Source organism: Coenobita brevimanus, chromosome 24, assembly GCF_032717465.1.
Source record: "Coenobita brevimanus isolate Jiangsu-jjx chromosome 24, ASM3271746v2, whole genome shotgun sequence".
Taxonomy (NCBI): domain Eukaryota; kingdom Metazoa; phylum Arthropoda; class Malacostraca; order Decapoda; family Coenobitidae; genus Coenobita; species Coenobita brevimanus.
This window is the reverse complement of record NC_136977.1, coordinates 62,821,239-62,893,327: the sequence shown is the minus strand read 5'-3', so window position 1 is coordinate 62,893,327 and position 72,089 is coordinate 62,821,239. Positions and strand designations below refer to the sequence as shown.

General features: G+C 42.0%; 2 protein-coding genes across 2 annotated transcripts; both read left to right on the top strand.

Moving 5' to 3' along the window:
* Positions 1-14,033: 14,033 nt before the first annotated feature.
* Positions 14,034-40,678, top strand: LOC145393458 (solute carrier family 22 member 15-like). Its single transcript, XM_080267557.1, has 9 exons — positions 14,034-14,241; positions 20,819-20,964; positions 22,647-22,852; positions 23,768-23,989; positions 27,294-27,521; positions 32,434-32,568; positions 33,054-33,215; positions 36,340-36,586; positions 40,368-40,678. The coding sequence occupies exons 1-9, from the start codon at positions 14,061-14,063 to the stop codon at positions 40,572-40,574; spliced, it is 1,734 nt and encodes a 577-aa protein (XP_080123683.1). The 5' UTR covers positions 14,034-14,060; the 3' UTR covers positions 40,575-40,678.
* A 5,847-nt stretch (positions 40,679-46,525) lies between these two features.
* Positions 46,526-60,117, top strand: Ppt2 (palmitoyl-protein thioesterase 2). Its single transcript, XM_080267558.1, has 6 exons — positions 46,526-46,676; positions 48,610-48,751; positions 49,066-49,170; positions 52,253-52,385; positions 54,901-55,041; positions 59,440-60,117. The coding sequence occupies exons 1-6, from the start codon at positions 46,545-46,547 to the stop codon at positions 59,636-59,638; spliced, it is 852 nt and encodes a 283-aa protein (XP_080123684.1). The 5' UTR covers positions 46,526-46,544; the 3' UTR covers positions 59,639-60,117.
* Positions 60,118-72,089: the final 11,972 nt, after the last annotated feature.

Below are 72,089 nucleotides of genomic sequence, written 5' to 3'. Positions count from 1 at the left end.
CGTGACCTGAGGTGTGTGTGTGGAGTTACCTGAAAACAAGCTCAGAATTAATAGATGCGGGAGCTTCAGGTCCCTTAGGTTAATCTCCTTGGTGTGGTATGGTGTCGTGTGGTGGGGGGGGGGTTGTGTGATGTGGTGTGGGTAGGGTTGTGTGGTGAGGTGTGGTGTCGTGTGGTGGGGGGGGGTTGTGTGATGTGGTGTGGGTAGGGTTGTGTGGTGAGGTGTGGTGTGGTGTGGGAGAAGGATTTTTTGTGGTTTGGTGTGGTGTGGGAGGGTGGTTTTGTGTGGTGTGGGAGGGTGGTTTTGTGTGGTGTGGGAGGGTGGTTATGTGTGGTGTGGTGTGGGAGGAGGATTTTTGGTGGTTTGGTGCGGTGTGTGAGGGTTGTTATGTGTGGTGTGATGTGGGAGGGTGATTTTGTGTGGTGTGGTGTGGTGTGGTGTGGTGTGGTGTGGCGTAGAAGGAGGATTTTTTGTGGTTTGGTGTGGTGTGAGAGGGTGGTTTTGTGTAGTGTGGTGTGGTGTGGGAGGACGGTTATGTGTGGTGTGGTGTGGTGTGGGGGGAGGATTTTTTGTGGTGCGGTGTGGGAGGGTGATTTTTTGTGGTGCGGTGTGGGAGGGTGATTTTGTGTGGTGTGGGAGTGTGATTTCGTGTCATGTAGTGTGAGAGATTGGTATGGTGTGGTGTGATACGGTGTGGGAGGGTGGTATGGTATGGTATGGTGTGGTGTGAGAGGGTGATGGTGTGCGACTTAATGTGTGGGGCTGGTAGAACGTAACTTGGCTTCACTATAATCTCTAAAGCCTATATGAGTACAACACCTCTCATCCGAAAATGGTTAGTGAGAAGCAGACGGTCAGGGCCTGTCCTAGAGCTACTGTGATAAAATGTAGAAAATCATGTGTTGTATCCTTAAAATTAAAAAAGAATATGAGCTTAATTCTTCCATTTAAATAAAGACCAAAATATGTGTATTACTTCACTCATATTCATCCACTTCCTAACGATACATAAAGAGACAGTGATCAGTGACTTATGAAACCATGTGCTGTGGGCTATGGGATGTAATAAGCTTTTCAGAATATTGCGTGTCTCGTAATTGTATAGGTAAAAATCCTATATTCTTGGCCTAATATTTACCCTTGAAGTAAAACTATGAATATGTGGAAATAATTCTGCCATTTGAATAACTCTCGTGTCATCAACCAAGATATACATACACGAACATAAGCAAGCACGCGCGCACACGCACGCACACACACACACACACACACACACACACACACACACACACACACACACACACACACACACACATGCCCAGTCACCAAAACATTTGAGGTTAAACGAAAAGGAAAGGAGGATGTGACTCAGCCAGTGACTTGAAGATCATCGTCGTCGTCGTCATCATCGTCGTTGTCGTCTTCATCTTTGTTGTCGTAATCATCATCATCATCTTCCTCGTCGTCCTAATCATCATCATCATCGTCAGCAGCATGTTATTGTCATCCCAACACTGTAAAAGATGTAGAACAGATGTTATATCAGTCATCACCTTCATCATCATATTCATCACCGACTCCTAATCAAATTGTAGAATTTGTACGGGAGTCACATCATCATCATCATCATAATTGTCATCATCATCATCATCATCATCACCATTTGTCATCATCATCATCATCATCATAACTGTCATTATCCCAGCTGTTTCATAGAGTATATAGTTTCATCATAATCATCATAATAATAATAATCCCAGTTTAGTTAATTGGTATAGGAGTTTCAACATCACTGTTATCATCATCATCATCATCAGTATCATCATCATCACATTCATCCCATTTCTGTTAGTTCGTACAGAGGTTAAATCCTCACCGCTATCGCCAGTACTAGCTGTATTATAATCATCACATCATTATCATCACCATTACCATCTTCAGCCTGTGACACACCACTGCAGGATAAGGACCCCTCTCACCTGTCTCCACTCCGATCCTTTGGTTGTTAGCTTGCTCCGTCCCAGCTCGGTGGATCTGCGAGTATCATCTCTATCTTGTTCTCTGTGTGCCTTATCCTCTCACTCCATCTCTGGTCTGCCATTTAGTTACGCTGGCTGTCCATGTGTTACCTATTATGTGGAAGACGTGACCTAAGGACTGCGTGTGGACTGATCTGTAAACAAGAAGACAAATATACGTGTGTTGCAGCATCACTACTATACCCTGTTCACTCTAACTTGGTGTAAAATTGCAATCTCTTTCTTAAATTTTGTGTTGTGACAAGGGGTTAACATTAGAATGGGGCTAGTCATGAAGAAGTGGTATGGAAATGATGTAGAGCTGTAAGTTTGTCTAGTTCTTTCACTGAACCACGAGAAATAAGCTGCAAAAAAACGACTATCTCGGCCTTGGTAAAATGAAGAAACACCACCACATTATACGCGTACGTGTGTGTGTGTGTGTGTGTGTGTGTGTGTGTGTGTGTGTGTGTGTGTGTGTGTGTGTGTGTGTGTGTGTGTGTGTGTGTGTGTGTGTGTGTGTGTGTGTGTGTGTGTGTGTGTGTGTGTGTGTGTGTGTGTGTGTGTGTGTGTGTGTGTGTGTGTGTGTGTGTGTGTGTGCATGCGCTTCAGGACAAAATAACTTACATACAATATTTTTTTTTCCATCACACTGTCCCTCTGAAATCTGATTCGCACTTATTAGTTTACATTCAGGTGCCAAACTGTACTGCAGAACTGCCGTGAATTGCACACTGGTTGTGATATCATTATTGCACACGTTCTCGTTTAGTAACCAGGATGACAGAGGATGTATTGTTATTATAACTACCATAAAATTTGGTATACTGTGAATACTGGAAGAGAGGGTATAATTAATGATGTCAGACCTATTATGATTTAAGTTTAAGGACGTTAAATGATTAAGAGAGTTAATACGTCAGCAAATGTTGATTAATAACCAGCCAAGAGACATGTAAGTTTATCCACATCCAAGTTTTCTAATATATCAACTGTACACGATTTACAACATTGTTTCAGTATTTCTTTGATATTACAAAGTGTGGACTGCTAATGGTTGGCACGTGTCTTGTAAATAATTGTTAATGTTTTTTTTTTTAATGATATCGCCTGGTGGGTAAAGACAGACTGTTCCACGACGTATTCTTCCTTGTTTTAAATGACAGTATTATAGACAAACGCTACATATTCGTTGGTTTAACTGTGAAGGGTCTGAATAACAATACATGTTAATGCCTCGCAATCATGACAAAATCCCCCGTATTCCCACCAAATAACGTGAACAATTAGTGTGGAAGAATTTCCACACTAATGTGGAATGACGTCCGCCTGCCCACATCCATGCTCGTCGTTCATTTGGTTTTCCACATTAGCAGACGATTTTCCACAAAAAGGGAACACTGGACTACAAGGCCTCCTCATCTCCCTCACACTAACAGCCCCCTTGTCTCATCAGAATTACGTCTAGTAGCCTTACAGGTATAATTTCTTTGGGCCATGATACTTCCTGGCTGTCAGTGCGATATCCTTGTGTCCTAATGTAGTCACCTTAATGGCTAAACACAGCAAATATCCCACACTTACCTCAGCGGAATGATGCAACAGCAACACACACACACCCTCGTCCTTCCACTGTCATACGGCCACTAGCAAAAGTAGCCAAGTAGCGACGCCTACCAAGACGAGAAACTTGCCCAGCTACTTTTATAACCACTAGATGGTACCCGGTCCCTTTCATGGTAGGGGCAACTCTAGTATTCTATTCCAGGTACTGCTTGGCGACTGCATTCAGTTGAGAGTGAGTCATACTACTCTGAGAGTGTTAATGCTGTCTCAATTAACTCTCATTATCATACAGCTCTCTTTACCAGCCCTATTAAAAAATAAATTGCAAAGGAAGTGTGCCTGACTGGTGGGGGGGGTGGCCTGTGTGTTACCATGGCAACCTCCCACACCACCACAGTTATATACACATATTTCCCCACCAAAAAGTTCCATTAGAGAGTAGTGTGTGTGTGTGTGTGTGTGTGTGTGTGTGTGTGTGTGTGTGTGTGTGTGCCTGTAAGTTCATAGGTGTCTCACCACAATGCACCGCTAGACACCCATTCCACTCCACCAACACCTTTTTCGCTTCATTTCTTGCCACAGAAAGTTTTAATATTCCTAGAACTTTTTAAAAAATTAGGTCCGAGTATGTTCTACCGTGCTGTGATGAAAAAACGGCAATATTGACATTAAATGAGTACAAAGATGTTTTATATAGACTGCGAGACCCAGTGGGCAATACGCATGGTCTTAGCTTGGCTGGTGCAGCGAGTCTGTTACCTTGGCAACTTCCCCACCTCATAACGCAGTCGCAGTCCCACACACACACAAACACACCATTAGCATGGTCCGTCATAGAATACTTGTGTGTGTGTGTGTGTGTGTGTGTGTGTGTGTGTGTGTTTACCTAGTTGTGATATACAAGAAATGAGCTACGCTTGTGGGATCCCGTCTCTGTTTCTCAGTGTCAAATTTTGCTTTGAATTCGTTTCAGTGTTTAGACTGGATAGTCTCTTTGTCCAGGCTATTCCACAGGCCTATGCATCTATTAGGAGAACTATATTTCTTGATATCCTTCAAGCAGCTTGGCTTTTTCAGTTTCATTCCGTGTCCTCTTGTTACTCTCCCACCCCATACAGATTTTTTTTTCTATCAGTTTTATCTACTCCTATCATGGCCCTGAACACTGCAATCATGTCACCCCTCTCTCTCCTTTCTTCTAAATAAAAACATCTGCGTAGATTGGGGTAGGGTAGGGTGGGGTAGGGTAGATTGGGGTGGGGTAGGGTAGGGTAGGGTAAGGTAGGGAAGGGCAGGGCAGGGCAGGGTAGGATAGGGTAGATTGGGGTACGGTAGGGTAGATCAGGGCAGGGTAGGGTAGGGTAGGGTAGATTAGGGTAGGGTAGGGTAGGGTAGGGTAGGGTAGGGCAGGGCAAGGCAGGGTAGGGTAGGGTAGGGTAAGGTAGGGTAGGGTAAGGCAGGGCAGGGTAGGGTAGGGCAGATTGGAGTAGGGTAGGGTTGGGTAGAGTGGGGTAGGGCAGATTGGAGTAGGGTAGGGTTGGGTAGAGTGGGGTAGGGTAGGGTAAGGCAGGGTAGGGTAGGAAAAGATAGGGTTGTAGTGTTAATCTTTCAACTCGGCAATCAAGGTGGAGAGACGGCAAATTTACGCCAAGCCAAATGGAAAGAGTATTTAAACACTTCTATCTATCTATCTATCTATCCATCCATCTATCTGTCTATCCATCTATCTATCTATCTATCCACAGGGTGTCCCGCAAGTCACGCACCATAGGGAAAACTGAAATTTAGAGTATTTGTTGGAAGTGGTGACCGTCGTGCCTCATTCAAATATTTAAACGGGTGCCCCACTCATCAATGGCGCGTGATAAGATGTCAGGGGTTATAATTGATGTCAGATAAGCCAGTGACGTTGTGTGTGCAGACAAGATGACGTCACTGCCTTACCTGACATCAAGAATCACAGCTACGTGCAGAAAAATAACTCCTGACCTCTTACAACAGCGTCCTTGATGAGTGGGGCACCCATTTGAATATTTGAATGAGACACGACGGTCACCACTTCTAACAAAAAATCTAAATTTCAGTTTTCCCTATGGTGCGTGGCTTGGGGGATAGATAGACAGAGAGATAGATGGATATGTAGACCGATGGATGGATAGATAGATAGAGAGATAGGTAGATGGATAGATAAATAGACAGATAAATATAGACAGTTGGATAGAGAGATGGAAGGATGAATAGAGATAAATGGATAGATAGACAGATAGATAGATAGATAGATAGATAGATAGGTAGGTAGGTAAGTAGGACAGATCGATAGATAGTTGAATAGACAGATGGATAGATATAGATAAATGGATAGACAGAAAGATAGATAGATAGGTAGATGGATAGATAGATGGACAGGTGGATGTAGGGGTTGATAGATAAATGGATAGGTAGATAGACAGACAGACAGATAGATAGATGGGTGGATAGTATACACAGTAGATAGCTGGACGGATAGGTAGATATAGATAGATGGATGAATGGATATAGATAAGTAGATAGATAGATAGATAGATAGAAGGATAGATAGATAGATAGCTGGATATATAGATAAACAGATATGGTAGTTTAAGGTAAGCTCAAGAATAGATGATTTTTCAAACTAGAGGGGTTAGAATAAATTCCACTGAGCCCCTCCATAAGACAAGGCTACCCACAGCTGAATAAAATCGTCTGAAGGCATCAGTTATAAAATATAAAACGTCTACATGATATCAAAACCTCTGGCCACCTCAGTGACTCGATCTCTGCCATCTGAAACAGCGTAGTCCATCGGCTGACGTCATTTTTTTACTCCTACGGATTGCTAGGCTTCAGACTATTTCCTTTAGATTAAGAAAACCCTCTCAGAATGAAGAGTTAGGCACATTGACCATATCAGACCAATGGGGACAGGTGTTAAGGAGCCTAATTAACCTTGTTACACCTTTTTTTTTTTTTTTTTCACCGTAGCCTTTGTTTTTGTACCTTGTCTACCAATGATTAAAGCTACCTTATACAGTTGTCTTATGTTCTGATACAGCACGAGGGAGAGAGAGAAAGAAAAAGTTTGGGTCGAGTAGGAAGAGACAGGGAGGCAATGGAGCAGACGTTAATACCTTCACATTGTCAGGAGGTAACTGAACTGCCAGGGGAAATTAAGGGAATAAGAAATTACAAGTTTACAACTTTACAAGGAAGTGGTAGACAAGTCGGCGTCATCTTGGGGGCGGGGCTTGTGAGAGAGAAAACTGTAAGCATTCAGAGGAAACTATCGTAACTTGACGAATCTTTATAACATTCATATTTTTTTTTTCTAATCGTTTTTCTCTCCTTTTGTTCCTGCTTTGCCTCCAAGTTAAACGTTCCTTATATTCCTTATTGACGGTGGTGTTGTACAGGGTACTGGGGGTCAGGGGTGGATCCAGGAATTTTCGATAGGGGGGTCTGATTCGCTGAGTCAACCAAAGACTTGACGCGACATACTGATATTTCAATGTTGAAATTGCCTCTTTATTCAATGATGCATGGCCGGTGGGGGGGGATGCATTCCCCTCATCCCCCCCCCCTGGATCCATCCCTGCTGGGGGTGGCATAGCGAGAGTGGGAGACTAACTAGGAGAGTACATGTGAATGTGGTGGAGGAAGAGACCATGGATGGTATTGAGGGATGGTGTGGAGAGCGTGGAGAATGAGAGACTAACTAGGAAAGTATGTGATTGTCGTGGAGATCATGGTTGGGATTCATCAATCTATCATGTTTAGTTGCGACTTTACTTCATGTTTAGTTGCGACTTTACTTAGTTTTGTTAACAGTGTCGTAAAAGCCACATTTATCATTAAAGATATCATTGCTTTAATTTTTATCTATATAATATCCGGTATCTTACAAATAAATGAAGGTCTTGGTTGGAATACAAAGTCAATTTGGTGCACGTTCAAACACAACGAAAATTGACAGACCACAGCCCGAGAGCCTCGCGCAATGTTACCAAATCCACATTTCCTCAGCTGGCAAAGTCAGTGCGTTAGACTCCGTGAAACCGAGTATAATGACATCACCAACTGCCAGCTACTTAGCGCTTGAAAACTTGACAGCATTTATTTAATTTCACTGTAAGTAATCAAAATTTAAAGTTTTATAGTCTGATGAACTGAGAGGATTTCACTGCATATTAAATGGTGAGAAAACTTTTCAACGCAATCGAACACGAGTGGGTTGCCATAATCAGCTGGCTGACCCTTAACTTAGTCCTGGGAATAATGTGTTAAAAAAAGAAAAACGAAAACGTACTGTGCTTTCGGAATTATTTTGCAAATTGTTAAGTGACAAGTGAAATGACCAGATATAATATGAAAATCGATATAGTAATTAACTGATAGTAATTAACGTATCCACCTCAGCATATGCGCAGGTGTCAGCACATGCAACAGCTGTTCCTGAGCAATAAACTGCTGATAACGTTAGCACATGAAAAGTGGCAAAAATCTGCAAGCTTTTCAAATGAAACACCGTCATTAAACAGGTAACGTATAGCAGGCCTAAGTGAAAACCCAGCAAATCGTCATAATAAGATACCGCCTTATTACGTTGGCTATTAGAGCTGTGCGAAGTGTCGATGCGAGTTGTTTCTCGTTCTCATGAATCATCAGTGGAAAGGATATTTTGAAAGAATGATGAATGCGAATATATAGAGCAGAGAGGCTGTAAACATGAGTGATTTTCGGGGGTGTGCTGAGCCAGAGAAGGAATGCAGTGGCCAGAAACGTGGCACTGACACCCGCATAGGTGAAGAACGCTACGAAGCTCTGAAAAATGGGAAAGCAGCTAGGAGTGATGAGGTGTATGGAGAGAGCAGTGTATTGGAGAAAGCTGAATGAAATGCTTGTCGGAGATATGTAAGAAGGCATGGATATGTGAAACTGCCAGCAGAGTGGAAAAAGGCTGTGATTCTACCCGTGTACAAAAATAAAGGTGAGCGAAGTGATTGCAAGAATTATTGTGGCCTAAGCTTACTGAGTGCTGTAGGGATGGTATATGGAAGGATTATTAAAGAGAAAGTAGGAGAGCTATCAGAAGTCCTAGTGAGTGAGGAACAGGGTGACTTTAGGAGTGGCAGAGGATGTGGTGATCAAATATTTGCAGAGACATTGTGGAGAGGGCTTGTGAGAAGGACTATAAGGTGTTTATAGCATTCATGAGTCTGGAAAAAGCATACAACAAAGTAGATAGAGAAGGGTTGTGGAAGGTTTTGGGCATGTACAGCGTAGACAGTAAGCTGTTAGGTGCCGTCAAGGGTTTTTATGATGACAGTAAGGCATGTTTAAGGATAAATGGGCATCTAAATGAACGGTTCACGATCATTATGGGAGTGGGGCAAGGCTGTGTGATGTCCCCGTGGTTGCTAAATACACTGTACATATATATATATAAATATATAATATATATATATATATATATATATATATTATATATATATATATATAAAGGGCACTTTCTGTCTGTCTTTGTTCATGAACCACTCCCTCAATTTTCATATTACCTGGCCTTAACATACATACTGTTTTTGGAATCCTCATGACCCAGTGAAGGTTTTAAGACTAAAAAAACTGGTGTTTGAGGGAGGGGGGCAGAGTAATAAGAGTCATCACTCTTGTGGTTAAATATATGGTTTAAATGGCCCAAATTTGGCTATTTTTGGCCAGGATCTTTGCTATTTTGAGGGGGGTACCTTGGCTATTTTTTGTGTAGGGTATGGAAGGAGGGATGAATAAAGAATGGGGTGATATGTTCGGGTCAAAGAGAGTGAGAGAAGTGAGTTGGCGGGAAGTATTAGTATTTTTGCCTGGCAGTGCTGGGAAGAGGTTGTGTAGATCAAATATTCATTCTTAGATCTTTAGTGGAAAAGTTTGTAGAGAAGGAAAAGAAATTGTATGCGGCCTTCATGGATTTGGAGAAAGCATATGACAGGGTGGATAGACAAGGATTGTGGAAAGTATTAGAATATATGGAGTAGATGGGAAGTTGTTGAATGCTGTGAAGAGTATGTATGATAGTGCTAAGACTGCAGTGAGTGTGGATGGTGAACTGAGCGAATTTTTCTCTTTGAAGGTTGTGTTGAAGCAGGGATGTGTCATGTCTCCATGGTTGTTCAATCTGTACATGGATGGGGTAATAAAAGAGGTACAAGGTAGGGTACTGGCTGTTGGAGTGGCCCTTGTGAGAGAGGGTAGTGTTTGGAAACTCCCTGTACTGTTGTTTGGAGATGATACTGTGTTGTTGAGTGAAGACAAAGGGGAGCTGCAAGGCTTGGTGGATGAGTTTGGGATAGTGTGTAAGAAACAGAATCTAAAGGTGAATGTAGGGAAGAGTAAAGTGATGGTCTTTGAGAGAGGTGAAGTCAGTGAATGTACAGCAAGGTTGGATGGTGAGGAATTGGAAAATGTGAGTACGTTTAAGTACCTGGGTAGTGTGATGAGTAAGGATGGAGATTTGGAGGGTGAAGTGCTTGAAAGGGTACAGCAGGGAAGAAAGGTTGTGGGTTCCTTGAAAGCAGTGATAAGAAACAGGGAAGTGAGCATGAAAGTGAAAAAGTTACTACATGACAGTATTGTGATACCAACTCTAACGTATGGAAGTGAAGCTTGGACGTTGTTGGAAGGACACAAGTCAAGAGTGAGAGCTGTGGAAATGAGTTATTTAAGAGGAGCCTGTGGAGTCACATGGAGAGACAGGCTGATAAATGAGGATATAAAGGAGCGTTGTGGTGTGGATGTGGATGTGATAGGAAGCATTAGGAAGAATACACTGAGGTTGTTCGGCCATATGGAGAGGATGGAGGGTGAAAGACTGACGAAGAGAGTGTACTGTATGTGAGTGAGGTGGAGAGGGGGAGAGGGAGGGGGAGGCCAAGGATGAGATGGAGGGATGGGGTGGAGCAGTACCGTATATGAGAGAGGGGGGTGTGAGTTGGGAGCTGGGCAGTGAAATGGCGGTGGACAGGGCGACGCGGAGGCGATTTGTTTGTGGCCACCCCGAACGGGATTGAGGCGTCTGGCAATAGATAGATAGACAGCATTCCTTCAAGAAGAAAGATGATATTTCATTCATTTTCTGTACCAGCTAAACACAGTCACTCTCACTGGCTACAATAGTCTATTTCTTCTTGGAGACTGGAACAGTCACTCAATATGTGAGAGTTTTGTCATTGTCAGTTGCTTGGGAATCTGTGTGGGTTTATCTTCTTGTTCGTTGTCTAGAAGACAAGACTTGAGTTTCACAATACAAACTAAATTTTGTTGAAATTAATTCAGATCAATAAAAAAAATTGTTGAAATTAATTGGCATAAAATTATAGACTACAGTTACAGTATATTTTTATTATAAACAACTCGCCAAATGTGAGATATCTGTTGCCAAATTAGAGTGTTGTGTACAATCCCATCTCATCGCCAAAAGTGAATTCGCCAAATAAAAACTCACCAAATGTGAGAGGTCACTGTACTCTTAAGCCTAGAAAACATGGAAAAAGATACTGTTATTTGAAGATAAGGAGTCTCAGGGCTACAAGACTGGAGTTGCTGCTAAGACATTACCGGACGAGGAGTAAATTTTCGATAGTCCTACATGGGCTCCTCCGACTCCGTCGCTACATCCACACTCCCTGGGCCGAGAAATATGGCATCGAGAACTACAGTAGAGTGGGCTGACTGCTCTCAGCTACGTCTACACTTCATGACTGTTCAGCACCAAGTAACTAACTGCGGTGAGTGAAGAGGTATGACGTGCAGAATTACAAAGACCCACAGCTTGAGACACTAAGGGTGTAATCTCTGGGAATCCTCGCTGTCCTGGCAAACATCTGTCCGTAGCAGTTGTTTCTCTCCAACTGACTGATACACAGCAATGCATATTCACCGGTAGTAGGCAGAGCTTGCTCCTCTGTGACTGTTACAGGGGCAGCAAAAGATATATATAAATACGAGTACACCAAGCCCTCGTTTTTTAAACCGATGGTTATTCGACAGTTTGTTGTTTCAACATAAATCTATACCATTTTTCATTGTTCGACAAGGTTATCCCCCCCATCTGAACAATTCAAATTGCACGCTGCCAGACAGACTGGCTGAACTGCCTCAGTCTCCTGCGCTCTGCCCTGCAGATCGGTTGCCTCTTCGTCTGTCTGCATTTCTGTTTGACCACATGGAATACCACAGCACCACCATGGCTCCACCCAAGACCCCTACTACTACCCTGTCAGGTGTAGTCATGTGCTCAGAGCTTCTGCATTGCATGGTTGAGTGATGATTGCTCCAGTGATTAATGAATGCTCTTAACGCACGATACAGTTTTGGTGCCAGTTTTACATAATGCACATCTTAGTTTGCACTAGGTTAGGTAGGCTATAGTCATTGAGGGGTCTTGGGGGCAAAGCCCCCCCAGTTAGGTATCAGTGCTTCCAGTTAGGCGTCCACTGCTGTTTATGGTTTTAAGTTGTATACATTTGAGTCTGTTTTGGTGTGGTGACGTCATGTCCAGTCAGCGGGCTCAACAGTAAACACACTATTGGAGGCGTTCCCAGTTAGGTTTCAACGCCTCCAGTTAGGCTTCCACTGCTATTTATGGTTTGAAATAGTATCCATTTGAGTTTGTTTTGGTGTGGTGACATCTTGTCTAGTCAGCGGGATCGACAGTAAACATGCTGTTGGAGGCGTTCAGGCGGCTTTCTGTAATATCACTAAGTAGGTATATTTTGTTTGTTCTCCAATATTTTTTAAATCGAAAATAAAATGCCAGTCATCTGAGATATATGTAGTACTAAAATAATTTTCCTTAAGAACACAGGTCTGTATGAAAACAGCTCAAACCCCTGTGTCACTTTTAGGATTTTTTCCATCTTTACTGAATACAGTATATATTTCATAAATGATGAAGGTGGTCAGGAACCTAACCCCCTTATATCTTGACAATCTTATGGGAAAAATAGGTTCGTTATGTGACCAGTTCGTTATTCAACCACTTTTTAAGGAACACATTGCTGTCAAATAGTGGGGGAGAGGTGTACTGTACTAGTTCACTCAGTAATACACTACAGTCTACATAAAGACAGTCACTTGTGAAACAGTGGTGAATGTTTTGAAAAACTATCCCAGTCTGGGTGCTGTCAGGACGGTTAGACCGAGTGAAACACTGGGATTTCAATAACATTCGCTAGTTCCCATAATAATAATACAGTGTCGTGAATTCGCATAATAATACAGTGTTGTGAATTCATGACAGAGCACTTCACACAAAGTATCCCTGGGTCACTGTGTGCTACATCACATTAACTCAGTTGAGGGTAAGGAGTCCTGTAGTACAGTACTGTATATCCGGAATGACTCACTTCCTGTGGAACTGGTGTGACACCTATGAAAAAGGGAAGTATGTGAAAGATAGTTCCCTCTCAAACCAGGGTCACATCAGGAGGTGTGCAGAGATGCCAAAGATGCTCTTGTGTAATGTACCATACCCTGGCAGAAGGAAGGTGGTCTGTGAAAGGTCCCACAACTTGCCTGCAATGTAAGTAAACTCCAAAGTCTCAGGGTCCTACAAGATAGATGAAAAAAAAATGTTAACAGAAGAATCACAAATTTGAAATAAATAGGGAGAGCCAAAACAGTGATGGACAGATGACTTTTAAACCAAAATGAACAGCACAAGGTGCCACCAGTATGCAGCTGGGCTGTACTCTCACTCATCATCCCCATAGTATGTTCATGTTATATGCAGCGTCTAACCACAGCATAGTATTACTTTGAAGACATTTTTTCTCTGCTGAAAGAATAAAGTGCTGGAAGCCAATTCTAAGCCTGACATGAGATAAGTAGCTTTTCAGGCACTGTACCTGAGAGGTCAGTCAGTGGTGTGCTGCAGATGTGTGCCACACAGGAAAGTACATAATATCTTAATGTAGGGGGTAATCCTCTGCTTTAGATGACACCTCATTTTTGTGTTTGTCCATTAAAATTCGATTGCAGTGTGTGTGTGTGTGTGTGTGTGTGTGTGTGTGTGAGAGAGAGAGAGAGAGAGAGAGAATGGTAAATTAATTAAGTTCTTAGTAGTTTAATGGTCTGAGGTTTTAGCTGTGTAGGTTTGAATCCCTAACAGGCAGTTGGAAGTTCTTTGATTGTGTAATGACATATCTAGTGGCAGAGACCAGTTGTTGTGTAGGTTTGAATCCCTAATAAGCTGTTGAAAGCTCTTTGTGTAATTACATAATGGCATAGACCAGTAATCTAGCCTCAGACCCCTGTTCCTCACATGGGATGATGCACCATGACTCTACATTTGGATGGAAATCAAAGATTCCTATAGGTTATACACTGTATTTTTTAAATTCTTTCCTCATGGTACACTCTTACACTGTGCATCAGGATGACAGAAGAGAGTACCAGATATCAAACTAGATGATTCAAGAAGCTGACAAAATAGAGAGTGACAGAAGCCCAAAAGCTATGCAGAAACTTACAGTGGATGACGTACTGAGTGCAACAGGGCACTTCGGCTGGAGTCAGAGGCTGTACTATATGTGCATCAGTCTGCTTCACTTCTTCATAGCAAGTCATATGCTTCTTACAGTGTTTACTGGTAGGTAAGCATTCAGTTTTGGGCAACATTTGCATTTATGCCTTTTGCTTCGAGAGGGATTGCACAAGTTGGTGGAGGGATTAGGAAGGTGGAGGGTTGGCAATTGTTTCTGCTTTCTTAATTTCTGGGAATGCAGTTGGGCTTGACTACTAAAAATACTATAATTTTGACAATGAATAATATGGTATGTACACTTATATAATCACTGGTAAGAGTAACAGATCTTATGTACTTTTTTTTGTTTGTTTGTTTGTTAGTACTGTATTGTGATGAAAATTAGCTTCTTAACATTTTCATCATAAATACCTGTACCATACTCATTTTAGCTCATTTTCAACAATTCATCCAATTTAACTTAAATTTTTTCTCATCTGTAGTTGATCGATCGACACCTTAGGATTGTAGCATCAGCCACCTCAGTACTATCCACCATATACTCAACACAGTCAGGCTGAGGGGAGAGGTACCGGTACTTATTTCCACAAAATGTGATGATTACTGTATAACTGCTCCAAAAGTTTTTGAAAATCTAGAAGTGGCTATGCCTGAAGGACAAAGCCAGGATAGAGATCATCTTTGACCAGAACCAGCCTGATGCATCTGCAAGGAATATTCTATTTTATCCTTTTTGGTGTGATACCAGTACTGCATGGTTGCCTGCTTTAATCTCTTCATGCTTTTTTCACTGCTTTATTTATATACGTTCATATATATTGTTTATGTTTCTTGTGCTTCTCCAGACCTTTGCTTTACTTCACCTTTAAGGCAGGGGACCCAGTGCAAATGCTTTGAACAAAAAAAAAAAAAAAACTACTGTATCAAGATTGTATTCCATGTGAAGTGTATGGTAACCTGCAAATTTTAATCCACTGCTGTATGCAAGCCATCATAATTTACTGTCAGAGTCTGCAGAAAAGTCAAGCTGCACCAGCCTTGCTTTAAAGCCTTGTTCCATTGCATTTTGTGATTCATGGAGGAATGAAAGCAAAACATCAGTTGTGCCAAGATTCATATGATGAGCAAACAGAATTTTTGATCATGCTGTCAAATTTCTCTTGGTACTGGGACAAGCAAGCAGCAATAAGCCATTCAAACACTTTTGAGCAGGTGGAAGTGTGAGATATAGGCCTATGGTTGGAGATAGATGGCAACACCAGACTATTAGGAATTTGAATTACATGAGCGACTCCAGAAGAGTTAAAGGAGCTCAGTGCATTACATTCATGGTCTTAGTGCCAATCTGAATTCTGTTCACTTTTTTCTTCAGACTGTATCCCCTCTTGCCCTATTCCTCACAGAAACCCCAATCTCTTCCTTTACAGACATATCCCTATTTAGTTTTCCTGGTTACCACCTCCTCACAAAGTTCATAACAAGGGTAGCACCTGTTGTTATGTCAAATCTGAATAGGCAGCTGACACTATTTTGAATTTCACATCATTTTACTTTGATTACTCATAATACAAGCTAAGTTAATAAAGTGTAACCAAATATATCTGTACAGTTTAACCCTTCCCCAATGCGTCTTCTGAATCCAGCATATTTGACTCCATATCCAAACAGTTGACCAACTTTGATATCACCCTCACCACTGAAATTACCGTATTGGGTGATTTTAGCATCCATAATGTACAACGGTTGCTGCATTCTGCCAGGACTGACGATACTGGTCTAGAGTGTGAGCTGTTTGCAGAATCTTTTTAATCTCACACTATTGGTAAAATGGCCAACCAGAGCACCAGATACTCCTGACCATAGTGCCTGTTTCTTGAACCTATTCTTAGTAAATAACCCAGATCGATACAGGATAGAAGTACAGTAAAAGTCCAATTCTTCGGCATCCAATTCCCCGGCAAATCTGACATTTCAGCAGTTTTGAGAAATAGTCCCATTTAAGAAAATCTCTGATCGTTCGGCAGATTTTCCTAATTTTTTTGTCCTCTCTACTGCTGGGGACTTCTTCCAGCAGTAGCAGACTCCAATCAACCCCTTCTATTGTACATATGTAAATAAGGAACGTACTATAAGTTTAGGTAAGTGCATGTGAACTTGTAGGCCTTACTATACCATTACATTTATATACAGTCTGTTCACTAATTTCTTTATTTTTCATATTCATGTATAGTACTGTATTCATTACAGTATTGTACAGTATCAAACAGTATACAGTACTCTCTCCAAACACATTTGTAATGATATGAGCAGTGATGATAGTGTTCACCGAAACATATAAGGTACTGAGTGGGTAGGGTTTTTGATAATTCGGCAATTTTGATTTTGATTTTTCTGTACTCCACATACACTCCTCAGCAGTCCCATCTCCACCGCTCTTACTCTTGACTTTTCATTTTCATGCCATACCATAGTCTCACATCCATGTGTTAAAGTTGGCACTAACACTCCTTCATGTAAGCCTCGTTCAGCTGCAACACTCAAGCCTCTGTTTCTTATCAAGGCCTTCATTGCACCAGCTACTCTTCTTCCTTGTGTCACTCTACTTTCAACTGCTTTTGAACATTTTCCTCTCTTTTCTATCACTGTACCTAGGTATTTGAATTCTCTCACCAGTTCCAGACTCTCTCCATTCACTGTAACATTGCACTGGGAGTCACCTTCTCTCTCAATAACCATCACTAATTTTCTACATTTAACCTCAAGGCACGAAGCTCCCAGACCTCAGCAAAACTCTGCACTAGCCTACCAAGTTCTTGTCCGGTACTTGCAAGCAATACTGCATCATCAGCATACAACAAATATGAGATATTCCATCCATCACCATTCATTGCCAATGCATTCCCTCTCTCCATTACTCATGTTTTTACTTCTCTCATCTCCCCATCCATTATATATATATATATATATATATATATATATATATATATATATATATTTTGTTCTTAGTAATGCCCAATGATTTTGTCTGCATAGAAGAGAGACTGCTGACTTAAGGGATTTAAAAACCATGGGAAGAGTTTCTGCAGTACTGTATTTTTCTAGGGCAGCGGAGTTACAACATCTCTCTCCTCAGCTGATGGTTGTGATGGGAATGATCCTTCACTACCATGGTACGTGTTGGGTGGTTAGCATTGGCTGTACAGCACCACCTTCTTTCAAAGGTGCCAAATAACTAACTGTTACTGACTTAAATGATGTACAGTAGTGCATGAAAGTTACATGTCTGTTATCAGGTCTGGAATAGGTTTCTAGAACAGTACTTAAAATTGCTTGACAGCGAAAATGGTTAAGAAAAAAATCACTGACTACTCACCATGTAATAATTCAGCAGCCCCCTGTAGACAGTGCCTCACCAGGGTCAGACCAATATCCTTCTCGTGGTGAGGTGCAGAGAAATGTGAGGAAGTCTGGCTTCTACGTGGACATCGCAGCCGCTCCACTCAGGGTGCACAGCACTACCATGTGTAGGTTCCTCGTCAGTGCCAGTGCAGCCCCTTAAGTCTCCTGAATGGACAAATACCATAGACAACAATGTGCTGCTCCTCTGTTTACCTGTTTTATAATTCCATACCCCGAAGTAAAAGGTATGAAGAGCTTTGAAGGAAATATGAAGAAAGGAGGGGGAGACTGAAGGTCATGGAGGGCATTAATAGCCAACGAATAGACAGTCTGATTTTAAACCTGTCAGTTCACTGGCCTCTCCAGTGTGAGGTGCCTGAAAGCTATGAATTTGCCTGCTGGAGAGGTTCATGCAGCAGAACCATGATAGGAGAAAATAAGGGGATTTTTCTCTTCGAGCCCTTCACTCACTCCATCCCCCATTCCTTTAGGCTGAGGAAAATGAGAGGTAGGGAGTCGGACCTTAACTCAGAGGCTAGAAGGTGCCAACTAAAGTGAGAACAAGTAACCATTACCAAAGAAGTGGAAACCATCATCTCATGAATCAATTTCTCATACAGTGATCCCTTGGCTCTCATGCATACTGTAACTAGTACTGCACCTAGTGTGTAATAACAAAATTGCTTGATAACAAAAGCACAGAACCTATGGGAATTATCCTAACTGGTACTAGGCATCCCACTTCTAAATCCAAATTTTCCCCGTGAAACATTTTAGACTCACTAAATACATACTGTTATGGTAAGTATCAGAAACACACATAGGCATGGTCAGGTTAGTAGAAAATGATGAAAAGAGCACAGTAAGGAGAAACACCATACAGAGACCTGAGATGGGCTTGAGGTAAGGAGTGGAGAGTTATGGCTTCCACCATCTGGGATTAACTCCTTGAGTAGGTCCCCATCTTTGAATCCCTCAAAGCCATCAGAAACCACACATTTTACACCATCATTGTTGGTAGAAACCAGCTAAAGTAGGGCAATAATGATGTTGTTTAGCTGAAAAATGCACATCAACAGCAGGAGAGCAGATTTTCATATTGCAGTGATAACGAAAACCTGCTATAACCAAGTGTGCGATAACCAAGGGATTGCTGTACGGCAGTCTCTTCCCTTAAAGAGGCAGACCTTAACCACTTCACACAGATGACGTATTGCTTTCTTTATTCATGTTTATTTTAGACAATGTTGCTCTGTTTAGGATAGGAGGAATACTGAAGACTTAGCACTGTCATAATATAGCTGTATGGCACTGTAGGGGTAGAGGTAAGATAAAGGCCAGAAGAAACTTGTAAACATCAAAAAGAGAGGTAGAACAGAAGAGCAGATGAGGACAGGAAGGAGATAAAGACAACAAAGCCCCATTTAGTCACTCTTATGACAAGTACAGATATTGGGGAAGTAGTCTCCCCCCCCCCTTCCCCTGGGAGGGGGTTCTGTACAGGAGAGACTTTTCAAGCTGTGGGGTTTAGATGACTCCTTAACAACCCAGTGAGTATAAGAAAGTTTTCCCAAGCTGAATAAAATAATGTGGAAGTTGCATTAATAAATCAGTGCATTATGTTAAAGCTTGCAGGTAGTGTTAGGAAAACAAGCCTGAGTTACAAAGCAAACCAGATTAGTCTTATGATTAACCCAGAATGGAAAGCACTAGCATAGTTCCAGGAATGAATGGTCCCAACTGCCACAGAAATGGAATCCAAGACTCAGGTAATAAAATGATTTAGAGGATATATTGGAGAAAACTCACAGGCCTTGTCTCATTAAATCTTGTGTAGAAAAATGAAGTAGTGAACTAAGGCAGCAACTTTCAGACTTCATGGCCCTTAGGAATGGAAGTGAGGTCTGTTAGCTCTACCACTGAACATGGAAGTTAGAAATTTACAGTGAAGACCAAGATTGCTTATAACTGGTCAGACCCAAAATTAAAATGTGCGTGAACTGGTCACAGTGAATTGCAAGAGAGCTGAGGTTTTCCAAGGTTTAGATTGGAATGACTCAAAATCATCTTTACTGATAAACAATGAGGGAGAGGAAATGGGAGCCAGGTTAAGTCAGGGGAGGAACTTGTGTGTGGCCTTTCATTCAATCCTGAAACCCTTATCCCTGGTGCTATGGTCGCAAAAGTATTGTGGGAGTTCAGATTCAGATTTTGGAAAAGTGAAAGTCTGGGGTAGGGTTGTGAGAGGCAGACTGGAAAAGACCTGGAATGAGATCATAGAGTGTGCCTTTAGGGATAAGGGACTGAATAGGGAGGCTGCCAGAGATCGATCAGTGTGGAAAGCTGCCATTAGGTGACCAAGGCCAATGCATGCAAACATGTTGGAGCCTTTATAAACGATACGATGTGTTTACAGTTTACTCTTGCAATAACGGACTAATAGGAAGGATGCCTGATCCGATAAGGCAGATAGTCTGTTACAATCGATGGTCCCCCCCAAGGGGGAATTTCAAGCACACGTTTGAAATAATTTTGTACAATAGCATATTCTAATTTTAAAAAAATGAAAACAATACCCATTTTACACCATCTTGGCCCATAATTTCACCCTATTGCATCCTATTTCACATGCTTGTCACCGTACTTCATGACTTGTACAGTATTACTATACTGTACAGTAGTCTGTTATTACAACTCAGCAGTCATGATGGGGAGAGGGCAATTTCAGGCTAGGCCGGAGTGAATAAGGTAGGAAGTACACATAATGCGCCCCATTTAATGGATACTGTTTGCTATAGCTGACGGAAGTTCAGTGGCCTTTTTTGTGTCCGTTAATTCTGATACCTAGTCCACCAAGGTCGATTAAAGCAAACACCTACTTATATATACATATACAGTATTACAACCTTAGTACAGTACCGTTAAAACTAATGCACCTGCATTAATACCATATGCCAATTATATTTTCCTAATAGGTTAGAGAATATTAAAGTTTTGTATTTTATCAAGTACACTATATAGAACAGACTTGATATTTATTACTGTACTGTATTCTGAGGTATGCAACCCTGTGTATACATGATATATACATACAGCCTTCATTCATTCTCGAACTACAATATTAGGCTGTACAGTACTTTGAGTTGGTGTAATTTGCCACTATAACCCTGTAGCTTGTTTCTGATAATGCTTCTTTTTTATTATTCATTCGTTCATCATCTAATCCAGTGTTGCCCCTGTTTGTGATTTCTAATGCCTTAATCCTGTTTTGTTCTCTTATCAGGCCTGGAACCCTCCTTTGTGTGCTACCTCTCAGACAGCAATGGCAGAGATCACAATAATTCACTTGCTGGGGCCTGTGTTGACAATTCTCCAGCCAAGTGCCAAAGTATCATCTACACCACACATTACCAGTCTTTTGCTGCCGAGGTGAGAACTAAAGTGCCTGTACTAGAGGAGACGGAAGTTTGATTGTCACTGGAGTGGGGAGTTGGGAAAGGGAGACTCAGTGACTCTTCTCTCCAAGTGGGGTTGATAAAGAGGGTTCAGATGATGGTGACTGTACTGTCGAGATAAAACATTTAACAATAATTTGGTCTTTTACTCTCTTGAAGGTACTGTACATTCTGGATGTTGTATTATCAGTTTTAAGTGCTTGTAAATAGTATTATGTAGGTCTGGCTTCCCAAACAAAGTGGACTATTTCATCTGCATATTTCCCTGATGTACTTTACCCCATCCTATTTAAACTGTACCTTCCACATGAATAACCACACATGCTCACACTCTTTTTACAAGCATTCTGTAATGTGGATAACACAGGAAACAAATTAAATGAGCATAAGATATATGTTGTCACAAGAATTTTTCCACTATTTATTAATATGCATATACAGTAGTAAAGTGAGGGAGAAAAAAAAAAAACAATCTGAAGCAAGAAGCTATTTTTTTCCCTTGGACAGAATTGGAGACACACATTGATATCGCATGGTTAAGGAGCCTCTACCCCTCTGTTTCTCCACAGCAACCACAGTGATGGCAGTTTAATAATACAGTAATTGGAAGGATGGCAACATTTATTATAGTCTTCTGGGATTTGGCAAGTAAAATATGACTGAAGGGGATTCCCTTGGATTGGAGAACACTTCCAAAGCACTCACTTTCACTTGAACTTTGAGGATATTTTTATTTTATTGAAACATAGAGGAGTCTTTGCATCCTTCTCTACAGTCAGTGGCTGGATTGAGATGCATTTTCTGGCCCCACAGTGCTTAGTATTTGTAAGCAGCTAGGGGCCAGCTTCCTATGTGGATGTCTCCACTATCTCTGTATGGGGAACAGGTACAAAAGTACTTGATGCGGTAGCTGCATGGCCCTTTGGTTCAATGACCTTCCTCGTGATATGGTGTGGTGTGACTTCAGGAAAGTGTCTAAAGTCTACAGGAGTGAAGTGTCTTCCATCTGAAAATTGTTAGTGAATGACATGTGGGCAGGGCCACTCCTGGAGATGTTCCTTCATCTAAAAATGAGAGTTTTGGGTTCCATTATTTTTTCCACCATTATCTGCAACTCTGTCATAGGCAGTCATTCAGTTTAAGAGGATATGTTGATAGGTAAGAGGTAAGTAAATTGTTCCAGTATTCATGTTAATGGAATTTAATGTTTTTGTTGTTGCTTAATCCCAGTCTGTCTGGCCAAGCAGACCATCAGTTATAGGTAAGCAGCTACTTCTGTGGGGCCATCCTATAGGCAGAATACAATACATCTACTGTTCAGGGAACCATTGCCCCCTTGTGGAAGACAGCACTTTGCTAGGTTCAGACCATGGTCCTTTCCATGGAGAGGTACAGGGAAATGTGAGGAAGTATGACTCTCTGGTAGATGCCGCAGCTGCTTCACACAGGATCACAGCACCATCATGTGTAGGTTCCTCTTCAGCACTAGGACTGGCAATTCAAACCAAACTGGAAACACTGAATTTAATTTTAGGAAGTACAGTAGTTTTTATCCATATTACTGTATTGTAGTACTGTACTTTTGTCAGTATCTGTATTCCAAATAAAAATCTGTATTCTAAATAAAGCTGCCATATGATTTTGCTTCCTCTTCAGTGGGACCTAATCTGCAGTGAAAAGTACAAGGTCGCCATGGTGCAGTCTGTGTGGATGGGAGGAGTGATGAGTGGGGCTCTCCTGCTTGGAGGAGTAGCAGATACTGTGGGGCGCCTCCGCACACTGATGGTGGCACTTCTTGGCACCATAGCATTTGAAGGGTTCAGTGCCTTCTCCCCCACTTATCTTATTATGGTGGCCTTGAGGTTGGTGTTAATTTCTTCAGCCCTTGGGTGTGTTATGTAGGTTTATTCTTGTAACCTCCAGCTAACTGTATTATCTTCATGGGAGCTGTCTTACTGTGAGGGCTATATTCAACCCTTTTAGTTTTAAAAGTCTTTCCTGAGCTTAACAGACTAATCTGGAGACAGCTTGAATAGACAGAGAAATTCATCATCGGTCTGAAAGCATTAACTGCATAAACAAGACTAAATATTTTCTTTACTGTGCTGCTGCTTTCATTCTGACATCTCTCAATGTGATAATATAATACATGCAGTCAGAAATGTGTTCTAATTTTTTTTTTTTTTTCTGGCACTGTAAACCAAGGGAAACAGGAGTGGAACTTCAACAGGCAATTTTTTCTGTGATCTACTTTGTACTGGGGAAAAAAAAAAAAAAAGAAAGAAAAAAAAAAAGGCAGCATATAATGAGACCTTGCTGTACACTGGCTAGTTTTATCTTTACATAAAACACTGTGTATGTTTACTATACAGTAGGATTTCTTAAGCTCATAATTTACTATACAGTAGGATTTCTTTAGCGCATAGTTTACTATACAGTAGGATTTCTCTAGTTCAGGTTACAGTACTGTACTCCTTACTGTACACCTCAGATCAAGAGATTTCATGAGAGAGTTAACCAGAAGATATGATAACTTTGGCAAACAAACCTTACTCCTTCACTAATGGGGAACTAATCATAGGCACAAATTAATATGGGGATACGGTTGCCACTTATATCCACAAACTAAAACATATTTCTCAATAATAATGATATTAGAGCAAAGAAGTTGCCTTTTTCTTTTGTATTCAGAAAACAGGAAAAATTTTTCAGAGCATATTAGATTTTTCTTTAATTTTGTCTATACTGTAAATGTTTTAATTTCTTTCCCCTCCCAGGTTCCTTGGTGGGATGTGTTGTGCCGTAGTTATCCTTGTAAGCTTTGTCCTGTCCCAGGAACTTGTTGGATCAGAGTGGCGTAGTTTCTGTGGTATCTGCCTTGGAATGTTCTTTGCTGTGGGTATAGGCATTTTCTCTGCTCTGGCTGCAGTTGTCAGTACGTGGAGAATACTTACAGTGATATGTTCAGTCTCTGGAGTAGTATTCCTCCTCTTGCCATGGTAAGTTAGATTGTTGTTAGTAAGTAGTATGACATTTCTATGAGGGGTTGTGTGCAAAGGAAGTGGAGAATAGAGTGGATCATGGAAGAGAAGTGGCTAGTGCTATGAGGCTTTGATACAAAACCTAAGTCTGAATATGGAAGCTGCAAAAGGATTGCTTGAAGGTGTGTTAGTGCCCACATGAACATTTGGGTTTGAGTCTTTGGTATGGTATGCAGATAGGAAATCCATTGCAAGTAAGAAGCTGGTGAAGAGACTAGTAAAGAAAAAGAAGGCTGAGATTAAGGATTACATAGATGGAATATGTTGCCAAGAAATGTGACAATGACAGAAGTGAAGGTTCCTGTGATGTGGCTGAAAATGGGAAGGCCACAGGTGTTGATAAGCTGTATGCAGAGATGCATTGGAGACAATGGAATGAAATGTTTGTTACAGATATGTACAAAAGCCTCAATTAGCGAAATCAGACCTACAGAACCGAAAAAGACTGTGACTGTCCTTCAGCAAGAATAAAGGTGAGTCAGGTGTGTGCACAAACTATCATGGCATAAGTCTCGAGTGTTGCCGGAAAGATTTATGGAAGAATTATCAGCAGTGTGAAAGTAAGGGGTATATCAGAGGACGTGGTGAGTGGTGAACAGAATGACTGTTAGAGTGATCGAGGATGCATGGATAAGATATCTGCAATAAGACAGATAGTGAAGACATATGAGAAGAACATTATGGTATTTATGGCATTTATGGATCAGAAGAAGCATACAACAGGGTAAGCAAACAGGAATTATGAAAGGTTTTGCATATGTATGTTATGGATGGTATGCTGGTGAATGCTGTAAAGAGTTTTAATGGTAGTGAAGCATGCAAAAGGGTTGGTGGGCATCCAAGTGAATGGTCTAAGATCAATACTGGCGTGAGACAAGGTTCTGTGAAGTTTCCATGGCTGTTTACATATATTTAGGGTAATAAGAGAGGTGTAAGCATGAGTCAGGGAGAAAGGGATAGCATTGGTACAGGATGGTGAACAGTGGAGTGTCTCAAATCTGATATATGCAGATGCAGCATTGCGCCTTGCAAATAGTAGGAAATGAGTTCAGTAAAAATGGTGCAGAGTTTTTGATGTCTTTGAGCATCATGTTTGAAAGTAAATTTAGATAAAAGTCAAGTAACGGTTGTTGAGAGAGAAGGTGATTTCTAGTGCTAAATTATGGTGAATAGAGAAAGGTTTGAATTAGTGAGAATGTTAAGTACCTGGGTAGAGTGACTGAAGAGAGGTAAATGTGCAAAAAGTGGAAAGTGGTGTGCCACTGGGAAGTAAAGTGGCTTGTGATTTGAAGGCTTTGATAAGAAACGGGGCTGAGTATAGTGGATGTGAGAGGATTCCATGAAGAAGTTATAGTGCCTGCTCGAACATTCGGGTGCGTGGCTATGGTGGGGCATGAGAATGAAAAGTCAAAAGTAAGAGCAATGGAAATGTGGCTGTGATGGAATGTGCGTGTGGAGTTTGATGAGACTGGATAGGATAAGGAGAAAAGTTCTTTGTGAAAGATGCAAATTAAGGAATTGTGTGGACACCAGAGTCAAAGAAAGTTTGCCTATGGAGAGAATGGGTGTGAATAAAGTAGTGAAGAGGGTAAATCTGGGCAAGTTTGATAGTGGGAGGAAGCATGGTAGGTCCCAAAGAAAAGTGGGTAGATATAGTAAAGGAGTGTGTGTGAAAATGAGGTATGGAGAGGGATATGGCTCGGGAACTGACACTGGATTGAGCTGGTTGGAAGGAGTGTATGACAAGAGTTTTGCACCCTTGTTCTTTTCCAGTGAAGTGATGGTTGTCTGATTGACTCTGGCTGATAGGTGGTATGAAGCACTTAAGTGTGGACTTGTGTGCCCTGGAGGTAGAGTCAAAATTTTGAGGGCTTGAGTAGCAAGTAAATGAAAGTGTGGTCCATTTATATGGGTAGACTTGTTAGTCTCTCTCTCTCTCTCTCTGGACCCTACCTCACCCTCTCCAGGATTTGGAGAAGAGGCTTGGATGATGATGTAGTAAATCATGCCACAGTTTTATGATAAGGATGTTATGAAAAAACATCCACCGCATAATGATCTATTGTAATAAAGTCAGTCATAACATGGATTCAATAGGGATGTGTTTTTGGCTGAGAGTCACTCTCTGAACAGTCTAAAAACATGTTTGCAATAACTGGTTGCTATTTCACTTTACTGCACTTCTTTTGCTGTTTATACCATCAAAAATAAATCTAAAAACAAGTTTTATTTCACTTAAACTGATTGATATTTCATTTAAGTGCACATGCTGCCTGAACTCCCATATCCACACTATTGTTCCACCATGGACACTAACACAACTGACAGTTACAAGTGGAAAGGCCTTCTTTGAATAAAAGATGAATGTAAACTTGCACGTTGGCGATTTGTTTCCATTTTTGAAGGCTCTAACATGCTTGCATGCATCAGCCTTTTCCACCTAATGATGGCTTTCCATGCTGCTCAGTCTCTGGAAATTTCCCTATTTGGCTCGTATTCATGAGGTCACACTCATTACCTTGTCCGAGGTCTTTTTTGGTCTGCCTCTTGCAACCCCACCCCCAGCATTAACACTTCTCACTGTATGTACCCAATTATCATCCCCCATCATCTCCACATGCCCAAACCATCTCAATCTACCCCCCTTTATCACAACACCAGTACACTCCAGTCTCATCCTGCCTTTCAACTCTACCATCATAAACCTGGCTCCCCCCAAGCCTCGCACTCAGGGACGCACTGCACATCCACCTAATAATTGCCAGTTTTGTATGTTTAAGCTTGCAATTATCCTCTTCCTTTATTGCCCAGGTCTCATTACCATACAGCGTTACCCTCCTAACACATGCCACATACAAAGATCCCTTAGCATGAAGGGAGAGCCCTTTCAGTGTCAGGAGAGGCAACATCTCCCTGAACTTCTTCCAACCACTCCTTGCTCTAGCCACAGAGCTAACTCCAGCCCCATCTCTAGCACATAACATGTCTCCCAAATAACAAAACAACTACACACTCAGGAGACTTACTAGCAAGTTCATAGACATAAAATTCTATTGTATATTGAAAAAAGGTCCTAACTTTTTTAACTGTGTGAGCTATTTATTGCATACTTGTTTACTGTATAATGAAGATTGCTGATCTGTTCATTTTTTGCCATAATTACTTCATAAAAGTACACTTGTACTGCATGATGTAGAAATCAGTTTTAAGAAGAATGGTCAAACTGCTTATTATTAAGAGAAAGCAACTGCCCTTTTTGCAGCTACGTGCCTGAGAGTCCACGGTGGCTAGTTTCCCAGGGGCATCTTAAAGAAGCTAAGCAAGTACTTGAAGGTATGGCCACGCTCAATGGCACACTGAATAATTTACCTTCACAGTGGGAGTTATCTGCTACTGGCACAAAAAAGAGCAATAAGAAGGCACCAGGCATCAGATTACTCTTCAGCCATCCCTATGTCACTCTTCTTGTTATCATTCTCATATACTCATGGTAAGATACAGTTTCTTAGAAATTCATTCTGTAACTAATAAGAATCTTTGTCATTTTCCAGGTCAGACACAGAATACTTTCCATTAATAGTATTAAAAGTAGTAGTATAGTTATTCATCATCATCATGACCTCCTTTTCCACCCTAGGACAGGGTGAGGAGTAGCAGTGTAATAAATAATAATCATAATCACAACCTTGTTTCTCATGTACATTTTAGGTAGATACTGGTGAAATTTGAACCATGGCTGCCAGCTCTCTTTCAGCACTTTTATATGAGATGAATGTTCCAGTTGCAATCCCCCCTCCTTATTTCTCATGGGATGTGAAGCAGTATGCAGCTTTTGGTTTACTGTTCTTGTCAGTACTGTACAAAGAGAAGGCATTATTACTGCTCATACAAAGAAAGGGGATTTTTAGTTTCTCAGTTTCACTCATTTAGCCATGTTTTATGATCAGTATCAATACCTCCCATCTGGGAACCATTTGACTGGGGATAACCATGGTTAAACTGCCTCCAGGTAATTTTGTCCTTATATACCCTCTCTTACTCACTACCTTTTCTCTTTCTCTTCTCTCACCTATGTCTTGGTCCAATCTCCTGTACTACTTAACCTTTTCACTTTGGGGGTGTGTTTTTGGCTGGATGTCCCACACATGGGGATTTTGAGACATATGTGTATATAAAGATAATTGCTTTGATAAAATATTCCACACCAAAAAATAGACCATAATTTCCTGAGTAAAATGATGTCTAACATCATTATTTTACAGATATTTTTATGGCAAATGCTCAGACGAAGTTGCGTCCATGTGTATGTCACCTCTGTGATCCAGACTTTTACGTGGTCAAAAAGTACAGAAATCAAGTCACTATTGATGACCACTGTGTGCTGGAATGGTCGGGAACTCAGATTGATGGAGACTCTTTCCCACTAGCGGCCTCTTTGGTTGCATTTATTATATTTCAAGTGGTCAGGTTAAGAATGGCAGCATGCCAAAATGACAGGGCCAGTCTCCAACTAGGCCAACCCAAGCCCGACCTTCACAATTTCCCAAAATGCTTCTAGGGTTTCACATTAAAAACTACTAGGTAAGCTCTACACGACCAGTTCTCAAGGGTTAAACAAACAATAAAATTCGAGTGGGAGGAAATGTGTATTAACAAGACCAAAAGGTAGAAATCTTCCCCAGCTACTTGCTTTACAGATTAAACATGAATCATTTGGCACGTTGTTAAAAAAAAAATATATGGTCCTAATATCAAATCCACAAAACTTAGCTCCTTTGTCCCAGGCCAATATGTTTCTTCATAATCGTCCCTCTGAGCACATGGTTCACTGGTCCAGTCCTCTGCCATTCCCGACCTTGACTTCCACACTGGGACCTCAACCTCCACACTTCAACTTTGACTCACTCACTGGTACTTCGACCTCCACACTTGGACCCGCTAGAAGTTAATATGAATAATGAATAACTATTCTCCCCAATGCAAGTAATCCCTTCACATGATCAGGAAAGTCTCATAATAAAGAAACGAGTTACAACACTCGGCATCTCAAGTAATAACAGAAGAACACATGGCACTATAGACACATGTCTGCTCAAAATAATACTTATTGTAGAGATAACATGGAAGTAAAAGTACTGTAACAAATACAGTAAGAATGAATAACTTTAACTTTAACCATGAAAATCATCACTGCATCAATATCATTGTGCCTCACAAAGTAACTATGTGAACATTAATTCACAACATAGCCCTAATAAGTACTGAATTGCAAAGTCATCCCAACACATTAATAAATAATTCACAGTTCCCAGGCACCTGATATTTGGCCCACAAAAATCACACATTTATCTGAGACTCAGACAGAACTAGCATTCTCGTATTCCAGTTACTAAATAATAATACAAAGTACATTACACAAATACCTGTATATGGGAAATACCTCACTATTCAGCTCAAGAATATAGGGGAGGTGAGCTGGAAACTCGGGACTCGCTCTTCCAATGGCTAATGGCTTCACCGATACACACTTCCCGAGGAACGACAACACTTGATTCTACCCCGAGTCTATTTTTTTATTTCATCACTATTATCACTCGTGGAGTATCACTGTTCGCGCTTCAACATATCAGACATAATATCAAATTACTTACAGAATTCCTTGGAGGGGGGAGGGGGTAGGATGACGACAATACCAGCCACCCGTCACACATCACGGCCAGTGAGCAAGTGAAACACACCAAAACTGTGCGATGCAAAGGGGGAGGGGGGGATGACGGCGTACGCAATTTAAGATTTTATTATTACAGACTCGTGATAGACTCAGTGTGATGTCTTTCCCCTTACAGTTGATTACCCCCCAAAAATGACATTCTCTAGTTACAATAATTACAGAACAACACCTCTCTTTTTATACCCTTATATCGAAAAACAATAAAAATCATCGTGCCTTACATCACTTTGCACACGCGTACATTATGCTGGATTACGTGACCAAAGGCACATGTTCCCATCCACTCACGTTTTTATATTATAAAGAGACTTAATACCAGTAAATTACAGTTGGAAAAAAAAAAAATGACTTAGCAACTAGGTAACTTAATCTATGTTCTGGTCATGTCTGCATGGTAACAACTATGTCTCAGCCACACTCTCTCACAAAACTGAACTTTTGGTCATATAAAATGAACTAGATACAACTCGTTATCACTTCCAGGCACTATACATGGTGCCACCTCTCCATGCCATCCCTCGTGCTACACGGACATCTGGTAGTGCTCATGACTGGAATGTCACTCAGCCATATTGCAGAACTTCTGCTTATCAGAATTCTTTCATTCCCCGAACTGCATCCCTCTGGAACTTGCTTCCCCAGAGTTGTTTCCCTCCAAACTTCAACCTACAGCTGTTCAAGTCTGTTACAGATATTTTATGAACAGATGACACCAGTAATCTGGTGTATGGATTATTTTTTTTATTCATTTGTTTTTCCTTCCTCTGTTCTATTAAAAAAAAAAAAAAAAAAAAAAAAACTGTGTAGGTTTTTTTTATTATTTATCTGCTAGGGACTGGGTGATGTGCAAGTGGAGAGAAAAAACATGACAAAGGGAGAAATTATTAATTGCATGTCCAGTGAAGGGAGCCACACACTCACAATTCAAGTTCCTGGAATCCTAACGCCACCTCTCAAGCATAGCCATCCACACACATATGAGCTTCATATTACCATGACATAGTCCAATAATTCTCTCCAAATAAAAAGGGAGGGGGGGGGGGCACAAGACCCATCATGCACTCCTCTCTTCAAAATTCATCCAACCAGCTTTATCCCCTGTCAGTTCCTCAGCCTCTTCAACCTCCATACCTCACATTTTACACACTCATTTATCAACTCTTATCCACGTTTTGAACTGTCATGCCTCCTCCTACCATCAAACTCATCTACAAGTATCCTTTTCATTATCCTATTTACATAAATTCTCTTGACCAAAGTATCTAAGCATGTTCTCTTCATTTAGCCTGTCCACAGGTTTCCTGACTACACATCTTTCACAAATTACATTATTTCTTATCCTATCCACAATTTACACTTCTTGCATATTCCCCAATAACTCTGTGTTCACATGTCTGACCACTGAATTTTCTTTTTCATGACTCATCAAAGTCTCAAACCAGTATGTTAATGTTGGCATTAAAACTCCTTCATGCAATACTGTTGCAGTCACCTACCGCAAATCTCTGTTTCATATCAAGGTCTTCGTAGCACCGGCTATTTTCCTTCCCTATGCTACTGTGCTTTACACTTCCACTGCACATTTCTCTCTCCTCTCTGACACTGTACCTGGGTTCTTAAACTCCCTTCCCAGTTGAAGGCTTTTTCCATTCACCTTCATATTACACTGAGAATTGCCTTCACTCTCAGCAACCGCAGCTCTACTTAATCTGCATTCCTTTCCAAAGATGATACAGACACCAGCAAAACTCACCAGCCTACAGAGATCTTTTTCACTACTGTATTAGCAAGTAACAGCATCATCTGCAGAACATGATGTAGATTACAGTGCCGTAACTATTAACTCATTATTAGCATTTAAATGAATAACTATATAAGCAACAAATGAAGGAAATTGCCGAAAATGTGAGCAGTAGTAAGGAGGCGATGGAGGATCCTCCCCTCACCATCTCCCCTGACTCGCCCGCCGCCGTCCCCTCCACCTCCATTGCCCCACCTGACTCTCCAGCCGCCTCCCCCTCCACCTCCACAGCCCCACCTGCTTCACCTGGCATACCTGCAACCCCCACCATAATGACTGTTGCTGCATTCTGGAAGAAATGTAACATTCGACAGGCCGTAAATTTCTTCGTCAAAGCCTGGAATGATACAACACTGGCAACCCTTAAACAAGCGTGGGGCAGCGGTGGGGGCACTCTAAGTGTGTTGCCACACCCTGAAACCCGTTATTAAAGTCCATCAGGCATGTTGTCTACTGTTGTTAAGGTGACTGACCATGTTTTTGTTAGTGTAGCCATATCTGTAGTGTATGTCTGAAAAATTCTCCCTTTATTACATCTCTAAGGGTAAAAACAATGTCAAGGTATGAGGGGATACTGCCCCTATGTAATTTTTCCCATAAGATAATGTATTCACAGTGCACGAGGACCAGGACTGCCCATCCACTTGCATACAGTACGAGCTTACTTTACTGAGAATCAGTGTTGTTACCATCGCCATCATCATCATCATGACTTTTTCTCTCATCTAAGGACGGAGTGAGGTAGTGTCCTACACTCCTCATGGAGCACCACTGGATTAGAGGGTGAATAAATGAATGAATAATCAGTAATAGAGGATGTGATGTAATGATAGTATTGTACTACTGTACTGTATATTCCGTTTGAAACAGGTTTGTCAACAGTGCTACCTACTATGGATTGACCATGGCGGCCAGTGACCTTGGAGGTGATGTGTATGTTTCAACAGCTCTCAATGGCCTTATTGAAGTACCAGCTGGACTTATTGCCCTGGCCATCATTGACAGGTAGACTGAGCTCACAATGTAGTTGCTTTACTAATACAATCATCATCAATAGTCTGAGGCAGACCATTGCAGGATGAAGGCCACTTCATCTTTTTTCACCCTGACCTAGCAAATCTGAAAATTTAATTTCTGTGTTGTTCCCTCTATTAATATCCCTGATTTTTCATGTATTATATCTTGTACAGATGACACTACTTACCTATATTCATTTCTGCTTTTCAGCCATAGTGATTTTTTATTTCTGTTTTTGTATGCTCCTGTACACAAAAAGCTCTCTCTTTGTCATTACATTTTATTCATAATACTGTCCATTCCTTCCCAAGCAGTCTTAAGTACTTAACAAGATCATCTAGAATGGATGGATAATTCTTTTTGCAGACTGCTTTATCAAATACTGTACTGAGTAAGGAGAACTGTTGTCTATAAATAGGAAATGCACTTTTTTTTGTTTTTCTACATTAAGAGAATGCGTTCTAATTTGTCAGGCTTGGACGCCGGCTTACACTGAGCGGTTTTATGATCCTGGGAGGCGTCACCTGCCTGAGTATTCAGTTTGTGCCGCAGCATCTGGTTATGGTCTCTACTGGTTTGGCTCTTTGTGGGAAATTAAGCATCTCGGCTAGTTTTTCCTCTTGCTACATTCACAGGTAATGTAGTGTGTGTGTGTGCATGTGAGAAAGCAATACAAAACTTGCAAAATCACTGCACCAGGTGGGATGCAAACTTAGGTCTGTGTGATTGCTAGGCATACACATTACGTTTGAGCCAAAGAGCTTATACAGACCCCATTATATATAAATTAGAGAGAGAGAATGGAAAAAACATACTAAACATCTCCTCACTCACCCATACACATACACATGAACATGAAGAATGAAGATGTTTAGTGGGGTGGAGTCCCATTGAAATCACTACCATATATATGCAGTACAGTAAGGGTGGATGTATACTTGGTGTATGAAGATGAATAAGCACTGCTGAACAGACATTTGTGAATGTAAGCATACATGATCCCATGTGCTCCCGTGAGCATTTGTGAATATTATGGGACCTCCATAGTAGAAGAATGCTTCAGTATCCCCGCTGTAATCATTCACATACCAAATATGGAGGAAAGAGAAGGCAGTTACATGTGCTGGATTTACAGTAGACCCTCACTATAACAGATTAATTTAGGGAAAGCCAGGTTCTTTAAAGCAGCATTTCAGGCACATTTTTGAAAATAAATAAGTATAATAGCATATTCTTGTGCTAAAACTGCAAACTATACCCATTTTATGCATACTTAGTCCATAATTTTGCCCATTTGCAGCTTACTTCATATCCACATCCCTGTCATAGTACTTCCTCATGACAAGTACAGTGTTACTATAATCTGTTATTACAACTCAGTCACAATGGGGAAATGCCAGTATCAGGCCAGGTTGGAGTAAAAAGGGTAGGAAACATGTATTGCACCACAATGCACCCCATTTAACAACCAGTGTTTGTTTTAGCTGACGAAAAATTCTGTGGGCTTAGTGGCACTCATGAACCTGTGGATTGCAAGCCACAGCTCAGGCTGGGAAGCTTCGTGTTGCGAGCCACAGCACAGGCTGTGCATCACTGCTAACTACCTACATTCGCAAGTGTTTATTCAGACTCATATGCCATGTGTAACTCCACCCTAATGCAAACAAAGCTGTAACTTTGGCAGTGCGGTGGGGAAGCTGATCAGCTTACCACATGGCATGTGTCTGCCTCCTGTGCATCTTTGTGGGGAGTAAATTTTCAGTTTTCCCTACTCCCTTATGTAATGTTTTATACAGTAATTAGATTAACAATCCTGATGTCTTTAAATTATTGTACATCATACTGACATGGTTAAGGATGGTGAATATCGGTGGTAAGACACAATACAGGCATACCTCGATATACGATACTCCTAGATGCAATACCCTGACTTAACAATGGGGGTAGAAATACCACCATACCCCGCCTAGCCATGGCCAAACTCCAGTTTAACGATGGGTTTTCAGTTTTTTTTTTTACCGATTTTGATGACATATCAGACTAAAATTGTCTGTTTAGGTTGATTTATAAACAGTGTTTGGACTTAGATTAATGTGTTTTAGCCATAGGTGGGGTGAACATTGTCATTTTGGGGTACATTTTACTAAGTATGATTTTTTCCAGACTTATATATGACGATTTTCAGATTTTATTTGTTGGTTTTACCGAGTTATTTACAGGCGTTAGGCTTAGGTTAGCTTCTTTTACAGCTGTTAAGCCATTTAGATTGGCTTTAAACTTGTTTTTGGGCTCATTTGGGTGGGTTTTGGATTTGGTTGGGGGGGGGGAACCCAAAGCTGAAAAACACATCCTATTATTTTACGTTAAATCTACCTCAATATACGATACCCGCCTATCGATGGGTTTTTACCTAACCAACTGCATCATGAAGCCAGGGTATACCTGTATAAGCAAGTATAAAAGTTGCATCATTGGTTATAATGTAATGACTAATTTATTTCCTCCTCTACATAAAAGTAATGGACCATATACATGATGATTGAGGAATATATGGCACATTGCACTCACACTAACTTGTGTTTATGATTTTCCTGCAGCGGCTGAGTAGTTAACATTGCTGATTGCAAAGCTGCCGGCCTGTTAGTGCCCGGGTTCGAATCCTGGTGCAGGCAGCTGGGGACACTTGATTCAGGTGTCATTCCATCCTTTGTGGGTTGGTAGGTAAAATTAGTACCTTTGATAACACCTAGGAGAGGTAACTGTAGCGACATGGATGATGCAGTGATCTTGTATCCCAGGTTATTGGGTGAGTAACCCACTACAGGCTCAAAGGCCTGTGTTAAGGAAATGATCACTGCAGCTAAGTGCTTCATGGTGTATGCTCCCCCCTTTACCTTTACTTTATCTTTGTTTAGTTGTAAGAAAGTCCTTGAATCACTTATTTACAGTGTTACAATACAGTATGATAATTCTGTCAATCTATTCATCAGAAGCCAGACACCACAATCTTGTAAGGGTTGGCCGTTTGTCTTTAATGAACTAATTGGTAAGATAAAACCTCATCGTTAGGCGGGGTATTGCATATTGGGGCACTTTTAACATGTATTTCAATGTGGGCCGTTTAGCCTTGGGTTTCCCCCCAAACCAAGTCCAAAACCCACCCAGATGAGCCCAAAAACAGGTTTAAAGGCAATCAAATGGCCTAACAGCTGTCAAGGAGCCTAACCTAAGCCTAACACCTGTAAATAACTCACCTAAACCAACAAATATAATCTGAATATCATCAAATATGTCTGGAAAAAAATCAAGCTTAGTAAACTGTACACCAAAATGACAATGTTCACCCCACCTTTGGCTAAAACTCATTAACTGAAGTCTAAAAGTGGTTTATAAATCAACCTAAACACACAATTTTAGTTTAAAATATCATCAAAATCGGTAAGAAAAATCAAACCCCATCGTTAAACTGGGGTTTGGCCATCATTAGGAGTGGTATGGTGCAATTTCTACCCCCATCGTTAAGCTGGGGTCTGGCCATCATTAGGAGTGGTATGGTGCAATTTCTACCCCCATCGTTAAGCTGGGGTACCCCATCTAGGGGTATTGTATATCGAGGTATTACTGTACATACTGGGAAGTACTTAAAATACAGAATGAATGCAGTATATTTTAGGGATTGCCCTGAATGAACTCTTATGGTTGGGAGCATGCTGCTTGATTGATATAGATAAAAAACAATGACATCTTTGTTCTCCCTAGTGTGGAGATCTTCCCCACAGTTATAAGGAATTCTGGGATGGGCCTGGTTTCGGTGGCAGCCAGGGTTGGGGGTATGTTAGCCCCTTTCATCTTGATGCTGGGTGATGTCTACCCCAACCTCCAGTTTTCTGCTCTTGGTCTCCTCACGCTTCTGGCAGGCCTTATCAACCTCAAGCTGCCGGAGACCAGAGGAAAGTCAATGCCAGAGACAGTGGCTGACATACTGGCTTTACGAGACAGTACTCATGTGAGTTTATATGGTATTAATTTCATATTGTATTATTTTTAAAGACTCCAACATGTTTGCATGCACTGGCCTATATGGTATCAATTTCTTTCAGAGATCTTTGTTTTGTACAGTAATTTTTCAGGTTTCATAGTGTTTGCTACCCTGAAAAAACTTGCTGAATTCAGCCTGTCAAAATTTAAGATGAACCCCTTTTGGAGAAAATTGTAATTTGGGTCTGGTGATCTGCCGAGTTTTTACTAAATTTTTTGTTATTTCTCCCACTTTTTTGACACTGTTGTTTGTATATTATTTATTAAAAAACAAACAAACAAACAAACAAACTGGGCCTGAAGTTTAGGTTAACATCCCTGGTGGGACCAAACATTGTAGATTCCAGCATGCTCGTGATGAAAGCCTGTTGTTTTTATTTAAATATTCAGTTGTAACTAAACATGAGCATTTGATTCAGACTGCTATAAGCATCCATATTCACCTCTGGCTGCATTTTTTTTTTCTTAATATAAAAGGACAAAACAGTACTCAGTGTTTACAACTGATAAACTGACAGTGCAATGGAAATGGACTTGGCCCAGTGATTTCTGTTCATTGTACATAAGGAGGAAAACTTTAGGCCTTATATGGGCAATTAATAATATAAAACTGTGGAAAAATGAAAGGGCTGAACAATCAGTTTGGCCCAGAATATCGTGGGCCAAATTCAGTGGCTGACTCTGAACTCACCAAGGGCCAACAACATCACAACCAATCCAGTTATTGTGTAGGCCCTTACTTCAGGATATTTGAGTTATGAGAAGTATGTAGAAGAAAGTGGTAATTTTATGAGGCAAATATATTAAACAGTACAGAGACTGCAAAATCCATGAATAAAAGTAGTTAGGAGAATGTCAGTGAGATTGGTGCCCTCAATATTCATTTAAATCTGCTCTTACTCATTCATGAATGCCCGAATAATCTTTTCCTATTACATTGTACTGTTTAATCTCCTCTTTAAGTTTTAATGTTACTATTTTATGCTTGGATTGTGCATTTGGATGCTCTGAATGTTTCAGTATGGTTAATACTCCTTTAAGTTTGAAGTAAGCACTACTCTTGATGTGTAGTAATTGTATGTGCACGTGAAATGCAAATAAATGAAACGTTTAACATGTAAAACTTGAGAAACTGCTGTACATTTTCAGGGTCTAGCGGCAGTATACAAGGTCTACTGATAAAGTATCCGACCTTAGGCTCCAAAAAAAAATAAATAGCTATCCTGTTGAGCTGGCACACGAAGCTCCCTCAAAGTAGGCCCTTTCTGACTTGACACATGTAGCCCAGCGTTCTTTCCACTGCCTGAAACATTTTTCAAAGTCGATTTTCAGTATCTCCTGTAGGCGCTTCATCGCATTCATCATGACTTCTTCTCTCGTCTCAAATCTGGAATCCTTCAGCAGAGTTTTGAGCTTGGGGAATAACCAAAAGTCGCATGGAGCCATGGTTATAGAGTAGGGAGCCTGCTGGACCTACGGGATGTTGTGCTTGGCCAAAAATTCTTGAATTAGTTGAGAAGACTGGACAGAAGTGTTGTTATGGTGCAGCTTCCAACTTGTTGCTTTCAAAAGGTCTGGAATCTTCCACTGAATTACATCACAAAGACAACTGGTATCATTGAGATAGTAATGTTTGTTGACGGTCTGATCTTCTGATGCATATTTGTGATGCAAAACACCATGGTATGAAAAAAAGAAAAAGTCAACATGCATTTCACCTTGCTGCAGGCCTGTCTTGCTTTTTCGGGGCAAGATGACCTTGCATGGCTCCACTGGGACGACTGTGCTTTGGTTTCTCGGTCATACCTGTACACCTAAGTCTCATCTCCAATGATATCAATCTTCAGAAATCTGGATCATGATCTGCACACTCCAACATGTCTTGAGTAACGTTCATCAGCAGACAAAGCACCTGCAGGAGATATCGAAGACTGACTTTGAAAAATGTTTCAGGCAGTGGAAAGAACGCTGGGCTACGTGTGTCATGTTAGAAGGGGCCTTCTTTGAGGGGGAATAGTGTCCTAGCTCAACAGGTTAACTATTTATTTTCTTAGAGCCTAAAGTCAGATACTTTCCGAACAAACCTTGTACTGTATAAGGCTCAGTGGACTTTCAGTAAAATACACCAGCCAGGGCGATGGACTTTCTAACTGATCTTCTGCTAAAAAGGGTTCAGAAATACAGTACAAGACCACAAAATAAGTGGCTCATTCCCACAAGGTCCCTCAGTGATGAAAATATAGGTGGCTTGCATGCAAGCTTGATGTGTCATACAAGGAACAGGTATTACTGTCCATCACTGTTATATATGCCCCATCTCCAGTCTGAAAAAAGGGAAATGTTCCCCTAACCTAGGCCTTATTGGACCATATAGCCCTGCTAGGTGACAGGAGGGTGCTACCCCTCCCGGCATGGCAGTCCGACGCTCTACTACTGAGCCACCCTGCCCCCAACCCCAACCTGAAGGGCTTAGAATTTGGTGCTAAAAAAATTTGTTACGCACTGCAAGCTTTACAGGATAAGAAGTAAATAATATTGGGATAACAGGTTTTTAAGATGCAAAATTTGACATTGGTGGTTATGGAATATAAACAACCCAGGCTTCTCGATATGATGGGGTCTCTTTGGTGGATACCCGAACACTGCTTGCAAGAAAGGAATTTATAAAGACACTGATGATGGCTATAGTAGTTGTAGTAGTAATCAGTAGTTGCAACTCCAAGTTTGAACTAAAATACAAACCCAGGAGATTGCAGGCTGAAGTTTGTTCCCTCCAGCAGTCAACCAATCATCTTCAGGGGATAGGGAGGGAGTTGAGGGGCATTTGCACAACCAGGTAATGGAGCTGCCCAGCCATATTAGTGCCACTGCATGAAGGTGCCCCTCTCCAGCACCAGTTATGCCAGTACTATCAGAGTTCACTGCAGGAAGAGGGGGGGGACTGTGTGTGCATTGCTTAGATACAAATTTTTCATTTGAAGGTCTCACTTCTTCATTTTGAACCTGTGTGGACTAAACACCAGTGTACTGTATGTGTGAGAAGGTTCATTTATGTGGCATCATCAGAAGGCTTCTGCCCCAGTGGGTATCCCTAGATGCAAAGGAAGAAAATGTAGTGTTAATAAAAAGCAGTTTATATTAGCTTAAAAAAAAGTACAGTATGTAACAGGAGTGCAGAGTTATTATTATTATTTTTATGCATTCATTTATTTAGTTATTACAGTAAAACCTCGATATAACGGACTTCAATTGACCGGAATTCGCTTTTATCGGAATTAAGGAGCTACCGGACTGAATTCTTATACAGTATATCAGAAAAAGTCCGATAAAGCCAGAAGCAGTCCGGTCTGTCTGACCACTTCAGCTATGTTCATCACAACAGAGTAGATAAAAAGACACATTTATCAGTGTACTGTACAGTACAGTATTGTTATGTATATGATACCATTTGATTATTGTAGTGAATGTATAATATGGTACAGTACTATAGTGATGGTGAAAACAGTTTAGCAACCGTTCGTGTGATCCAGACTGATGTCTGATATACCGGAAAAAGTCCAAGATAGCAGGGGGCAGTCCGGATATCGCTTTTATTGGAATTTCGCTTTTCTCGGAAAGGCTTGGGCCCCAGTTTGTCCGTTATAGTGAGGTTTTACCATATTACTGATACATAACACTGTTATTGAAACCTCACCCACTATCACATTTTTTAAATCTCGGTTATAATGAGTATCTGATTTTTTCAACAGGATGCTGAGCGAAGGAGCAAACAGAATTACAAGTACAATAAACTAGAAGATGTGGAAGGAGGAAGTGGTGTGGCTGTGGTTGGTTTGGAAGATGCTGGTGATGTGGGAGAAGGGACAGATTTTGGGACACGTACTCTACCTCCCCACAAGAACAAGGGACACTCCATCGAGGATCAGGTTCCTCTACTTGATGATGAGGATTTATGACTTGTATAGGATATGGAAATTATAGATATTAACGTACTGTCTATCTGTCTATAGCCCGATGCCCTAATCCCACAAAGGGTGGCTACAGACAAAACACCTCCAAGTCGCTCTGTCACCCACCATTTGACTGCCCTCGCCCACCTCACTCCCCCTTCCCTCATATACCTCTCAACTCCATCCCTCCATCTCATCCTTGGTCTCCCCCTCCCTCTCTCTCACTCCACTTCACCTACATATGCCCTTTTAGTCAGTAGTACCTTCTCCATTCTCTCCACATGTCCAAACCATCTCAGTGTATTTCTCCTAATTTTCTCAATCACATCCACATCTACCCCACAACGTTCTTTCACTTCTTCATTCATCAACCTGTCACATGTCACTCGACATGCACCTCTCAGGTAACTAATTTCCACAGCTCTCACTCTCAACTTGTTTCCCACTAGCAATGTCCACACCTCGCTTCCATACGTCAGGGTAGGGATCACAGTACTATCATGCAGTGACTTCTTAACCTCCATACTTACCTCCCTATCATACAGTGACTTCTTAACTTCCATACTCACCTCCCTATTTCTTATCACCACTTTCAGTGAACCAACAACCTTCCTTCCCTGCTGCACCCTTTCAAGCATTTCATCCCCAAAACTTCCATTCTTACTCTTCACACTATAATTTCAAATACTAGGTGAACTGCTGTTTGTACTGCCCTTTGTTATGGAAAAGGGAAAAAGTAAAAATATTAAGATCATACGCTGAACACTAAAGACCTGTTTCCCGCAGAAGTAATTGTTGTTAGTTATTTTTATGCAAGGTAGAAGAAACCAAAGGCCAGAAGCATGCAAGATTGTTCCTCCAAGAAAAAAACAAGATAAGAGAAAGTCAGGTTCAAGATCTGCTCGTTTCAAGATGCCTGGACACTGCGTTTGAAAGACAGGAGATTGTAGGCAATGGGAAATACAGACAGAGGAAGACAGTTCCAGAGTTGACCTGTTGAATATGTGAAGGACTGGGAGTAATAGTTAACTCTTGGATTAGAGAGTTGGACAGGAAAGGGATGAGAGTTTGTTGCTAAACGGGCACTATGCACCTGCTGTAGTTGTGGAACGGTACAAGCAAAACTGTTTAGAGGAGCCGTAACCACTGAAGTAGTGTCAGAAGAGACAAAAGAGATAAAGATGCAACAGTGCGGCAAAGAGACAGAGGTTGAAGGGAGCCATTAAAAAAGAGGAGAATTAATTAGAATAAAAGCTTTTGACTCCACCCAGGCTCTTGTGAATGCAGGATGAAGTCTTCTTTTTGCAATCCACTATCCTCCTTTCTGGGGATGAGGAAGGAAGTGAAGGATGTTTGTACAACTAGGCAGTGAAGTTACCTGATTATATTAGTGCCACTGCATGGAGCTGTAGGGGCCAGACTAAGGTCTAGGCCTGGCAGGCCATAGACTTGGGCCCACACCTTGAGGGGTTCCTACACACTGAAGGGGTCTACACTCAGTGGCTAGATTGTCTGAGGGAAGTGGCCCACAGAATGTTGACTTACATGAGAAATACTTTGCATAATAAATCTGTGAGTTTTACTATAAATACTTCAAACTTGTGCTGGGGTCAGAAGACTCCTTTACCAATACAAAGAGGTGCCTTATGTATGTAGAAGCATTCCACACAGTTGTGTTAAAAAAAACCACCATTCTGTTATATTAATGTATAATGACATTCCAATATGTTAAAAGTAATTCATGATCACATCTCTGCTGTCTGAAAACTGGAGGACTAACCAGTCCTAATAATTCATAGCACCATATCAGTGCATAATAAGTAGTATTGTATCATCCTCTTCACTTGTGCTGCTTCCTTCTTCATTGCTCATACACTTCTCACTTTTCTTTGCTTCTACTTCCCTCCTATCGTGTCTTCTACCTCCCTCTTCTTTTCTACATCCTTCTTTGTATTTTCTTTCCTTCTCCCTCCCTCCTGTCATCTCTTATCTTCACTTCTAACCTGTCTTTGCCCCTCTTTTCTGTTATACATCCCTCTTCACTGTTTTATTGCTTCATTTTCTCTTCTCTTCAACCTGCCTGTTGTTCTCCACTACCTCCTCCTTTTCTGCCTCCCTCTTTCCTTTTTTTTTTTTCCCATCTACCTTATCCTTTTCAACTCTTTTCTGTTCTATCTTCCTTTCCTCTTCTCTTTTCCAGTAATTTTGTCTTCCTCTCCACAGAACTTCATGATATGCAACACATCTCTCTATCTATCTACAGCCAAACATCTTAATCCTGTAAGGGGTGGCCATAAACAAATCAGCTCCATGTTGTTGTCCCCTGCCATTACACTGCCCTCCCCAAACTGACCCCCCCCTCCCATATACCTGTCCACTCCTTCCCCCCATCTCATCCTTGGTCTCCTCCTCCCTCTCCCCTCCTCCACCTCACTCACATACACTCTCCTTATTAGTCACTCATTCTCCATCCTTTCTACATGGCCAAACCACCTAAGGCAATTTCTTTTGACACTTCCAGTCACATCCACACCACAATGCTCCTTCACTTCCTCAGTCATCAGTCTGCCATTCCATGTAACACCACACGCTCCTCTCAAATAACTCATTTCCATTGCTCTCATTCTTGTGTCCTTTTAACAAGATCAAGCTTCACTTCCATATGTTAGAGCTGGTATCAAAATATTGTCATGCAATGACTTTTTTACTTCCATACTTACTTTCCTATTTCTTATCAGTGCTTTCAAGGAATCAGCAACTTTTCTTCCCTCTTGTATCCTTTCAGGTATTTCATGCTTACTCGTCACATCACCCAAGTACTTAAATGCAGTCACATTTTCCACTTCCTCACCATCCATCTTCATTGTGCATTCAGTGACTTTATTTCTCTCAAAGACCACAACTTTACTCATCCCTATATTCACCTTTAGATTCTGTTTCTTACACTCTCCCAAACTCATTCATCAAGCCTTGCAGTTCCCCTTCATCTTCACTTAACAATACAGTATCATCTGCAAACAACAGAACAGGAGGTTTCTAAATGCTGCCCTTTCTCATTACGGCCACACAAATATCCACTGCCCTAGCTTGTTATAACTCCATCCGCATACAGACTGAACAACCATGGAAACATGACACAACCCTGTTTATGTCCAACATTCAGACAGAAAACTCATTCAGTTCACCATACAAACATACTGCAGCTCTTGTTCATACATACTCTTCACAGCATTCAACAGCTTCTTTACTCCATATAGAGTATTCTTAATATTTTCCACATTCCACATGTGGGGCTTAGCACTCCACAGATCCTTAATATGTCCCTCGAAGGTATCCTTCTCTAGTACCACATAACTACTTGATGTGGCTTAATATCCCAAAATGGTGCATAACTAAAGCTGCCACATTACCTGTGCATTAAATTAAAGTACCCTGTAAACAAAAAGGCAAGTACTAGTGGTGTTTGTATCACCAAATGTACAAATGTATTGCATTACTATAACAGGTAAATTAAATTCTTATGCAATACCATTCCATATCTTTTTTTGTCCTATTATATGAAAATTACCAGCAAAAATATGAATCTGGCTTTTTATACCTTACAAGGAGAGAGCATTTGGTTTATATACATTCCATCAAGTTTTTTCTAGCTCTGGACCCTAACTCACCCCATACTGGGGTGGGAAAGGTGGTCTGGATGATGATAAACATGTTGAAGGGCTGATCCTTGCAATGGTTACTGCAAGTTAAAGGATGGTTACTATGGCAGTGGTAGAGCTAACATTAGTTATTTACCAAATGGACACAGCCTTTCCATATTATCTACTGAAATGAGTCTTTTACAGGTTGCTTGTTATTATTCCTGGATTACCACAGCTATCTATCTATCTATTGCCAGACGCCATAATCCCATAAGGGGTTGCCATTTGACTTTGAGTTATTTGCTTTACAGGGAGGGGCACTAACCCTACACCAACCCACATGCTGACACGTAGGGAGCACATATGGTTTGGTTATACGGTTACCACCCAGCGTTATAAATGGTTTCTTGGCTTACAATACAGGAAATCATTTGGCTTGTCACTCAATGTAAAGCCACCTGTAAAGGAAAGAAAAGCAATAAGTGACAGGAAAGATAGGATAAATAGGAAGAGAGGAGGACAGGCACAGAAAAAGAATGATAAAGACTAAGGAAGAAGTGTGCAGCACTACACCAAGTGAGTGGATGATGGTTGCCAACACCTACCACCATAGCTACTGGGGATATTTAAACTTGCCAATGAAAGCTATACCGTAAATGAGGATTTAGAATACGTACCAGGATGCAGTGATTAAAAACATGGAAAAGAAAAGAAAAAACAATGCTTGGCCTTAACTCCTACGCGTCGGTTGACGTGTATAACTGTTAAGAATTGGGGTGTGGTGCACCGCTGGCTGATGTGTATAGCCACAAGGCAAGTGATGGATGGCTGTGGCGTTTTAGGAAACGCCACAACATCCATAGTGTGAAAGTGTCAGGTGAGGCTGCCAGTGCCGATGTTGAAAGTGTTGAACCATTTAGGTTGAAGTTAGATGAGCTTCTTAAGCGCGAACATTTATCACTGTGTCAAATTTACAATGTGGATGAGACTGGGGTTATGTGGAGGTCTTTGCCTAATAAGGAAGGACGAGCGTAAGATGTCAGGTAAAAAGATTAATAAAGAGCGGTTATCAGTGATGTGTGGTGGTAATGCGTCAGGTACACATAGGCCGACGAAGGCGACACCCGTCCTCCACCAGGTGCTTAAGTGAGCGCCTCCAACGCCTGTTCAGCCCCAGTCATGAGAGCCAGCTCCCCCAGCCCCGACAGTGAGAGGCCTTTCTCCACACACAGCCCGAGCCCCAGCAACGAGACGATGCCCATGAGAGTGGTCCCGTGGCCGCGGGACGAAGGGACTCCCACAGGGCCTCCGCCCATCCCGGGCCGAGAGTTGTGAGCCCTGGACCTTTTCTTCCCCCAGTGAAACCAAGTGTCCACAAAAAGACAGTGAATTTATGATGAACAGTGAGACCAGCACTTAGAGCACAAAAGTGAGTTAACAGTGAATACAATGAGGCCAGAAAAGACAGAAAAGTGAATAAAGAAGAACAGGCGCCCTAGTGAATTCCAGTGTACAGTGGGGCCAAGTAAGGCTCTAGAATACAAAAGAATAGACATTGAATATTATGAGCAGTGATATTACCCTGACCCCTTGTAATGACAACTGTAACTATTCCCCTCACTTGTGCTAGTCAATAACACCCTCCCCAGTATTCAGCCTATAAACTCAGTGTCAGAGCAGTGAACGCCTCACGACAGTACCTCAGCCCCACGAACAGTGCCTTTGCCCTCCTGAACCAGAATTAGACTCCTGTGCATAAAATATCCTGGGCGATACTAGACCCATTAATGCCAGCTTATGTATTGATTTTTGTCTTTGAAATTGTGTAAGATTGTCTACCTATTCCACGTCAGTTGAATTTGTCAATATACGTATAAGGTTGTTGCCCTGTGTTTTTATGCCCTGGCCCTCTCTTATTTGTTTAAGCTCCGGTTTAGAAAGAGAACCCAGCTGCCCTCTAGGCGTTCTAGGTACGGAAAGCCGCCCCTTAAACACCTAGAATAACAACTATAGAGCTCAGTGTGGCCATACTTTTAGAGTGAACAACTCAAACGAGTTGACAGCGGAACATCTAAAAACAACGAGGGAAATATATTTCGCAAGAACGGTTTATTTACCACCCCGGAAATAAACAGAAAAATATAACAAAGTGTCAGGAAGAATATTTCGTAAAGCGCTTCTAATGCTTCAAATAAATCGTAGAATGACGGGAAATCGTCCAGGGTCCGAATTGTCCTGACAGCGAGTCGTCGACGGCGAATTCTCCAGAAACCAACACAAAGAAGACTTAGTCAGCTGATTCAAGATAAACAGTGATTGTTTTGGAGCTGTGATTATGAAAATACCGTGTTTTTTATTAGTATGTCTCTCTGTACAATGTTTTGCGTCTTATAAACCTGTAGTCATTATCCATGGCGTGTGGGATTTACGCTATAGTCTTAATTTCTTGGCAGAACAAATTAAACAAGTAAGTATTTTGTTGAAGCCATCCTTATCACCTCCGAACTTATGGTTCTGAAACAAACGATTACTTCACAGTAGCAGTCGAGATGAGTTATGTAGTGAATTTGTTCCAACTTGACAGATCCCCTCCTTTCAGTTCATTTGACTGGTAACCAAAGACTAATTCCAAAACTGCATATTGTCCACTTGTAAAATAATACCAACTAATCAAACCAAACCCAAGATACCTAACCTATCTTTAGGGAAGTATCTAACGTAACCTCACCAAACACACAAAACCTAACCAAACTAAACCCAACATACCTAACCTACCCTAGGGGAACACTTACCCTAGAGATACAATGGTCCAGGACGAGGGTTGTCTGGGTCGTCGTCATCTTCCGGGGGTAGGCCAGTTGGAATAACGGCAACAGCACCAGGTCGTTCACGTGGCTGATCTGACTGTGGCGGGTACAGTGCAGCTGTAGCAATAAGGAAGTGGTGTAACGTTTGCTCACAGTTTGTGTGAAGAAACAGATGCCTAGAGAAGTACTGTTCAAAATTTTCAGTCCGTAGTCCAGGACACTTGGACCACTCCCTTGTGTCACGCCACAGAGAGAGAAAGTGATTGATTGATTTAGCAGTTACTGAGACATGGTAATTTGAAAGTCATGAAACCCTGAATGTGTTTTTCTTCGTTTTTTAAAATGTTTTTGTTGCTTCACGCGGTATGCAACTAGACACTTCAATTATAATACCTGTACACAGTGCTTTGTAAATTACAAAATCGTTTGGAAAAAAAAAAAAAAAAAGGCACAAACCCCAACCCCAGTTCACAGACATATCACATCAGTGTCGGTGGTGTAGTCAGGTTTCCACAAATGGGGTCAAAGTGGGGTCAGTCCCTTTTCAGCTGGGACCCACTGTGTGTTATACTGTATATCAAACAGTAATTAATTTTCAGATTAATTTCCTGTTGGAATCTGTGCTAATAATGCTGTAAGTTTTCAAAACTGCCTAGCCCAGTAGTTGAAACTACACAATTTTCAAAACATTCAAATTAAAGGTTTAGTATTAAGAGTAAAGCTGTATTTTAAAATTAGTTTACTGAAGTCTTATTCTTAAAACATAAAATCACAAAAAAATGAACACTACGTGATATCACAGTTTACTGATAATATTTTGTGACCAATATGATCTAAACACTTAGAGCAAAATGCTTATCAGATGAGAATTAAATGATAAATGCAATATAATTATAACAAAAAGGAGACCTTGCACTTTCTTCAAATAGCTACCTGCATGGAAAGTTAAGACATTAAAATATTACTTTATATAGTTATTTGGTGAACTGTACCGACAATGCATACATTAAATACTATATAGTACCGGTAACCTGAAATTTCAAACAGGGAGATCCAAGGGTCTGACCCTCCTCCCCAGGTCAGTTTCTGCATCAGATTAGTCTAGCATTTCAACAAATGGATGGTAATGTCAACAGAAACAGCTAAAATTGGCAAAATTTCAATATATCGATATCTGAATAAGGTTGCTGTGCTATTCACTATGGAGGTATGGAATTACAGAATAGGTACCTTATAAATACTGTACAAGGAGATGGTATGGTCTCATTCAAAGTAGGTCTGAATGAGAAAATGAGGGCAATATTGGAAGAGACAACAGTACATTAGTGAAAGGAAGAGGAAGAGGTGTGAGTGAGAGATGTATAGGAGGATAAAGCAGACAAGGTGTTCTGTCACAGCCATCCTATCGGGAGGTTCTCTAAAGGGAACACAGCATTGAAGATGATGATTAGGCTTATTAGGATAATTTTGAGGTTTTGAAGGAAAGTATCTGGTATCCAAGTACATTCTAAAATTTGAAATACCTGTATTGCTAGGCACTTTGAAGGAAACATTATTACAGTACATGTCATTAAGAAAGTATGGCTCTTTCAGCACCATGTTGGAACAGAGGTACATGTCATTGACATCCTGCATGGATGGAAGTCCTTGGCACCGCTATGGTATCAAGTCAAAGCATTCTATGCCCGCCTTCTCCCCATCATGAAACAAGCTACCAATGGCATCATCCTCATAGGTGAAGACAAACAATTGTTTGGCTTAAGCTGTGTTCATAGAAGTGCTGGCATTCAAAATTTTATTTGGTTTATCTGTTATTTCGTATATATGTTTTCCCCCTTACTACTGATCTGCTCAGAGTTTAAGTATCAAGAAAAGATAGTCAGACTAAGGCAGATTGTGATATCTGAATTTATTTTTGGTTGTTAAGTTTGACGATATCTCCACAAGCACAGGTCTATCTACTTGTCATAATTCAGGTAAAACAGTTACTTGTAATTATTTCTTGATCCAGGAAAGACTTGTTAAGTTGATGTTATTTCCCACTGTCAGGATACTCACAGGGTGGCATTCTGAGCAGAGGGATAGTGGAAGCAATGGAGCATAATATCACCACCTTCATCTCTCTCTCTTCACCCCAAGCGGGACAATATGGAGGTGAGTCTTTGGTTATGAAGAAGAGATAATAGTTACGAAGTTCTGTAAAGCCGCGAAACTGTTTTCATAAATTCTGTAACATGGTGTTGACATTCAAAGGAAGTTGTCTTGCAATCACAACCAGACAGCATAGAGTTGCAACATATCAGTTCAGCCACTGAAGGATACACAACTTGGAATAAGAAACTGGAAACACCTCAATGGTTCTCTTAAGGTGAGAACTTTCAAAGTCTCCCACTGTTCTGGGAATCCCTTCATTTATACTGACTCCAGGTAACTGACAGTAAGCAGAGATGTATCATCATCTTAGTTGTCAACAATGATTATATATATATATATATATATATAGATAGACATATATATATATATATATATATATAGATAGATAGATAGACATATATATATATATATATATATATATATATATATATATATATACACGAGGGAGGAGGCGAGGTAGCCCAAGGAGAAGGTGGAGAGATATGGTGGACGAGTGTGTGAGGAAGAGAGGCTTGGAAGTCGGTGAGGCTAGGGAACTGACGAGATCGAGCTGGCTGGATGAATGTTGTGAGGAAAGGTGCATGATCAGGGACTTGGGACCCCTTTTTAATGTGACAGCGTCCAGACTGACTCAATCGGATACGTTTATGTGAAGCTACAGAACATGGTGAATGTTTTTGGCGTATCTGATAAAGCCAGGATTCTGGGGGCTTGAATGGTGAGTGAATGGAAGTGTGGTCCACTGGACTGAGCAAACTTGGGCTGTCTGGACATTGCTACTCCTCACCCTGCCCCAGGGTGGGAAAGGAGGTCTAGATGATGATGACGATGACGATGATGATAGATAGATAGATTAGATATAGATACAGATATATATATATACATATATAATCCCTCCACTATCTGATGTAATAGAGCCAGAGGCATGTCCAGAAAGTGGTCCTGTCCGGAAAGTGGGCCCCTGCCTGCTGAACTGTTACTTAAGGACCCTAACCCAGCCTAACTTTGAAAGCCACGTAAATAACTCCCTACCGGAAATGCATAGCACCTATTTAATCCTGTTTAAGACCCTATTCACATCAATAATGGGCATAAAGCATAAAATAAATGAAAAGGAACCAGAGAATGAGGAAGTAAAAGTGGTTATGGAAAATATTTAGCAGTGTATAGGGTACTTACTGCACGTCTGTGGCTGCCTTCTCTGATGCTTTGGCAGTGGTGAAAACGCTCTTGAAGCACGTACAGTAATCCAGTGTTGTGCTGCACTTAGTTCTTTGCATTGTGAGTTATAATTGTTTAACACTGCACATTCTGTTCTTAATTGCACCACACCAGTTTCAGCTGCCAGTTTGCACTCCACAGATAATCCTTTGCACTCTAAATTCTAATTTCTTAATACTGCACAACACTGTAAATTCCCATGTGGTCTAGTGGCGAGGAATTGCAGTTTATTCACTATTTATTCACAAAAACGAACACGTGTGGCATCCACCGCGATGAGCATCTACTCATGATGGCAGTTAGGCGGTAATTGGTGAGGAGGAAGGAAGGGATGAAGGGGCCCTGTGTAAACACAGCTGGCCTGATTGGCAATGATCAGCAATTTCAAAGTACGGGTGGGAAAAAAATTCGAATTTTGGGAGGATTTTTTTTTTTTCTTCTTTTTTTGGCCATTTCTGGGTTCTGAAGGTCCAGGCCCACATTGTCTGGTAAGTGGGGAGTCCAGAAAGTGCGCGTCCGGATAGTACAGGGATTACTGTATACATTATATATATATATATATATATATATATATTGTATATATAGATAGATAGGTAGATAATTATAAACTCTGGTTATATTACCATGGTATGTATGTAGGCATCTACCATAAAAAAAAATGGTACTACAGTAACCTAACCTGAGGTTCATGTGCCCCAAGGAGTAGTATGGGATTAGGTGTCACTCTTTTACAATTTGCTGTTCACTATTTACATAATATTACACAATGCTAATGAGTATTGTAGATGCAGTTATCTTTTTTTTTTTTTTTCTTAAGCAACAGTTACACTTACTTAGAGATTTTGGCATTTGTTTAACAAAGGAATGCTTTGGGATAGCACAAAGATAGAAATGCTCATATAATCAGAGGTAAAAGAGATGATGACAAACGGAAACCTTCTTTTAACTGGCATTCCCAGTTTCCTGATAAAGGGACCACTACTCATTTTCAATGAACTGCCAAAGTATAGACAACCCTGGAGGACGATTATCATTCCCAGTACCTTCTTTACCCCTGCAAAGTTGTTAACTTTATACATGGGTTTTATTCTCCCCTGTGTAGAGTACAACTCTCATGCATGGGGAGGCTCCCCACATACAGCTCTTCTCAATAGGGTGGAGTCAAAGGCTTTTCGCCTCATTAACTCTCCTCCTCTTACTGGCTCCCCTCAACCTCTGTCTCTTTGCTGCACTGTTGCATCATTATCCCTTTTCTATCGCTACTTCAATGGTCACTGCTTCTCTGAACTGTTTGCTTACATCCCTCCACCGCTAAGACAGGTGCATAGCACCCATCTAGCAACAAACTCTCATCCCTTTTCTGTCCAACTCTCTAATGCAAGAGTTAACTGTTACTCCCAGTCCTTCATTTATGAAATGGGTCAACTCTGGAACTGTCTCCCTCTGTCTGTATTTCCTACTTCCTATGATCTCCGATCTTTCAAACGCATGTGTCCAGGCATCTTGAAATGAATGGATCTTGAATTTGGCTCTCTTTTGTATTGTTTTTTTCTTTTCTTGGAAGGAACGGTTTATGGGCTCTTAGCCTTTGCTTCCTTCTTCCTTGCATGGAAAAAAAATTTACCTCGAGTTCATAGCACCCTCCTTAGTTCTCTGAGTCTGGGATGATTCTTAATGTTACCATTTAAAATATCTGAGCATTGTTAGTGGCTTGATAGCTCTTCCTCTGGGTGTTTCCATAGAGGGAGTGTAGTGAATATTCTTTTTGATTCTTTCTTTTTACCATTCACATCCCAGCTTTTTTTAGTTAATAGTGTGATGAGGATGAGGAGTTAATTATATATCTGTTTGTTTTCATCAGATGACTTCCTTCAGTTGATCTTCCCTCAGTACATAAAAGAGACTGCATATGAACTGTTCTACTCTAGAGTTGGTCAAAGGATTTCTGTTGCCAACTATTGGAATGACCCTCATCATCAGGAGCTCTACTACAAGTCAGTATTGTTTACTTTTAAAAGTAACTCATTTTATCAGATGGTTGTGTGTTATTCCATAGCCAACAATCTGTTGGTATTTGTTTTTATTGCAGGTAGTTGTGGATGCACCTGAAGAATTTCAGACAATTTTACCATATACAGCACCTCATTTCAAGTCTGAAGTGGAGAGGGGGTAAAACCTTGTGTTGAAAAGAAAGGTACTTTTGTAAACTAAAAGTACTGATATGGCTTTTGCAGTCGTAAACCTGTTGTTTGAATTTTGGCAAATTTTAATTTATTTTTAAAACAATAAAAAAAATTATGAAAGAAAAAAACACAGAAAATGAGAAAGAATTCAAGATTTGAAAGGGAAAAGAAAAAAAGAAAGGGTGGAACACGGAAATGCAGGAAGGAACGAACAACAAGAGGGAAAGGCAAAGAATGAAGAAATTAGGGAATGAAGTGGAAAGGAAATGTAAGGGGAAAAAATGAAGAAATAAGGAAAACAAGTAAAGGGAAGGGAATTAAAGACAGTAAAAAATGAAAGCCTAGGAAGGGCAGGAAAGGAACAGAAAGATGTGAAAAACACATTGGAAGAGGTAAGGAAAATAAGAATAAGAAGGGGGGGGGACAATATATAAATACAGTAAAAGTCCTCTCATTTGGCAGCTGGTCTTACGGTATTTCCGGTCTTTCAGCAGTTTTCATAAACAGTCCCTTTACGAAAGTTCTCTGCTCTTCCGGCACACATGCTGAGCCTGTCGGCCAATTTGGCACTGTTGGCGCTAGATCTAGCGCTTTTCACAATACTTTAGTGCCAATAAATATTAGACTTTCTTCTCTGTCTAGTGCGTTTTGAAGTCTAATTTAGCATGAAAGTTTGAACAGTTCACCTACAGCTTAGCCTGTTTTAAAGTTAAGCTTAGCGCTTTTGAAGACTTCTGCTTGCAAACACTGCATGTACCGTCGGCCATCACGACTCGTGAGTCTGGCTTTGTGAGCAAGACCTTTTGAAAATTTGGAAACCTTGTCATGCTATTTTATGGTCATCCTCTCATTCTCGTGTTACGCAATGGCCTCTGCTAGTGGAAAGCCTACTGGTGTTGTGAAAAAATGCACTCATAAGGTGCTGATAATCACCAAGAAGATTGAATTATTGAAAAAATTGGAGGCGGGTGTTCCTAGGAAAAAGGTAATAGAAGATTTCGGTGTGAGCTCTTCCACTATATATGACTTTTACTCCCTGGGGGTAGGGGGATTTCAAGAATACTCCCCCAGTATCCCTGCTTGTCGTACGAGACGACTAAAAGGGTTGGTGGTGGGTTAATGCCCCACCGCGTAAAAAGAACTAACTAAAAAAGCAAAAGCAAATAAAAGAAACAGAAGGCCAATTTAGTGCATAGGGTTGACCAGTAATACTTACTATTCACTGTGATTGCATTGGGGTGATTGACCATGATTGCTAGAAGCTTTTTTGCAGGTTTTCCCGATCATTCAGCAGTTTCAGCTGTTTCGGCACCTGCTTGGTCCCGAAAATGCCGAATGAGAGGACTTTTACTGTATGTATATAGGCTATATATACTGTGTGTGTGTGTATATATATATATATACCCTCACATCCAACACGCGTTTGTCCAGCACGTTTTGCGTCCAGCACAGAGCAAAAAATTAGTACGATTTAATATGATTTCATTACCGTAACACAGGTGTGTTAGCATAGCACGGACAGAGCTCCGAGAAGTGGGCAAAATCCACAGAGTTCACCTCTAGCACGATCACCCCCGGTCCAACACGGTCATATTGGACGTTCCCGTGACGCTGACGGCCAATCAAAACTTCTGATCAAGTAGCCTCCCCCGCCCACTATCGTGACGTGATCGTGATGCCGTCCAATTAAAAACGCTTCTTCTTTCACGTGGTTTTGTTTAAATTTCTCGCGCCACAGCGCCACTCAGTCGCATAATTCGCGTTGGAAGGTGCTTTTTTCTTGCTGCATTTTCTACCCTTGTTACTGCATTTTACCCTGCTCACGATGCCTAGGAAGCCTTAAGAGAACCCCAAGAAGCGGTGGCACCTCCCTCAGGCCACCAAGCTAGAAATCATCGAGAGGAAGAAGAAAGGGGAGAGGAATGTGGACATCGCCAAGGCCTACGACGTGAATGAAGCCAGCGTGAGGACCATAATAAAAAACCAAGACAAGATCCTGACGGCAGTGAAGGCTTACGGAGGCGAGCCTAAAAGGTTAATCATTCATAGTACAGTACCATTTATTATAATTACTGTAGTACCAATATATGTATAGGTATATGGTAGGTATTTAGGGTGACTTTTCCTAGAGTTGCTGACATAATTCATTTTTCCCCATAAGCTCTGTTGTTTGTCCAACACGTTTTTGGTCCAACACGAGACCCGTGCATGACAATATTACCATGTTGGATGCGAGGGTACTGTGTATAGATAGATAGATAGATATTATATAATTATACTGTATATATGCTGCATCTAACACCATGCTCAACTGTCTTACCCACAGATATTCACAGTACCTTCCTTACATAAACAATGAGATCTCAGAATCATATCAAAAGGAGTACTGGAAAAACTTTGTAAAACTGAAGAAACTTGTGCTGATTGGTGGACCTGATGATGGAGTAATTACACCTTGGCAATCCAGGTAAGGTTCATATGAGAGGAGTAACATGATGATAAAGAAAAAATATATCTAAAAAAATATATACAAGGGGATATGGTAAAAACACTACAATCCTCTGTCATATATGACAACTAAAAAGCTGTATATGGCTGGAACCTCCCACCCCATAATGTCTAGGATGCTTTAAATATATATATATATATATATATATATATATATACTGAGTAGCTAGTGGGTGGAACACAACTTCAGACTATTTGGAACTGTAGGTTCCCAGTGTTTTGGAAAGATCAGTCATAGTCAGAGTTACTGCAGGGACAATGTTCCATCCCCTCACCCTTGGGCACTAATTACCAGTCCTCAATATCATGTGGCAGATACCTCTGCTCATTCTCTGCCTCTTTTATGAAAAGCTGTTATCCTGCCTGTCCTGGTATTTTTTTAACTTTGTTGAGTCTAGGCCTTCCCCAGAATACCGTACTTTTAATTTCATCCAGTCCTGTCGACCAGAACTTTTTCTCTGACATATTCAATACTTCGGAAGAACTGAGGGTTTTTCACTTTCCAATCTATCTAGAGAAACCGAGGAAGAGGTCTGCAGCCATCTTACAGACACCATGCAAGTGTTTTAAATGGCTGCTGAATACGTATTGTGGTGTATTTCTTCATGCTGGCTGTCAATGACCTATGTTGGTATGCTGATAGAATCAAGTATTTTAATCTGGCAGTCAGTATGTTTGGCTCCTATTTTTATATTGTTAATGCTGTGTAGTTCTTATGGTCTGCCCCCATTTGTTTATGGGAAGGTATGAGCTAGAGCAGATGGAAGGGGTGGAAGACGTATGTAAGATATTCACGGAAGAGATAGGCGCAGCGTGTGAGGCGGTTTGTGGAGTGAGGAGGAGATGCAAGGGTGTGCAAGGGACAGCATGGTGGAATGATGAGGTGAAACGAGCTGTGGAACAAAAGAAGAAGGCATATAGTGAATGGTTAGCGAGTAGAGGTAGGGGAGAAGATGAGAGAGAGAAGAGAGAGGTATATGTGAGCAGGAGAAGGGAGGTGAAGAGACTGGTGAAGGAGAGTAAGAAGAAAGTGGATGAAGAGTTTGGGAGGAATCTGAGTGTGAAATGGAGGGAGAGTAAGAAATTGTTTTGAATGGAGGTAAAGAAAGTAAGGCAGTGTGAAAGGGGAAATAGTAGGGGAGTGAAAGATAGGAATAATAGATTGTTGGTGGAGAAGAGAGAGAAATTGAGGAGATGGAAGGAGCACTTTGAGGATTTGTTGAATGTAGAGAGTGAGAGCAGTGCAAGTATAAGGGGTTGGGGAATGGGTGGGAGAAGAAGAGATGAAAGGAGGGAGGAGGAGATCAGTAGGGCAGAAGTAGTGGAAGCAATGAAGAAGATCAAGTTGGGAAAGGCCCCAGGAATTGATGGAGTGTGTGGTGAAATGCTTAGGTATGGGGGTGAGATTATTGTGGAGTGGATATGGAAGTTGTGTAGATTGGCTTGGGAAGAGGGAAGGGTTCCAGAGGACTGGAAATCAGGTATAACTGTTCCTTTATACAAAGGAAAGGGGGAGAGAGAAGTATGTGGTAACCATAGGGGTATTTGCCTTCTTAGTGTGACTGGTAAAATATATGGTAGAATAGCCTACTCATTGATAGGGTTAGGCATATGACAGAGGAGCTAGTTGGGGAAGAACAACAGGGATTTAGGAAGGGAAAAGGGTGTGTAGATCAGACATTTGTTCTAAGATGTTTAGTGGAGAAGTATCTAGAGAAGGGAAAGTGTATGCTGCCTTCATGGACTTGGAGAAAGCTTATGACAGAATAGATGGGCAAGGTATGTGGAAGGCATTAAGAATATATGGAGTGGAGGGGAAATTGTTGAGTGCTGTGAAGAGTATGTACGAAGGAGCTAGAGCTACGGTGCGAGTGGATGGTGAGCTGAGTGAGTTCTTTGATCTCCATGTGGCACTGAAACAGGGTTGTGTGATGTCTCCATGGCTGTTTAATATATACATGGATGGGGCTGTAAAGGAGGTGCAAGGTAGGGCAGTGGATGTGGGGGTGGCTCTAATGAATGAGGATGAGATTTGGAAGATTCCGGCGTTGCTGTTTGTTGATGATACAGTATTGTTGAGTGAAGGTGAATGGGAGTTGCAAGGTTTGGTGAATGAATTTGGGACAGTGTGTAGGAAGAGGAAGCTGAAAGTTAATATAAACAAAAGTAAAGTTATGGTGTTTGAGAGCAATGAAGTCACTGAATGTACAGTAAGGTTGGATGGTGAGGATATGGAGAATGTGAGTGCATTTTAGTACTTGGGTAGTGTGATGAGTAAGGATTGAACTTTGAGGGATGAAGTGCGTGAAAGGGTACAGCAGGGAAGGAAGGTTGTTGGTTCACTGAAAGCAGTGATGAGGAATAGGGAGGTGAGTATGGAAGTTAAGAAGTCACTGCATGATAGTATTGTGATCCCTACCCTGACGTATGGAAGCAAGGTGTGGATCCTGCAAGAGGGGAACAAGTCAAGAGTGAGAGCAGTAGGAATGAGTTACTTGAGAGAAGCATGTGGAGTGACATGGAGGGACAGGTTGACGAATGAAGAAGTGAAGGAACGTTGTGGGGTGGATGTGGATGTGGTTGAGAAGATTAGGAGAAATACACTGAGGTGGTTTGGACATGTGGAGAGAATGGAGAATGAAAGACTGACTAAGAGGGTGTATGTAGGTGAGGTGGAGGGAGGGAGAGGGAGGGGTAGACCAAGGATGAGGTGGAGGGATGGAGTTGAGAGGTATATGAGGGAGGGGGGGGTGAGTTGGGGGGAGGGTAGTCAAATGGTGGGTGACAGAGTGACTTGGAGGCGTTTTGTCTGCGGCCACCCTTTGCGGGATTAGGGCATCGGGCTATATATAGATAGATTTAAGGGCCCTATGTACAATATATATTTTGCAAAGCTACAATAGTGTGTCATAGATTTCCACACACTTAGCTAGAGGTAGCAAGACTGGCTGGTTTTGTTTACTTGCTGGCAGGCCTGTGTGTTGATGGCTGAGTAAAAGTGGCGTTTTGCCCTCAGTATAATTAGGTCGCACATGCTTTCCAGGATTACATTAGTTCTCTTACAAAATCTGCATCACAGAAGTTAGGTGTACTGAATGGACTCCATGCATTCTTTAACCCTATTTGTTTGCTGACTTTGTACAGGGGCCTTATTTGCCCCTGTGTGCAATACAGCTGTCATGAGTATGGTAGGGCTCATTACATACAGCATTTTCTAAACATGTAGAACTGAAGGCTTTTTGTTTCATCATGTCTTCTCTACTCACGTATTCCTTTCAGTCTTTTCTCTTTGCTGCAGCATTGCATCTTTGTTTTATTGCCAGTGGCCTGGGTACTTCACATTTGAATTGTCTGCTTATATCCCTCCCCTGTTTACAGTAGGCATGCAGCACCCATGTAGTTACACAAGCTCACACTTTCTATCCAGCTGTTTAGTGCTATTGTTGACTAGTACTCAGTCATTCATGTAAGGAATGGGCCAGCTCTGGAGCTGTCTCAATTAATCGTTTTCCATTGCCTGTGACTTCGAGTATTTTTATACGTACAGTGTACTGAATTTTCATGATGTTCCTTGCTTATTTTCTCTGTCGAACCCCCCTAGTCCTGTTGGCCCCTCCTTTTCTTTTTCTCTTTAAAATCACCTTTAAAAGCCTCCTTGCTTACCTCTATCATCCACACTATTGTACCTTAACATTTTTTTTACTCACTTCTTGTTATCAATTTAAGAGGAGCCTGTAGAGTCACATGGAGAGACAGGCTGATGAATGAGGATATAAAGAAGCGTTGTGGTGTGGATGTGGATGTGATAGGAAGCGTTATGAGGAACACACTGAGGTGGTTTGGCCATGTGGAGAGGATGGAGGGTGAAAGACTGACGAAGAGAGTGTATGTGAGTGAGGTGGAGGGGGGAAGAGGGAGGGGGAGGCCGAGGATGAGATGGAGGGATGGGGTGGAGAGGTATATGAGAGAGGGGTGTGTGCATTGGGAGCAGGGCAGTGAAATGGCGGGGGACAGGGTGACGTGGAGGCGATTTGTTTGTGGCCACCCCAAACAGGATTGAGGCATCTGGCAATAGATAGACAGATAGATTGTCATCAATTAATGCTTCCAGTATGTTTTTTTTTTGGGGTGGGGTGGGGTGGGGGGTAGGGGGGGTCATCTTCCTGGCACCAGAAGATTTTCTCCAATTCAGGTGAGGCTTCTCACAATGAACAGATCAGAAGGAATCCGTGTTCTTTATCTCTGGAACATCAGCATTTTCTCCTTTCCTGTCTCATGCACTGTTTTCCTTCTCTTCCAGTTATACTGTATTGTGTCTTTCCTCATCTATGTAATTTTTCTTTGGTCATCCACCCAGCCACTTTGGATACTTCAACGAGAAGGAGAACGTGACTGAGATGCGAGCTCAGGAGTTCTATCGCCAGGACCTCTTTGGACTGCGCACCCTTGATAATGCAGGCAAGATTAAGATCTATGAAATTCCTGGAGTCCATCACACTAACTGGCATCACAATGTATCTGTTATTAAAAACTGTATATTACCCTGGTTGGATTAGTTGTGTTAATTAACTCATGTGAAAGTGCAATACTCAACTCTTGTAATATCTCTGTGGTTGTAGTAATAGTATGCTGTAATTTAGGACTGCCCTTCTGTGTTTTAGTGGTTTGATAATATACTGTACCAATACTCAGTACAAATACCCTAGTCTGTGGTAAGATGAGGTTACTCAATACCAGTATATCAAATGGATGGCATTCACAGCATCCAGTATTAGCAAAAAAAAAAAAAAAAAAAGTTTGAACTTGAGGGGTCAAACATTTATAACCCAAACTCAAGTTCAGGTCAACTTCATTCTCTTTATCATAAACCAGCTTAATTGCTTCATGTATTTCCTAGCGAGTATTAGTAGCTCAATGGCCTGTATGTGATTATCATTTGTATTTCTGTTGGAGGTCTGAGCGAATGGAAGCCCCTCCTAGTCATCTAGTCAAAGTTCATAGGAGTGGGGGGAAATGTGGGCATCTAAAAATTCCATAAGGCAATGTATTTAACCTTATCTTTGCTTTGACAATTAGTGATTTGAAGATAATTTCATTAAATAATTTTTAAAATAAAAAAGAGTAAATAATTATTGGTTTATTTATTCACTGCGGCCAAGGGATGAAAATACACAGGACCTTAATCTTGTACCCTAACCTAAGGGGGTCAACAGGCTGCCCCTGGCTGCCCCTGAGGAGCGTTGACACATTATTAAGCCTCACCATGGCTGCAGTGATGCGTAGGAACAAGGGGACAGACCATCTAATCTTTACCCTGCAGTTTCAAACCCTTGCAGGTCCTCCAACACAGCATGGCTTGAGCTACACTAGACTCGTGTGTGTGTGTGTGTGTGTGTGTGTGTGTGTGTGTGTGTGTGTGTGTGTGTGTGTGTGTGTGTGTGTGTGGGTGTGTGTGTGGTGTGGTGTGGGTGTGGTGTGTGTGTGTGTGTGTGTGTGTGTGTGTGTGTGTGTGTGTGTGTGAGAGAGAGAGAGAGAGAGAGAGAGAGAGAGAGAGAGAGAGAGAGAGAGAGGGGCACACACCATCTCCATTAATTCTGGAGGTATCTGTATATTATCTTGCTGCCGCTAACTATAAGGACAAATTCATAGTGAAGAAGTTACCCCCTTCAGCAGGCGGACACCTTTAAAAAATCCCCGTGATCTTCCATCTTCAGACGGTTTAATTTACCTCAGAAACTAACCTGAATTGGAGGGGTTGAATACAGCCTTCAGTGATCCCTTCATTACTAAGTCACTCTTTGAAGATAAATATCGTCTGGAGGTCGATGAGAATAAAAGGCGTCACCGTACTACAGGGGTTATGTGGTTAATTTTGGATATTTCTTTCTCTTGCGTCATCCACTTTCTCTAATATCCTTGCATCTTCATTTTTTTTTTCTGTGCTTCTGCTTTCTACCTCTTCTGTTTTCTCATGCACCTTTGTTGCCTGCCATCCTACCTCCACTTCTCTCCTTTCTTTTTACCTACAGTTCCCTTTATGCATCCTATTCTTTCATATCGCACTAATTCTCCCTCCTTCCCTCCTCCAGCTCCTTCACCCTTCTTTCACCGCCCTCCCTTCCTTCTCTCCCTGCTTTTCTCTCTCTCCCTCCAGGCTATCTCAAGTTGTGGAGGATGATAATAGGTGCTGTTAACACCTTCGCGAACGCTTCAGAAAAACGCGAGTGAGGCCATTGAGGAAGGCAGGCTGGGATCCTCTCTTTCCCCCACGTTAATATGGGGAACAAAAGTGCTTGCTGGCCTCTGTGCTGGTGGGGGGTGAGGTGCAGGTGGAGGGCCAGGGGTGAGGGGGGGATGGCTGGCAAAAGGTTTGGGTACGTGGCAATGAGGGGTTGACAGCATCAGTTAAGAAGTGTGCTTGATTGTGAGGGGGGCCTGGGTACAATGTTCCTATAATGCTGATGGTGTTACCTTTAATAACTGGGAAAAGAATCACAATTAAAAAATATGCTGAAGGCACGATGTATAATCCTCATCAGGAGCTGAGCGAGGTACTTCCGCTACAGACCACAGATTGGCAGTTAGAAAGAGGTGCACTGATTTTCAAAATCTTGTTCATGTGGGGAAACGACTTTCATGAGGCCAAGCGGTGACATGGGACACAACAATGCTTACAGTTAAAAAAAAAGAGAGAGATGGATCATCAGCTACTGGCAAGAGTGTGTAACATCAATATCTGACAGCTGGGCAGGCAGGTGGATGGTCCTGGCGCCAGCCAACCACGACTCATCCCTCGCGCGTCACTACCACGCATATGACGTCACTAAACCAGTTTCACTAACATCTCACCCTACAACACAACCCCACGTCTGACTGTAAGTGTTCAGTGCACATGAAAAGAGAGGCCCTCAATCAGAGACCTAATGGTATTGGTGGTGCTGCTGGGAGTGGGTGGTGAGTGTGGTTGAGGGAGAGCCCGAGTGCCGCCAGGTGAGCCGGGATGGCGCCGCGGGATCGAAGGTGAGGCAGCCAGGCCACAACAGGGTCATCCTACCCTGGCCTCACTTCACCTCACATTACCTAGCCTATTGTAATCAAAACAATGGTAATCACATACTGGATCGTACACATTTATTACGCAAAGACAAAACACTAAGAAAATTCATATGGGTGAAGTTTCCTTCCTCTTCAACAAACTGCTGGCATAAAGGAGAACTTTGCCTATGAAAAAAAAAAAAAAAATAAAATACATTATTCGGGGTTCTGTGCACTGCTGTCCCTTATGCTATATGGATGTTCAAAATAATAAATCATCACCACCATCTTTTTTTTCCCACTTGAGGAAGAAGTTGCGTCGGGCTCACTAAGAATGAATGAGCAGAAAAGTGGGAAGACTGCCAACAGCATACCCAATGAAGTGAGCCAAACAGGCATTCACTCATCATTCAAGCTCCCAGAATTATGGTTTCACCCTACAGGCATAACCATCTGCAATATCCTTTTTTCTTTATAGATGGGTTTCATACACCTTACGTATTTTCAGTTCGAATGCAATGAAGTGCTCCCTCAATGATTCGTCCCACTAACTCGATACACTGTCAGTTCCCAAGCTTCATCAACTTCCATAACTCACTTTCTTACACACTCATTTATCATACCCATCTACCCTCCTCCTGGCATACCAAGACACTCCACATCTAAGTTCACTCACACATACCTTATTCACTATCATTATCTACATTCATATTCTCTATCTACCCACACCAACTACGCGCACTCTTTTCTATTCTGTTATCAACAAATTTTCTTACTCCACATCTTTCGCGAATCACATTAGTTCCCATCCTATCCACTCTCACGCACTCCATACATACTCCTCAAGAATCCCATTTCCATTGCTCTTCCTGCTTACATTTTACACTCGTCATATTCTGTGTCATAGTCATACAATACAGCGAGCTCTTACACATCTTCTTGCAGTCCTTTTACGGTACCCGCACTCAAACTTATATTCAGTATCAAGGCCTTCAGAACCCCACCCGTCACTTTCCTTCCCTATGCCACTCTACTTTCCACTTCCGTTGCATATTTACCTATACTGTCTATTGCCACCTCAAATCTCTCTCCATTCACTAACACATCACACGGACTATCACTCATCCCTTATTAAAAATTTCCATATGTTTTCCATCTGAAATGAATCTTTCCCACTCGGTTGGACGCAGTCGATTAAAAAAAAAAAAAAAAAAAAAAAAAAAAAGGATCTTCAACAATATTAAACCAAACGCAAGGAAGGACAGTCAATCTCTCTCTCTCTCTCTCTCTCTCTCTCTCTCTCTCTCTCTCTCTCTCTCCTGTAAGTCCATTCCACATCGTTTCTCTTACTTTCCTCTCTCGGTTTCAACTGACGCACTGCAGCATAACTTAAGCCTTCTCTGTATGCCGCCTTCTCTATCTACATCTTGATCATGTTTCACTTAATCATGTATTGGGTACGATCCTTCCTACCGGTACAAAATAACTTAATATCTATCATCGCTCACTTTCATTTAATTCTGTTGCTAATGATGGAAAGACGTTGGGTAGAGGCAGTGGTCCTGTGTGGGAGATGAGGCAGTGATACAGTGTGGGAGATGAGGCAGTGGTGCAGTGTGGGAGATGAGGCAGTGGTGCAGTGTGGGAGATGAGGCAGTGGTGCAGTGTGGGAGATGAGACAGTGGTACAGTGTGGGAGATGAGATGAGACAGTGGTACATTGTGGGAGATGAGGCAGTGGTACAGTGTGGAAGATGAGGCAGTGGTACAGTGTGGGAGGTGAGGCAGTGGTACACCGTGAGAGATGAGGCTGTGGTAAAGTTGGTGATCGAGTTAAAACTGGTGAGAGTTCAAGGCAGTAGTAAGGTCGACAGGCAGAGGAAAGGTAAGTATTAATATCTCACCCTCTCTTCACGCCTCCGTTATGACACTCTTCTTTCCATGCTTACCATTCCGGTATCAGCCTTCAACTTGGTTCAGATTATCCCCAGTTCAGTGGCGCCGGTCGAACTTTTCTCGTTTGCCAACTCTTGTATATATTTCGCACAACCAGCTCTCCAGTGAGTTTTACCCATTGTGTATATATATACAAGTATATATATTTTTTAATTACGATTCCTTCTGGATTACAAGAGCAGCATGGTCACAAACATTCATACATAACCCACGCCACTTCGTGAGGTGCCAGATGTGATGGCCCAGTGATTTTAATGGTAACATACAGAATACTGTTTTATGGAGGAATAAGATCTTTAGTGTGACATGGAGTGCGTAGATCGGGATAAGATCTTAAGTGTGATATGGAGTGTGTAGATCGGGTGTTCGCTTTGAGAAATATGAGTGGAAAATAAACAGATAAGGGTAGGCATCGGTATGCAGCTTAATGACAAACTTAGAGATACCTTACGGTAAGTTTTACACGTGTGATAGGTGGGAGGGGAAACTGTAGGTGCAGTCAAGAGCTTTCGTTAAGAATTAAGGCTTATCGAAATTCAAATACTCAAACTGTTCGGTGATCAAACTTGTGACCTTTCGACTAGCTGACCACTTCTTCATCTCCCCAGCGAATGGACTGAATGATGAAGTGTGTGGGGTAGTGGTTAATGATCAGAGCAAGTAGTTTCTGATGCCTTCTCCATGAGGTTTGTATTTCTTGACCCGAAAGTAATCGTTCGGTGGTAGGAAGAATATACAAAATTTCGCCAAACTGAAGGGGACAAGGTGCTGGTGAAGCGTGTGGGGTGATGACAGAGAGGGTGAAACAAGAGATGAAGTGTGTGGAGTGTGCTGGACAGTGAGGGTGAAACAAGAGACGAAGTGTGTGGAGAGTGCTGGAGTTAGGGTGCTGGTGGAATGTGTAGGGTGATGGTACGGTAGTGTGTGTGCACCGATGGATAGTTCTAAATGCAAGTGTGGACTGCACGGCGATGTTAAGGCGGGCAGAGTGAGGTGTAGGGTGCTGATGTGGTATGTAGGATGATGGTAGCGTGTAAGGAGCAAGGGTTGGGATGCTTGTGATACCGGTATGTGTAGGGTGAAAGTACGGTGTGTAAAGTAAAGAAGGGTGTGTTGAGTATGGAGAGGGTGTGTTGAGATTGGTATGGTGTGCAGGGAGATGAAAAATGGTGCTAACTATAGAATGGTGTGCTGAGTGAGGGTTAGGGTGCTAGTGTTGTGTGTAGGGTGTGCTGAGTGAGGGTTAGGGTGATAGTGGTGTATTCAGGGGTGTAAAGCGAGGGTTAGGATGATTAATGGGTATATGCTGCTTGTGAAGCGAGGGTTAGGGTGGTACTGGTGTGTATGTGGTTTGTGTAGGGTGTTTAGATTAAGGGTTAGGGTGGTACTAGGGTGTATGGGGTCGTGGGTGTGGGTTAGGGTGCTAATATGGTGTATGGGACGCTGGCTGCATGTAAAGAGATGAAGTCAGCTTGGTCTGTCACCTGCTTTGAATGATAATACTTGTTGACTTCCACGCCTGTTTCCTTCACTTCCCTTCCTCCTCTTTGATTCCTTCACCCTTCCTCCCTCCCTTCCTTCCTTCCCTTTTTCTTTTTCTTTGACTCCTTCACCCTTCCTTCCTTCCTTCTCTTAGCTCCCTCGCCCTTCCTTCCTTCCTTTGCTTCTCTCACTCCTCGTCCTCCTAACTTCTTCGTTTATTCTTCTTGCCCCTTCATCTTTCCTTCATTTCTTTACTTCTCTTCCTCCTTGCTTCCTTCTCTATTTCTCCTCTCACCAGCCTCTCGTACCTCCTTGCTTATTCTTTTTCCTTCCTTTCTTTACCTCCTCCTCCTCTTTACATTTCTTCACCTCTCCCCTACCTTCCTTCAGTCCATCCCATATTTTCATCCATATGATCCACCCTCAATCTATCTATATACCTAGGCTGCTTCCCCCAAGGAGAGGGAGGTAGCCGAGACAGGACGACACTCCCAATTTACTCATCCACTCAAACACATTCATTTGCATCTTAGCCCCAAAGGGAAGAAGGGACAGATCCTCACCGCACCACACCGCACGAGGATCAACTGCGCTATCTATTTATCATACACTCTCTTAGTATCATAAATCTTTCCATCCTAACTCTAGCCACATTCTCACTCACTCACCCAACCCTCTATCCACCCAACCACTCATCCAACCATCCACCCACTCCACCCACTTTCTCATCCACCCAATCCACCTAATTACCCATCCACCCACCTACCCATCCACCCACTTACCCATCCATCTAATCCACCCACTCACCCATCTACCCAATCCACCCACTCACCCAATCCACCCACTCACACGTCCACCCAATCGCTCACGCATCCCACCATCCACTTCACCGGCCCCCATCCATCCATCCTCTTACCCATTCACCCACTCATCCATCCACCCACAAACCCAACCCCCATCCAGCCACTTACCAACCCTTCACCCACACTCTCCAATACCTACCCATTCATCCACGCACTGAAAGGAAATCGCGTCATCAGAGCAAGAGAGTTAAATAATACCGTTGTTTTTTTCACTGCATTTCTATTACAAACGATTATTCATTTTTGGAATGATACAGCCTTCATGAATTTCTCTCTCTACTTATGGAGGGGGTGAAGGGGCAATTTGCACTGGAATAAATATTTATGAAACGGGCAAGCAAAGTATGGTCGATATAATAAGATTTAAAATAAGAAAAAATAAGCATCTCTATGAAGGCATCCACTAACAAAAGTGAGGCAGAAAGAGAAGTAACCAAGAATAAGTAAAGAATGGCAAAATGTTCAAAGAAATTCACTGCAATATTCTCTGCCATACTATTACACGAAGTCAGAGAACGAAAAAAAAAAATATATATATATAGTTTGCATCAATAATATACAAGAGGATAACGAGATGTGTTGGAGAGAATAAATCGCCAAGGAAAAAGCGCAACAGAAAAAACTAGAATACGGCCTTCTATAGTTGTGTCAGTACCCGCAACACACAATGGCGGGAAGGCTGGGGTGAGTGCTGCTGCTATACGTTCTTCTTCTGCTTCCTCTCTTGCCCTACATTTTCATCACTCGATTTCACAAGCAGAACAGGATACAGTATTCAGAAAATCTTTGGATATTTTCGACTGGATGAGAGCTGAAAAGGACAGAGAGGGAGGAAATGGAGAGAGAAATGGAAGCAATGGGAGAGGAGCAAAAAGGGGCAGGGAGGGAAGTAGGAATATGAAATGCATGTGTGGTTAGGGTGGAAACAGATGGGGAGGCATGGAGGAAGGCGGGGTAGACGGAGGTGTAGGCAACGTGGTGGAAGACTAAGATGTGCGAGAAAGAAGACATAAGGTGCAGAGAAAACAGGGAGGAGACAAGTGAGTGGACGTGGAGAGGAAATGCGATGGGAGTGGGAGGTAAGGGAGGAGCGTGAAGGAGCAGTGAAGGGAAGACACAGTGGTAAGGGAGAGAGTAAAGTACGAAAGTAACATGAGATGAGGAAAAGGAGTGAAGGCAGAGTAAGAATGTGAAAGGAAAGAGTGTCTATGGAGTGTGTGGAGAGGAATTGGGGGGAGATTGAGACTAAAGGGAGGGAGTGAAACCGATGTTAGAGGGAGAAGGGTGTGGATGTGGAGTAACGGAGGGGAGTGGGTGTGAAGCGGGAGGGATTGGATATGGAACAGAGGAGTGAATGTGGCACAGGGAGGGAATGGATGTGAAAGAGGGGTGGGTGTGGCGGGAGAGTGGTTGTGGAGGGGGGAGTGGATGTGGCGAGGGGAGTGGATGTGGCGAGGGGAGTGGATGTGGCGGGGGGAGTGGATGCGGCGGGGGAGTGGATGTGGAGCGGGGATTCGATGGGAAGTGGAGGGGGCAGATGTTGACACAGGGCGTCAGGGGAGGACTTGCTGGGAATTACCTAAGTTATGGTCAATTCTGGGAAATATTGACGCAAAGTTGAGGTGAGGGAGCACGGTGAGGTGAGGGAGCATGGGTGAGGTGAGAGTGCATGGGTGGATGAGGGAACATGGGTGAAGTGAGGGAGCATGGGTAGGAACTGAGAACAATATCTCCGCAATTCTGTCGTCATTCCTGGTGTTACGGTGTTTAAAACATCTAGGTCGCACAAGCTGCACTCTCTTGACTCATCGGTCTTGTTTTTATACGCATCTGAGTTTGGGTAAAGACCAGTTAGTCTGTTTCTTGATATCTAACAGTCATCCGGGGAACTTTTGTTAGTGTCACACATTTACACGTCAACATAATGGCCTACAACACTAAGCCGTCCATACCGTACTGAAACAAGGCCAACTCATTCAAGACTAGTGTGATGATAGAGGCAATGCTTTATGGTACATCACTGGGACATTTAAAGATCACTGCAGTCTATTTTAACAGTATTCAAACTCTCAAACAGCTCGCCACCCCAGCTGCTGAAATAACTCTCATCCTAGGCTCGGCAATTCACTTCTCTACCACTCAGCCAACAACTCTCTTCCTTACATTCACCACTCATTCTCTACTCCTTGCCTCTCTCGCCCTTTCCCGTCTCTCTTCCTTTGCATCTCTCTCTCTCTCTCTCTCTGCCATACAGAGTAGCATCTAATGAGCGCTTCCCTTCCAACCTTCCATTGTTTTGAGGGAGAGGAAGGGAAAGGGGAGAGGGAAAGAGGAAGGAAGAGGAAAGGAAAGGCAGAAAGGGAGAAGGTTAAGCAGAGAGACGGGGAGGGGGAGGGAGAAGAGAAGAGAAAGGGAGGAAGGAGAGAACGGAAGGGAAAGGGAGGAAGGAGAGAACGGAAGGGAAAGGGAGGAAGGAGAGAACGGAAGGGAAAGGGAGGAAGGAGAGAACGGAAGGGAAAGGGATGAAGAAGAGAATGACCGGGAAAAGGGTGAGGATGAATATGGAAAGAGAAGAGGGAGAAGACGGAAATGAAAGGGGAGAGGGAGAGGATGGGATGAGGAAGAGGAAGGAACAGAAAGGGGAAAGGAAGGAACAGAAAGGGGATAGGAAGAACATGGAAGGGAAAGAAGTCACAGGGGGGAGAAAGACAGAAGCGGAGAGACAGGGAGGGAGAGGGGTGAGGAAGAGACAGGAAGAACACGGGATGAAAACAGGGAGAGCTTGAGAGGTAGAAAAGAGAATGTGGAAGAGAGTATGGGCGGGGGAGAGATTGTGAGGATAAAGGGAGAGGAAGAGATAAGAAGAAAAGGGCAGAGGATTAGGTTCGTGAAAGAATGAGGAGAAAGAAAATAGAAGAGGGCAGAGAAAGGGAGAAGGAGAGAGGATAAAAGGGATAAAGAAGAGAAGAGGGGAGAGAGATAAGAGGCAAGTACAAGGGAAGATGGATTAGAAAGGGATGAGGGGATTTACAAACGAGGAAAAGGAACAGAGCAAAGGAAAAGAGAAAACGGAGTTGTGTAAAGAGAAATGGGAAGGGGGGAGGAAAGTAGTAAGAGCGGGACACGGAGGCAGGGAAGGAAAGTGGAGGTCAAGAGGGAAAGTAGAAATGGGAGGGGAAAGAAGATGAAATCAGGGGAAGGACAGGAAGGAAAGTGGAGCAGAAAAAAGAAAAAAAAGACGGGAAAGGTTCAGGTGGCTACCAAAATGAATGAGTGGTGAGGCACGGGTCACAGTAGCCACTTACGTAGAAATTTCAGAGAGACATCACACGCTTTAGTTACCTCGTTGAAATCTAAGCAGTCATGGGGTTCAAAGTTATCGTAATATTTACTGATTTCACAGTCCCGAATAAAGTCATTTGTAGGTGGCCACAATAATAGCCTTCGTGTGGTCATTGCCTGGGACTTGTAAGCATCCTCTCTCGCTGTTATGGACACTGCTACATTATTCAGGTTGAGATGGTTTAATTTTGTACAGTGGAGATACATCTAGCATTCAAAAGACTACACTGGGCGTATTATTTCGTGTGTGTGTGTGTGTGTGTGTGTGTGTGTGTGTGTGTGTGTGTGTGTGTGTGTGTGTGTGTGTGTGTGTGTGTGTGTGTTGCCCTACCTCTCTTTCCTTTCACATTCTATCTTCTCTCACTCCTCTACCTCCTGTTCTTCCACCTTCTCCGTACAATACGTTCTCTCCTTTAGTTCATCCATGTTCTCCTACCGCTCTTTCGCCTTCCTGCCTAGTCTACATTCACCCTCCTCCGTTTCCTTTCCTTTTTATCCTATTCACCTTTTTCTCAGTACCTTCACTTGCTTTCTCGCTCTAGTTCCTGTTTCCTCTCCATTTACCTCCTGTTGTTATTATCCCCTTCACTCCGAGAGGTCAAATATAATCTCAAAGAAATAATTTTGCACTAGCAGACACAGAGTAAAATAATATATGACGAAAACAGAATTATTACTGACTTCACAGCCCCATCACTAAGAAGGATTTTTGAACTAAGAAAATAATCTAAAGTTTGCATAAATATAATTTAAAAAAAGGCATCACTAAAGCAATTAAACCTAAGTTCTCTTTTCACATCCATTCTATTTTCCTGCCTCGCCTGTCCTTCGGCTCCTTCAAGATATCAGGTGATGTCGGTGGCTGGCTTGATTGAGGAAGTTGACCCACCGCCCTGACCACCTTGATTGTTCCCCTCATTAGTCTCCAGGGGGGGCGCTCACCTCACCCCACCCTCAACCCCACCTCCACCCTCACCCTCACTCCCACACTCGCCTTCATTACCGAAAAAAAATATATATATATACATCTTGCAGGTTGTTGCTGTCCTGGTTAATTTGTGGTTCATTTACCCGTATTCAACTAAACGATTTTCCTGCCTGAGAAATTTAGCTGGATTCTTTGTCACTGGCTCTATACTCTGTTCACTTCAACTAGGCTAGCATCTCGCCATCTTGAATACTAAACAATAACAAAAGCATGACACAAGAACACAGCAATAGTCACAAAGAAGTGCTGTGGAAAGACGTAGAACTGTAGGATCCTCTTTACCACTCAGCTGCAAAATACGAGTAAGACGAAGATCTTGACAAGGTGAATGAATTAAGAGATATATGTGATAGAAAATATGGCGACATTTGGATGAGTACATGACCACTTTAATACTTGTACCAGCAGCACTCAAACTTCGAATATAAACGTTGAAAAAAAATAAAAAAATCAATCAATAAATATGGCCTGGTGTTGTGTGGTGATGTGAGGGGTGGTGTTGTGTGGTGATGTGAGGGCTGAGGGCTGGTGTTGTGTGGTGATGTGAAAGGTGGTGTTGTGTGGTATGTGAGAGATGGTGTTGTGTGGTGATGTGAGGGCTGGTGTTGTGTGGTGATGTGAGGGCTGGTGTTGTGTGGTGATGTGAGGGCTGGTGTTGTGTGGTGATGTGAGGGCTGGTGTTGTGTGGTGATGTGAGAGGTGGTGTTGTGTGGTGATGTGAGAGGTGGTGTTGTGTGGTGATGTGAGGGCTGGTGTTGTGTGGTGGTGTGAGGGCTGGTGTTGTGTGGTGGTGTGAGGGCTGGTGTTGTGTGGTGATGTGAGAGGTGGTGTTGTGTGGTGACGTGAGGGCTGGTGTTGTGTAGTGATGTGAGGGCTGGTGTTGTGGTGGTGTGAGGTGGTGGTGTGTGGTGGTGTGAGGGCTGGTGTTGTGGTGGTGTGAGGTGGTGTTGTGTGGTGATGTGAGGGGTGGTGTTGTGTGGTGATGTGAGGTGGTGTTGTGTGGTGATGTGAGGGCTGGTGTTGTCATCACCTACACTGCTTCCATCAACAGGTCCCTGAGATGCTGAATTATTGGCTGCAACCGCCCAATTATATGCCCACATATACATCCATATACACTTCCCAGAATACACAACACACTATTCAGAACCACCTATATAATACACAGAATCCACCACAACACACACACACACACACACACACACACACACACACACACACACACACACACACTAATCTCACCACCATCGTCTTCGTTAAACCACTGCCGCCACAACAAACACTGGGTCCACGAGAATATGACCCCAATGACAGGTGGGGCGTAAGGCTCATATTTACTCCT

Bases quoted from the DNA above. Each gene is read 5' to 3' on its own strand.
- LOC145393458 (XM_080267557.1), top strand. From the start codon at position 14,061: ATGATTCAAGAAGCTGACAAAATAGAGAGTGACAGAAGCCCAAAAGCT. The intron at 20,965-22,646 runs GTGAGAACTAAA...CTTCCTCTTCAG, and splicing joins ACCAGTCTTTTGCTGCCGAG to TGGGACCTAATCTGCAGTGA. The intron at 27,522-32,433 runs GTAAGATACAGT...CGTTTGAAACAG, and splicing joins ATCATTCTCATATACTCATG to GTTTGTCAACAGTGCTACCT.
- Ppt2 (XM_080267558.1), top strand. From the start codon at position 46,545: ATGAAAATACCGTGTTTTTTATTAGTATGTCTCTCTGTACAATGTTTT. The intron at 49,171-52,252 runs GTGAGTCTTTGG...TGTTTTCATCAG, and splicing joins CCAAGCGGGACAATATGGAG to ATGACTTCCTTCAGTTGATC. The intron at 52,386-54,900 runs GTCAGTATTGTT...TCTTACCCACAG, and splicing joins CATCAGGAGCTCTACTACAA to ATATTCACAGTACCTTCCTT.